Here is a 72,089-nt window from a genome sequence, read left to right on the forward strand (position 1 = left end):
TACAACGAGAAAAATCTCATTACCCCGGGCCCCAGTCAATAGTCTGGGATCGTCGTGAGCATCGGATTCCGGGGGCCCACGGATATGAGAAGAATTGGAGCTTCTCAAACTCCCTCAAGACCAAACGCAAACACTACGTCGGCACACTCAACGTGAACGCACTGATGAAGACAGGGAAGACGAAACAACTGACAGACACTCTAGGAAAATTTCAAATCCAAATATGTGCACTTCAAGAAACACGATTTGCAGACGAAGACCATTTCGACACGGAGAATTTCACAATATACAAAGGAAGGCCATCGAGACAACTGAAAAACCTAAGGCTTTTTGGCACAGGATTTGCAGTACACAGGTCCATCACGGACAGCACAATCGACTTTTCGTCACCAAACGAAAGAATCAGCTCCACCACAGTGAAATCAGCCAACAAATCCTATACAATAATCAACGAACAAGCACAGACTAATGACTACAACAGGAAAAGCCCGGACGAAATTGATGACTTCTGGACGACAATGGAAGAAACTATCAGAAAAATTACTGCACACAGAGTCAAAATAATACATCTACATTTATACTCCGCAAGCCACCCAACGGTGTGTGGCGGAGGGTACTTTACGTGACACTGTCATTACCTCCCTTTACTGTTCCAGTCGCGTACGGTTCGCGGGAAGAACGACTGTCTGAAAGCCTCCATGCGCGCTCGAATCTCTCTAATTTTACATTCCTGATCTCCACGGGAGGTATAAGTAGGGGTAAGCAATATATTCGATACCTCATCCAGGAATGCACCCTCTCGAAACCTGGCGAGCAAGCTACACCGCGATGCAGAGCGCCTCTCTTGCAGAGTCTGCCACTCGAGTTTGCTAAACATCTCCGTAACGCTATCACGCTTACCAAATAACCCTGTTACGAAACGCGCCGCTCTTCTTTGGATCTTCTCTATCTCCTCGGTCAACCCTATCTGGTACGGATCCCACACTGATGAGCAATACTCGTGTATAGGTCGAACGAGTGTTTTGTAAGCCACCTCCTTTGTCGATGGACTACATTTTCTAAGGACTCTCCCAATGAATCTCAATCTGGTACCCGCCTTACCAACAATTAATTTTATATGATCATTCCACTTCAAATCGTTCCGCACGCATACTCCCGGATATTTTACAGAAGTAACTGCTACCAGTGTTTGTTCCGCTATCATATAATCATACAATAAAGGATCCTTCTTTCTATGTATTCTGGGAGTCTTTAACGCTAAACTCGGAAAAGAAAAGATATACAGACATATCACAGAAAAACATACTCCACACAAGGACACCAACAAAAACGGAAAACATCTGATAGACTTTTGCAAAAGCCACGACCTCGCCATTATGTCAACAAAGTTCATGAAACCAACACGAAAACTTACCACATGGAAATTCCCCAGCAGAAAGCAAGAACTACAAATAGTCCAGAAAGACTCACAAAAAGAAATTTTGAACATAGACACCCGTAAAGGCTACTTAGACCACCACCTACTACAGATCAGGATTCGTCTTTTGCCCAAGGAAAAGCTCCAGAAGAACAACATTGTAAGACGAGATCCAGAATACGTTACTTTAAACCAGACACAAATATTACAGAAAATTAAAATGGAGATAACGACAGACTGGACACAACTTTCACGGAGAATCCGAGAGGACATGAAACCAGCACAAGCACCACGCACAGGGAAACACCGTTGGTGGAACCACACATGTGACCAAGCTATTGACCAACGAATCAGTGCATGGAAAAAATTTAGTAGGCATAAATCCCAAGAGAATTGGATGAACTTCTTGAAAACACAGAAGAAATCAAGCAAAATCATTCGCAGTGAAAAACGACAGTATGATAAACGGCGACTGGTGGAGATGGAATCGGACTTCATGAAGAACAATACAAGAAACTTTTACAGAACGTTCAGAGAAAATATGACAGGATATCAGCCACCCAACTTGTGCTTCAGAAGACCGGATGGAACCCTAGAAACCAATACCAAAAACAATTGTGACATTCTGGCAAAATACTTTGAAAAACTGCTCAACACGGACCCCCCTATGGAAGAAATGATGACGGAAACGGGGACGTACAATCCAGATAGTGAACCTCCAACTCTAGAAGAAGTTAAAGAAATAATCAAGTCACTCAAGAATCGTAGAGCACCAGCAGAAGATGGCATCATCGAGGAAATCTGGAAGTTGCAAGACCCAGAATTCACCAAAGGCATCCACAGGATCTTGGAAGACCATGAAAATTCATGACGAATGGAAAACTGCCCTGATACACTCACTACACAAAAAAGGTGTCAAGACTGACCCGAACAACTACAGAGGAATATCCCTGCTACCGGCCACGTACAAGATCCTCTCTAAAGCTTTACTGAACACAGTAGAATGCCAGACCGACCACTTGATTGGGGAATACCAAGCAGGCTTCCGTAAAGGGCGGTCTTGTGCGGAACAAATTTGGAACCTGAAAATGATAAATGATTTTACAACACAAACAGAACCTGATCATTACCTTTGTCGACTTCAAAAAGGCATACGACTCTATCGACCGGAAAACTCTCTTCAAAATTCTAGCAGAATACAAAGTAGACAACAAAACACGGGCTATCATAGAGCAAACTTTGACCAACACGACCTCCAAAGTAAAGTTCTGTGGGGAACTATCAGAGCCCTTTGAAACTCGCACAGGTGTCCGACAAGGCGATGCCCTCTCACCTCTCCTTTTTAAGCTGGCGTTAGATAAGGTCATAAAAGAATGGGAAACATCACAACAGGGTATAACCTTAGTAAACCTACAGATTAAATGCTTGGCTTTTGCAGACGATTTGGCGATTGTCACGAAAGGTATAAAGGAAACAAAAGACGCTATTGAAAAACTGCACGAAATCGCTTCCAACACTGGACTACAGATCTCTTACGAAAAGACACAGTTTATGAGCACAAAAAAACTCTCATCTCTGACCACAAAGTATGGCACGATTTACAAAACGGCGAACTTCAAATACCTCGGTAAAACACTACAAGTAAGTGGACATAACAGAGACTCAAACGAAGAAAGAAAGACTAAACTGGACAAGGCATACAAAGTAGTGTGGAATCATTACAACAAGAAGTCTATCTTACAAAAAGCGAAATTACGCCAGTACGGCACGGTGGTGCTCCCCGAGGCACTGTATGCAGCAGAGCAGAGACCACACTAATCCTAGGCCATACACGTATCAGACAACTAGAAAAAGTACAACGGAAAATACTTAGGAAAATATTTGGCGCAACTAACAACAATGGGATACGGATCAAGAAACCTACAGAGGAACTATACAAACATACGGAGACAATCACAGAAAAGATTAGAAAACGCAGACCACAATTCTATGGACACCTATACAGAATGCCATCACACAGGCTGACTAAACAGATCTTTGACTGGGTAACCACTAGAAACAACAAATGAGTGGCAGAGGTAAAATAGGACCTAAACCAACTCAACATAACAGCAGACACAATAAACGACAGAATAAAATTCAGAAACATCATTAAGAAAAGTAAACTACGTGAGATACAATGTGACAAAAGAACAGGCGTAAAATGGACCGAAGAACGCAAGCAAGATCACAGCCGGAAGATGAAAGAAATATGGACGACCAAAAAGGCAATCAAGATGAAGCCGAAGACACAAAGCCGACAAGAAGCATGGACAGAGGACCGGAAACAGAAACACAGCGAGCGAATGAGGGAAGTTTGGGCAGCAAAAGGAAGTGGCCATGTAGTTTAGTCCAACTGCGCTCTTTAAGGGCAAAACACCAATAATAATAATATATACTGTATATAACAGGTGATCAAAAAGTCAGTATAAATTTGAAAACTTAATAAGCCACTGAATAATGTAGATAGAGACGTAGAAATTGAGACACATGCTTGGAATGACATGGGGTTTTATTAGAACAAAACAAAACAAACAAAGTTCACAAAATGTCCGACGGATGGCGTTGGACAGCAAAACTGCTACCGTGACGGGTGAGAGGTACTCCGATATGTTACAGAATCGCATCATCCCCAGCCTGGCTGATAAACACCTGCTGGAACGTACGATGTTTATGCAGGATGGCGCTCCACCCCATATTGCTAGACGCGTGAAAGATCTCTTGCGCGCGTCGTTTGGTGATGATCGTGTGCTCAGCCACCACTTTCGTCACGCTTGGCCTCCCAGGTCCCCAGACCTCAGTCCGTACGATTATTGGCTTTGGGGTTACCTCAAGTCGCAAGTGTATCGTGATCGACCGACATCTCTAGGGATGCTGAAAGACAACATCCGACGCCAATGCTTCATCATAGCTCCGGACAAGCTTTACAGTGCTGTTCACAACATTATTCCTCGACTACAGCTATTGTTGAGGAATGATGGTGGACATATTGGGCATTTCCTGTAAAGAACATAATCTTTGCTTTGACTTACTTCGTGATGCTAATTATTGCTACTCTGGTCAGATGAAGCACCATCTGTCGGACATTTTTTGAACTTTTGTGTTTTTTGGATTCTAATAAAACCCCATGTCATTCCAAGCATCTGTGTCAATTTGTACCTCTCTATCTATATTATTCCGTGATTTAATCAATTTTCAAATTTAGGGAATTAGATTACGAAATGAGACACTTAAAGTAGTAAAGGAGTTTTGCTATTTGGGGAGCAAAATAACTGAAGATGGTCGAAGTAGAGAGGATATAAAATGTACACTGGCAATGGCAAGGAAAGCGTTTCTGAAGAAGAGAAATTTGTTAACATCGAGGATTGGTTTAAGTGTCAGGAAGTCGTTTCTGAAAGTATTTGTATGAAGTGTAGCCATATATGGAAGTGAAACGTGGACGATAAATAGTTTGAACAAGAAGAGAATAGAAGCTTTCGAAGTGTGGTGCTACAGGAGAATGTTGAAGATTAGATGGGTATATCACATAACTAATGTTCCAACAGGACAATGCGCGTCCGCATGTATCCCGTGCCACCCAACGTGCTCTAGAAGGTGTAAGTCAACTACCCTGGCCAGCAAGATCTCCGGATCTGTCCCCCATTGAGCATGTTTGGGACTGGATGAAGCCTCGTCTCACGCGGTCTGCACGTACAGCACGAACGCTGGTCCAACTGAGGCGCCAGGTGGAAATGGCATGGCAAGCCGTTCCACAGGACTACATCCAGCAACTCTACGATCGTCTCCATGGGAGAATAGCAGCCTGCATTGCTGCGAAAGGTGGATATACACTGTACTAGTGCCGACATTGTGCATGCTCTGTTGCCTGTGTCTATGTGCCTGTGGTTCTGTCAGTGTGATCATGTGATGTATCTGACCCCAGGAATGTGTCAATAAAGTTTCCCCTTCCTGGGACAATGAATTCACGGTGTTCTTATTTCAATTTCCAGGAGTGTATTTACGAAATTTGTCACCAACTTACTCTTCCGAATGCGAAAATATTTTGTTGAGCCCAAACTTCATAGGTAGGAATGTTCATCAAAATAAAATAAGAGAAATCAGAGCTCGAACAGAAAGGTTTAGGTGTTCGTTTTTCCCGCGCGCTGTTCGGGAGTGGAATGGTAGAGAGATAGTATGATTGTGGTTCGATGAACCCTCTGCCAAGCACTGAAATCTGAATTACAGAGTAATCATGTAGATGTAGATGATGCGTAAACAAGGTTGCGCATCTTTCCCCACACAAAAAAAAAAATCCAGACGGTACATATCTGGCGATCGAGCAGGCCACGGTTCAGGACCACCTCTGCCAATCCACTCATCTGTTACTAGATGGTGATTTGACATGTGGTATTTCGTGGGAAGCCAATATTTTTCTTAATTTATGGCCAACTTTGAGCCTGACAACACGTTAAGTGTCCTGCGATATATGTTAAAGATATGAAATCAAATACTTGAAAATGGCATAAAAGGCCTAAACCTGAGCTGTACTTAAATAAACAATAAAACAATCAAATGGCGACTCGTTCCTTTGAAAAATATTGTTTGCTTGTTGCTCAGCAACATCAAAAACTGTTTAGAGATTCGCGTGTAGAATGGAATGGACTACCGTCCCGACGTTTCTCGAGCAACGAATGGTGATCATGTGTGTCTCGTATGGTGTCAGTGGTAACACAAATCTTTAAACCTTCCTCTACGTGTTTCCATCTTCCAAAGTGTGCCTGTAAGAAACAAAGGAAATCAGTTCTTTCTCTTCGAATCGCACCGTACGTTATAAAGCGAGCACCACGGAACCCGGCATCCGACATCATTTGCAGACTGCATTCAGCGGCTTCCAGAGGCGACAAAAATTTGATTTTAATCTACCATATAATTACTGATTCAGGAATCATGAAAGAAGGTTGTATACGTGGAAGAACCCTGGAGATACTAAAAGGTATCAGATAGATTTAGGAACCAGGTTTTAAATTGTAAGACATTTCCAGGGGCAGGTGTGGACTCTGACCACAATCTACTGGTTATGAACTGTAGACTAAAACAGAAGAAACTGCAAAAAGGTGGTAAATTAAGGAGATAAAACCTGGATAAACTGAAAGAACCAGAGGTTGGGCAGAGTTTCAGGGAGAGCATAAGGGAGCAATTGACAGGAATGGGGGAAAGAAATACAGTAGAAGAAGAATGGGTAGCTTTGACGGATGAGGTACTGAAGACAGCAGAGGATCAAGTAGGTAAAAAGACGAGGGCTAGTAGAAATCCTTGGGTAACAAAAGAAATATTGAATTTAATTAATCCAGTAAGTGAAGCAGGCAAAAAGGAATATAAACGTCTCAAAAATGAAATCAACAGGAAGCGCAAAATGGCTAAGCAGGGATGGCTAGAGGACAAATGTAAGGATGTAGAGGCTTATCTCACTAGGGGTAAGATAGATACTGCCTACAGGAAAATTAAAGAGACCTTTGGAGATAAGAGAACCACTTGTATGAACATCAAGAGCTCAGACGCAAACCCAGTTCTAAGCAAAGAAGGGAAAGCAGGAAGGTGGAAGGAGTATATAGAGAGTCTATACAAGGGCGATGTATTTGAGGACAATATTATGAAAATGGAAGAGGATGTAGATGAAGATGAAATGGGAGATACGATAGTGGGTGAAGAGTTTGACAGAGCACTGAAAGACCTGAGTCGAAACAAGGCCCCCGGAGTAGACAACATTCCATTGGAACTACTGACGGCATTGGGAGATCCAGTCCTGACAAAACTCTACCATCTGGTGAGCAAGATGTGTGAAACAGGCGAAATACCCTCAGACTTCAAGAAGAATATAATAATTCCAATCCCAAAGAAACCAGGTGTTGACAGATGTGAAAATTACCGAATAATAAGTTTAATAAGCCACAGCTGCAAAATACTAACACGAATTCTTTACAGACGAATGGAAAAACTAGTAGAAGCCGACCTCGGAGAAGATCAGTTTGGATTCCGTAGAAATACTGGAACTCGTGAGGCAATACTGACCTTAAAACTTATCTTAGAAGAAAGATTAAGGAAAGGCAAACCTACATTTCTAGCATTTGTAGACTTAGAGAAAGCTTTTGACAATGTTGACTGTAATACTCTCTTTCAAATTCTAAAGGTGGCAGGGGTAAAATGGAGGGAGCGAAAGGCTATTTACAATTTGTACAGAAACCAGATGGCAGTTATAAGAGTCGAGGGACATGAAAGGGAAGCAGTGTTTGGGAAGGGAGTGAGACAGGGTTGTAGCCTCTCCCCGATGTTATTCAATCTGTATATTGAGAAAGCAATAAAGGAAACAAAAGAAAATTTCAGAGTAGGTATTAAAATCCATGGAGAAGAAATAAAAACTTTGAGGTTCGCCGATGACATTGTAATTCTGTCAGAGACAGCAAGGGACTTGGAAGAGCAGTTGAATGGAATGGACAATGTCTTGAGAGGAGTATATAAGATGAACATCAACAAAAGCAAAACTAGGATAATGGAATGTAGTCGAATTAAGTCGGGTGATGCTGAGGGAATTAGATTAGGAAATGAGACACTTAAAGTAGTAAAGGAGTTTTGCTATTTGGGGAGCAAGATAACTGATGATGGTCGAAGTACAGAGGATATAAAATGTAGACTGGCAATGGCAAGGAAAGCGTTTCTGAAGAAGAGAAATTTGTTAACATCGAGTATAGATTTAAGTGTCAGGAATTCGTTTCTGAAAGTATTTGTATGGAGTGTAGCCATGTATGGAAGTGAAATATGGACGATAAATAGTTTGGACAAGAAGAGAATAGAAGCTTTCGAAATGTGGTGCTACAGAAGAATGCTGAAGATTAGATGGGTAGATCACATAACTAATGAGGAAGTATTGAATAGGATTGGGGAGAAGAGAAGTTTGTGGCACAACTTAACAAGGAGAAGGGATCGGTTGGTAGGACATGTTCTGAGGCGTCAAGGGATCACCAATTTAATATTGGAGGGCAGTGTGGAGGGTAAAAATCGTAGAGGGAGATGAATACACTAAGCAGATTCAGAAGGATGTAGGTTGCAGTAGGTACTGGGAGATGAAGCAACTTGCACAGGATTTAGTAGCATGGAGAGCTGCATCAAACCAGTCTCAGGACTGAAGACCACAACAACAACAACAACAACAACATAATTACTGATCGAATTTAAAAATTAAAAAACTGCTTTTATAACCTTCTCACTACTCTTACGTTGTAAGCTTAACGCAGTAAGCCAATTATTAGAGATAGAAACAGTGCGTTCGTCTTGTGTCAACGTGGTTGAAGGCGCGCGAGTACCCTGATACGAGGGTGATCCAAAATGTAAGGTCTCCTATTTTTTATAAGTACATAGACCTGTTTTTTTTACAATGGTTTACATCAGTTTATAGCTTGCACTTTTAGCTATTTTTCGACATGATCACCATTTCTGTCGATGCACTTTTGTAGACGCTGTGGCAGTTTTTGTAAGGCCATGTCATACCAGCTCGCCGCCATGCTGTTCAGAAAATTATGAACCTCTTGTTTCACCTCGTCGTCGGAGCTCAATCTCTGGAACCACAATTAACGCTGATAGGTACTGTGAGACTCTGTAAAAACACAAACGGGCAATTGAGAACCGGAGAAGAGGAATGTTGAGCAGGGGCTGTACATATTCTCCGTGGCAACGCTCGCCCACACATCGCTCGGCAAACCGTTGCTCTCCTGCAACAGTTTCAGTGGAACATAATCACCCGCCCACCCTATATTCCTGACTTGGCGCCCAGTGACTATCACCTGTTCCCTAGTGTAACATCCACGAGATAAATTTTAGCTACGCTGCGGATAGAGGAAATTATGCTTCTAACAGTTATAAAAATTATCCATCCGACATATAAAAAAAAAACAGTGAAAACGATGGTAAATATTAACTATTTATATAATATTTTATGATGTAATTGGCCATATCGATGTGTATCATACACAGACAATGATAATTGTAAATTCCTTTTATGATCTGCGTTTGTCTTCCTTTGTTTTTACCTTTTGTTGGTTGGCTTTTGTAGGTTGCGAACGCGTATCAAACTGATGTCTGTTAAGAAATTGTAATTATTTGTTAATTATTAATTGAGAATAGAGTTCATTATTATAATAACTATGAGTGAATAATTATTTGTAACTTTAATTCCTCTCTTAGTAAGCATTATCTGTGTTAATTATTTCTTTCCGCTGCAAGGAGCGCAGCCATTGATGACAGCGATTTGTATCGCGTTTTTGTCTGTGTTTTTCTTAGAAAAAATTCAGATGTTTGCTTGATGAAGTCTAAATAGTGCATAAAACGAAAGTAGAGTTTGATAAGCATTTCAAATACTTATCTTATTTGCCCTAACAATAGAAAGTCTCTATCAATTATCTGCCGCCATCTTAACAATTATCTCAGCGGCAAATTCAAATTACGCAACTCTGTAGCCATAAATGGCGAACGTAATACAAATGTGTAAAAATAAATGTGCACCGGTGGTCCCGAACTCATTTTAATGAAAATGATTCGAATCAGATTGGTTCATTAAAAACAGTGCTCATAGCACGATCCTTATAACAAACTTTTCTAGCTGATGTATGAAGCCGAAGTTAATTACGCACCAGTTGCGAAGAATATTGTTTCAGGTAATATACGTCAGTGTTGTGCGCAGCTGATATTCGGTGGTTTTAATGATCATTTTGCTGAAGATAACTATTTCCATCATAATCAATAGTTGTATAGAATCTGTTGTATGAACTCTGATTTAATGACACTTACAGAACTTACAGACAACACTTTAACACAACGTTAACTTGGAGTTCTTTAGCAACTTGACCAAATCGTTAGCCGGGAGAAAATTTATTTAGTAATTACTCAATGTAATAAAATAAGATTATCATTTTCATTTACAAATTAGTTAAATACCAAACCACTGAATAAAACAGCGAACGCCACACTAGGTTAAAGGAACATTTGGCCAGAAAGCGATTCAGCTCCGACGACGAGGTGAACTTATGTATTATTATATATCACTTCCTTACTACTGACCATATTCGCAACACATTTAGCAAAGAGTATCCGAATATACCACTAAACATTCTGAACAGCATGGCGGCGAGCTGGTATGACGTAGGCATACAAAAACGGCCACAGCGTCTACAAAAGTGCATCCACAGAAATGGTGATTATGTCGAAAAATAACTAAATGTTCAAGCTGTAAACTATTGTAGAAATAAATAGGTCTACGTCCCCATAAAAAATGGCAGACCTTACTTTTGGGATTACCCTCCTACATTCATCCAGTATTTGGGAGCGAGGCCACTTAGCGACCTCCAACGAACTTTCAAACCTTTGCGAAGTTTTTTTTCTCTGACATCTCCCACAAAACATCGAAAGGAAAATAAGTTCATGCAGTGAAACTACCACGTCAGGCACGACGTTTTAATATATTACTTGCGTACGACTGACCATATTCGCAACACATTTTGCAAACAATATCCGAATATACCACTGAATATGCCTGCAAAATCATATCACTGGACGACACAAAGTCCGGGAGATGTTATTGTCTCTTCAGTCCGAAGACTGGTTTGATGCAGTTCTCCATGCTACTCTATCCTGTGCAAGCCTCTTTATCTCCGAGTACCAACTGTAATCTACAACTACCTGAATCTGCTTACTGTACTCATCTCTTGGTCTCCCTCTACGATTTTTACCCTTCACGCTGCCCTCCAATACTAAATTGGTGATCCCTTGATGCCCCAGAACATATCCTACCAACCGATCCCTTCATCTAGTCAAGCTGAGCCACAAATTGTTATCTCCCCAATTCTGTTCAGTACCTGCTCATTAGTTATGTGATCTACCCAACTAATCTTCAATATTCTTCTGTAGAAAGCTTCTATTCCCTTCTTGCCTAAACCGTTTATCGCCCATGTTTGAGTTCCATACATGGCTACACTCCATATAAATTACTTTCAGAAAGAACTGCTTGACACTTAAATCTATACTGGACGTTAACGCATTTCTCTTCTTCAGAAATGCTTTCCTTGGCATTGCCAGTCTACATTTTATATCCTCTCTACTTCGACCATCATCAGTTATTTTGCTCCCCAAATAGCAAAACTACTTTACTACTTTAAGCGTCTCATTTCCTAATCTAATACCCTCAGCATCACCCCACTTAATTCAACTCCATTCCATTATTCTCGTTTTGCTTTTGTTGATGTTCATCTTATATGTTCCTTTCAAGACACTGTCCATCCCGTTCAACTTCTCTTCCAAATCCTTTGCTGTCTCTGGCAGAACTACAATGCTATCGGCAAACCTCAAAAGTTTTCATTTCTTCTACCTGGACTTTATTTCCTACTCCAATTTTTTCTTTTGTTTTCTTTATTGCTTGCTGGTTCTGTACAAATTGTAAATAGCCTTTCGCTCCCTGCCATTCTTAGAATTTCAAAGAGAGTATTCCAGCCAAGAGTGTCAACAGCGTTTTCTAAGTCTACAAATGCTAGAAACCTAGGTCTGTTTTTTCTTAACCTCTCTTCTATGAGAAGTCGTAGGTTCAGTATTGGCTTGCGTGTTCCTACATTTATCCAGAATCCAAACTGATTTTCTTTGAGGTCGGCTTGTACCATTTTTTTCTGTAAAGGATTCGTGTTAGTCTTTTCAGCCGTGACTCATTAAACTGGTTGTTCGGTAATTTTCACATCCGTCAGCATCTGCTTTTTTTCGAACTGGAACTACTATATTCTTCTTGAATTGTGAGGGTATTTGGCTTGTTTCATACATCTTGCTCACCAGAGGGAAGAACCTCCAACCATCTCGGCATTTTGACGACTTAGCGCGCCAATTGGATGGAGTGTAGCACACTAACCGTCAGGACGACATCCAGCTACAATGGCAATCAACGGCAAGCCGAATAACTGCTCGCAAAGGGGCGAGAGATGGACTTGATCAATTCGTGATGCTCTTTCTGACGAATAAATCATCCAGTTCTTCTGAAAATGTCACCATTTGCTTGTCTCTACATGTACGTAATGACTGATAAAAAATGTTATACAAATAAATAATAATAATAATGATTATAAAACATCCAACATTCCACATAACACCTTCACTTTATGTTTCTTTTTTCCTTTCTAGAAATACTTACCCGCAAGCTATGCATAGCACAATACTAACACCTCTTCCTGAGCTCAACATCTCATTTATTATGGAGGGATGCTGACTCAGTTTTTCAGTATAGCAAATGCGAAATTGCGCTACAGAAAATAGCCCAGAGGTCACCAGTGTGTGTGTGTGTGTGTGTGTGTGTGTGTGTGTGTGTGTGTGTGTGTGTAGTGAGTGAAGTGTTATGAAACAATGGGTGCATAGAGTGTGCAGTGACTGTTAGTGAGACATGACTGAACAGTGTGGCATTACACTCAGTAAGTTATTGTAAAAAAAAGTGTTGTATACCAGGAGTAAATCTAATGATTGTCTCTAATTACAAGCCCGTAAATAGACAACTGGCCATTAAAGTTCTGCACAAAGAAGAAATGCAGATGATAAACGGGTATTCATTGGACAAATGTATTATACTAGAACTGACATGTGATTACATTTACACGCAATTTGGGTGCACATATCCTGCGAAATCAGTACCCAGAAAATCACCTCTGACCTCGATACGCCCGGGTATTGAGTCAAACAGATCTTGGATGGCGTGTACAGGTACAGCTGCCCCTGCAGCTTCGACACGATACCACAGTTCATCAAGAGTAGTGACTGGCGTATTGTGACGAGCCAGTTGCTCGGCCATCATTGACCAGACGTTTCCAATTGGTGAGACATTTGGAGAATGTGCTGGCCAGGGCAACAGTCGAACATTTTCTATATCCAGAAAGGCCCGTACAGGACCTGTAACATGCGGTCGTACATTATCCTGCTGAAATGTAGCGTTTCGCAGGGATCGGATGGAGGGTAGAGCCACGGCTCGTAACACATCTGAAATGTAACGTCCACTGTTCAGAGTGCCGTCAATGCGAACAAGAGGTGACCGAGACGTGTAACCAATGGCACCCCATACCATCACGCCGGGTGATACGCCAGTATGGCGATGACGAATACACGCTTCCAATGTGCGTTCACCGCGATGTCGCCAAACACGGATGCAACCATCGTGAAGCTGTATACAGAACCTGGACTCATCCGAAATAATGACGTTTAGCCATTCGTGCACCCAGGTTCGTCGTCGAGTACACCATCGCAGGCACTCCTGTCTGTGATGCAGCGCCAAGGGTAACCACAGCCACGGCTTCTGAGCTGATAGTCCGTGCTGCTGCAAACGTCGACGAACTGTTTTCGTGCAGATGGTTGTTGTCTTGCAAACGTCCCCATCTGTTGACTCAGGGATCGAGACGTGTCTGCACGATCCGTTACAGCCGTGCAGATAAGATGCCTGTCATCTCGACTGCTAGTGATACGAGGCCGTTTGGATCCAGCACGGCGTTCCGTATTACCCTCCTGAACCCTCTGATTCCATATTCTGCTAAGTCATTGGATCTCGACCGACGCGAGTAGCAATGTCGCGATACGATAAACCGCTATCGCGATAGGCTACAATCCAACCTTTATCAAAGTGGGAAACGTGATGGTACGCATTTCTCCTCCTTACACGAGGCATCACAACAACGTTTCGCCAGGCAACGCCGGTCAACTGCTGTTTTTGTATGAGAAATCGGTTGGAAACTTTGCTCGTATCAGCACGTTATAGGTGTCGCCACCAGCGCCAACCTTGTGTGAATACTCGGAAAAGCTAATAATTTGCATACCACAGCATCTTCTTCCTGTCGGTTGAAATTCGCGTCTGTAGCACGTCATCTTCGTGGTGTAGCAATTTTAAGGGCCAGTAGTGTATATGTGTGTACGAATTAGCTTATTTTAAATTGGTCTAAACTTGTAGATACTTTGACATGTCCTGTATCCTTGTAAAAAGAGATCTACGGATGAACAAAGCTACTACTACTACTACTGCCGGCCGGGTGGCCGAGCGGTTCTAGGCGCTACAGTCTGGAACCACGCGACCGCTACGCTCACAGGGTCGAGTCTTGCCTCGGGCATGGATGTGTGTGATATCCTTAGGTTAGTTAGGTTTAAGTAGTTCTAAGTTCTAGGAGACTGAAGACCTCAGAAGTTAAGTCCCATAGTGCTAAGAGCCATTTGCACTACTACTAATGCGTCTACCAGTTTCCGTCGCATTCGGATAATTCCCTTGTGGTGCGTCCTTTCTTTTGTCTTAGAGTGTGTAATGGTTCAAACGAATACTAACTCGGCTGCAAACTCTGTGTGTAATCTGACAGGAGCGGCAGGACCCTGAAGCCTTGTCTAATTTCAACCATTTCCAGCTACGTGCTCCGTGCGTCATAGCCGCGTGTGACGCGCCGTCCAGATGCGACCTCGCCGCGACTGGGCCTTTGCAAAACAAAGTCTGTGGGGTGGTGGTGGTGGTGGGGGGGGGGGGGGGGGCTGTCTCGCCCATCCGCGGCCGCAGCCGCTCCATTACTTGGCGCCACAGCCACCTGCGCGGCTTTCTGTTCGTCACGCTGCAGGTCTTGTGTAACGGCTTGCGTAAACGGCCCATCAGCAGCCTGGGGAAAAAAAAAAAAACAGCCGAAGGCATGTTTTTCCCCCTGCAGACTACCCTCTCTATTCCTAAAAATCAATGATACCTTCCTTCCCTGAAGTTCTCCGATTACATCGTAATCGTCCGCTTCCGTGTTTATTTTTTTCTTTTCCTTTTCTTTTCGTTAGTCTTCTGACTGGTTTGATTCGACCTGCCAAGAATTCGTCTCCTGTGCTAACTTCTTAATCACAGAGTAGCACTTGCAACTTACGTCCTCTATTACCTGCTGGATGTATCCCAGCCTCTGTCTTCCTCTACAGGTTTTGCCCTCTACAGCTCCCTCTAGTACTGTGGAAATCATTCCCTGACGTCTTAACAGATGCCCTGTCATCCTGTCGCTTCTTCTATGCCACTGTTTTTCCACACTTTCCTCTCCTCTATGATTCTGCACAGAACTTCCTCAAAACTTACTTTATCACTCCATCTAATTTTCAACATTTGTCTGTAGCACCACATCTCAGATGCTTCGATTCTCTTCTTTTCCGGTTTCCCCACAGTCCATGCTTCACTAACATGCAATGCTGTGCTCCAGATGTTGTTGTTGTTGTTGTTGTGGTCTTCAGTCCTGGGTCTGGTTTGATGCAGCTCTCCATGCTACTCTATCCTGTGCAAGCCTCTTCATCTCCCAGTACGTACTGCAACCTACATCCTTCTGAATCTGCTTAGTGTATTCATCTCTTGGTCTCCCTCTACGATTTTTACCCTCCACACTGCCCTCCAATACTAAACTGGTGATCCCTTGATGCCTCAGAAAATGACCTACCAACCGATCCCTTCTTCTAGTCAAGTTGTGCCACAAACTCCTCTTCTCCCCAATTCAATTCAATACCTCCTCATTAGTTATGTGATCTACCCATATAATCTTCAGCATTCTTCTGCAGCACCACATTTCAAAAGCTTCTATCCTCTTCTTGTCCAAATTATTTATCGTCCATGTTTCACTTCCATATATAGCTACACTCCATACAAATACTTTCAGAAACGACTTCCTGACACTTAAATCTATACTCGATGTTAACAAATTTCTCTTCCTCAGAAATGCTTTCCTTGACACTGACAGACTACATTTGATATCCTCTCTACTTCGACCTTCATCAGTTATTTTTCTCCTCAAATAGCAAAACTCCTTTACTACTTTAAGTGTCTCATTTAGTAATCTAATTCCCTCAGCATCACCCCACTTAATTCGTTTACATTCCATTATCCTCGTTTTGCTTTTGTTGATGTTCATCTTATATCCTCCTTTCGAGACACTGTCCATTCTGTTCAACTCCTCTTCCAAGTCCTTTGCTGTCTCTGACAGAATTACAATGTTATCAGCAGACCTGAAGGTTTTTATTTCTTCTCCATGGATTTTAATACCTACTTCAGGTTTTTCTTTTGTATCCTTTACTGCTTGCTCAATATAGAGATTGAATAACATCGGGAAGAGGTTACAACCCTGTCTCACTCCCTTCCCAACCACTGCTTCCCTTTGATGTCCATCGACTCTTATAACTGCCATCTGGTTTCTGTACAAATTGTAAATAGCCTTTCGCTCCTTGTATTTTACCCCTGCCATCTTCAGAATTTGAAAGTGAATATTCCAGTCAACATTGTCAAAAGCTTTCTCTAAGTCTACAAATGCTAGAAATGTAGGTTTGCCTTTCCTTAATCTAGCTTCTAAGATAAGTCGAGGGTCAGTATTGCCTCTCGAGTTCCAGTATTTCTACGGAATCCAAACTGATCTTCCCCGAGGTCGGCTTCTACTACTTTTTCCATTCGTCTGTAAAGAATTCACGTTAGTATTTTGCAGCTGTGACTTATTAAACAGATAATTTTCACATCTGTCAACACCTGCTTTCTTTGGAATTGGAATTATTATATTCTTCTTGAAGTCTGAGGGTATTTCGTCTGTCTCATACATCTTGCTCACCAGATAGTAGAGTTTTGTCAGGACTGGCTCTCCCAATGCCGTCACCAGTTCCAATGGAATGTTGTCTGCTCCTGGGGCCTTGTTTCGACTCAGGTCTTTCAGTGCTCTGTCAAACTCTTCACACAGTATCGTATCTCCCATTTCATCTTCATCTATATCCTCTTCCATTTCCATAATATTGTCCTCAAGTACATTGCCCTTGTATAGACCCTCTATATACTCCTTCCACCTTTCTGATTTCCCTTCTTTACTTAGAACTGGGTTCCCATCTGAGTTCTTGATATTCATACAAGTGGTTCTCTTTTCTCCAAAGGTTTCTTTAATTTTCCTGTAGGCAGTATCTATCTTACCCCTAGTGAGATAAGCCTCTATATCCTTACATTTGTCCTCTAGCTATCCCTGCTTAGCCATTTTGCACTTCCTGTCCATCTCATTTTTGAGACGTTTGTATTCCTTTTTGCCTGCTTCATTTACTGCATTTTTATATTTTCTTCTTTCATCAATGAAATTCAATTTCTTCGGTTACCCACGGATTTCTATTAGCCCTCGTCTTTTTACCTACTTGATCCTATGGTGCCTTCACTACTTCATCCCTCAAAGCTACCCATTCTGCTTCTACTGTATTTCTTTCCCCCATTCTTGCCAATTGTTCCCTTATGCTCTCCCTGAAACTTTCTACAACCTCTGGTTCTTTCACAGTTATCCAGGTGCCATCTCCTTAAATTCCCACCTTTTTGCAGTTTCTCTGGACGTACATTCCCAAAAATTTCTTCCTCAAATTAGGGCCTATGTTTGATACTAGTAGACCTCGCTTGGCCGGAATGCCCTTTTTTGCCAGTGCTAATCTGTTTCTGATGTCCTCCTTGCTCCATCCGTCATTGATTATTTTGCTCCCTAGGTAGTATAAATCCTTAACTTCATCTACTTCGTGACCGTCAGTCCTGATCTTAAGTTTCTCACTATTCTCATTTCTGCTGCTTCTCATTATTTTCCTATCTCTTCGATTTACTCTCAGTCCGTATTCTGTAATCATTACGTCGTGTAATTCTTCTTTACTTTCACCCAGGATAGTGCAGTGTTACGTGGCTTTTTGCTTAATTACAGACTTACTATTTTATCAGTTGATTTGTTTTCACCATGTAACGCCCTCTGTTTACGCCCTTCTTTGTTGCTGAGCGATGTATCACTTTCCGTTCCGACGCCGCAACTCTTCCTTTCCTGTGTCTTTAGTACTTTTTATCTATGTAAATTATGAAGTATTGGTTTTGCCGTTTAACAACTTTTCAAAAACTGTGGAAGTATTGCAGGCATCGAGTCCCACCTAATGTGTCACCTGCCTATACGTCTTACACGAACCTTTCAAGACTCGATCGATCTGTTTACAAAGAGCTAGCAGAATATGTCTTCCTTTGACGTCGTCCAACAGCAACCTAGGAAGCTCGACGCTCTCGCGACCCAGGCTCTTCCGTGGCTCGCGGTACTTTGCAGCATTCGTTTTATTCCTCGCCCACTTGCCGCTACGTCGAACTTTCGTGGTGATCATTCGGCAACGTCTTCCACGTTGTTGTTGTTGTGGTCTTCAGTCCTGAGACTGGTTTGATGCAGCTCTCCATGCTACTCTATCCTGTGCAAGCTACTTCATCTCCCAGTACCTACTGCAACCTACATCCTTATGAATCTGCTTAGTGTATTCATCTATTGGTCTCCCTCTATGATTTTTACCCTCCACGCTGCCCTGCAATACTAAATTTGTGATCCCTTGATGCCTCAGAACATCTCCTACCAACCGATCCCTTCTTCTAGTCAAGTTGTGCCACAAATTTCTCTTCTTCCCAATCCTATTCAACACTTGCTCATTAGTTATGTTATCTACCCATCTAATCGTCAGCATTCTTCTGCAGCACCACATTTCGAAAGCTTCTATTGTCTTCTTGTTCAAACTATTTATCGTCCACCTTTCACTTCCATACATGGCTACACTCCATGCAAATACTTTCAGAAACGACTTCCTGACACTTAAACCTATACTCGATGTTAACAAATTTCTCCTCTTTCAGAAACGCTTTCCTTGCCATTGCCAGTCTACATTTTATATCCTCCCTACTTCTTCCACGTTATCTGCAACATAAATAAACTGTCTTCCCACAGTATTTGTGAAAACCCAAAAACAAACTTAAAGAACATAACAATAATAACTGTTCTTACAATTATTCGTATAAGTTTTGTTCGATTTAATGAGGGGTGGGACAGGCCTAATCCTTGTGACACCACAATAGCAAATGTCATCAGCGAATCGTATCACTAATATCATTACTTTGAATTTTAATTCCACTCCTGAACATTTCTCTTATTTCCATCATTGCCTCTTTAATGAACAAATTGAACAGTGGGGGTGAAAGACTACGTCCCTGTCTTACACCCCCTTTAATCCGAGCATTTCGTTCTTCATCGTCCACTCCTATTATTCACTCTTGACTTTTGTACATATTGTACGTTCTCTGTCTCTCTGTATAGCTTACGCCTTTGTTGTTCAGAATTTGGAAACGTCTCGCACCACTTTACATTTTCGAACGCCTTTTCCTGGCGACAAATCCCATGAGCGTGTCTTGACTTTTCTTTTGTCTTGTGCGGTATGACTACCGCCAGTGTTTCAGGCTTCGGTCGTAAACTTGGCCAGAAGTTGGAAAGAGTGCGACGCAAGATTCATCCAGCCAAATACCTCTCTCCCATTGCTCCACAGTCTACGTTTTTTGGCTTCTGCTCCACGTTTCCGCGTTATGGACATTTCAATCACTGATGAGTGGTTTTGGAATTCCAGCCGGACGGAGTGGCCGAGCGGTTCTAGACGCTTCAGTCCGGAACTACGCTGCTGCTACGGTCGAAGGTTCGAATCGTGCCTCGGGCATGGATGTGTGTGATGTTCTTAGGTTAGTTAGGTATAAGTAGTTCCAAGTTCTAGGGGACTTATGACCTCAGAAGCTAAGTCCCATAGGGCTCAGAGCCATTTGAACCATTTTTCTTTTTTTTTTTTTTAATTCCATCTCGCCCTGGAGGTCCCAGTTGTAGAGTTCTCTTCGTGTTCTTTTGTTGCTCACTCGGTTCACGAGCGCGACATTGAATTCTGCAGCGACTTGCGCAGCTGTTGACTCTTTACTTTTCGTGACAGTCCTCTTCAGTGATCGAGTGTCACGATCAGTCAACACACACATTGATCCGCGTTTTGGCCTAGCGGATCATTTCTTCTCGCTTTCCCTCTACGTGTTGTAAATTTTCGACAAGATGCTTCTCGAAGCACCAGTGCTTAAGCTATCTCGGTTACGGCAGCTTCCACCGTGGCAGCATGCGAACAGTTTAGAAACGTAGCCGTTTCGGAAATGCTGCAACTCTTGGTCCAAAAGCCTGTTTAGCAAGAGTAATAGAAGGCAGATTTCAGACTACCTAACAGATCAAAACGAAAATTTCTGTTCCGACACTGACAATGTTGAGTGTTTATGGAAAAAGTTGAAGGCAATCGCAAAATGCGTTTTAGACACGTACGTGCCGAGTAAAACTGCGAGGGACGGGAAAAACCCACCCTGGTTCAACAACAAAGTTAGGAAAGTACTGCGAAAACAAAGAGAGCTTGTAAGAGGTCCATGATTAAAGAATTTGTTGCTAGCGCACTCGAGCAGTGTAATTTCGATGGATTGCTCACGCGCTGCCTGCGATATGTAAGCTATAAGAGAATCTCAGACCAAAGAGCAGTGTTGACTGCAGTAGGAACTGTGTGTTAGTAGCAGTAAATAGTTGCTAGCGAGCTGTCTGGAGTGTGAAGTTGTCTGGGCCGGTCGTGGTGCAGCGATGGCTGAGCCTGAGCGTTGTAGTATAAGGTAAAAGCAGCTCGCGAATATGCTCTACTGTTATGTCAAGCCCCATGTAAATGTTTCTAAAAAATCTCTTAATAATAATCCTTCTTATAAAAAAGTGACTTTTGACAATCATTCATTTCAATTTAAAGAATTTACTGAGTTTTCTAATCCATGGTCATCTCGATTATTGCAAAGAAAAATCAGTTGTTACTTTTTATACATGACAAATCTATCGGCCAGCATTGCACTGAGCTGCGCCAGAATAATTTCTTATAGGACCAGGTATATACGCATTATCCGGCGACCTTATTGAGGTAAGAATTTTCTATTTATTCAGAATGATCTTTCAGGGCCATGACGCAGCACTGCTCACGTCCAAAATTCACCAGTTTAAATTCACAGTCAGTTATTGAAAGGTTATAAGTGAGGCACAATTATATTGAGAGATTAGTCACTTTGTATTATTGGTAGGTTTCGGAATTTATCTGTTGGTAGGTTACGCTAAATGTCAATGTTATAGATATATTTTTTACTGTTGGGAGGTTTCGGAACTTTTACTGTTGGGGGGTTACACAAAATGTGAATATTATTTATACTATTTTACTGTGGGAAGGGTACAAGCTTCACTGCAAGTTTAAACGCAGCCAAAACCTCTCGGACAAACAGAAGCTAAACGATGTCAAAGTTAGCGTAAAGAGAGCTATGCGTGAGGCGTTCAGTGAATTCGAAAGTACAATTCTATGTACCGACTTGACAGAAAACCCTAGGAACTTCTGGTCTTCCGTTAAAACAGTAAGTGGCTCGAAACAGCATATCCAGACAGTCCGGGATGATGATGGTATTCAAACAGAGGATGACACGCGTAAAGTTGAAACACTAAACACCTTTTTCAAAACTGTTTCACAGAGGAAGACCGCACTGCAGTTCCTTCTCTAAATCCTTACACAAACGAAAAAATGGCTGACGTCGAAATAAGTGTCCAAGCAATAGAAAAGCAACTGAAATCACTCAACAGAAGAAAGTCCTCTGGACCTGACGGAATGCCAATTCGATTTTACACAGAGTACGCGGAAGAACTTGTCCCCCTTCTGACAGCCGTGTACCGCAAGTCTCTAGAGGAACGGAAGGTTCCAAATGATTGGAAAAGAGCACAGGTAGTCCCAGTTTTCAAGAAGGGTCGTCGAGCAGATGCGCAAAACTATAGACCTGTATCTCTGACGTCGATCTGTTATAGAATTTTAGAACATGTTTTTTGCTCGAGTATTATATCGTTTTTGGAAACCCAGAATCTACTCTGTAGGAATCAACACGGATTCCGGAAACAGCGATCGTGTGGGGCCCAACTAGCTTTATTTGTTCATGAGACCCAGAAAATATTAGATACAGGCTCCCAGGTAGATGCCATTTTCCTTGACTTCCGGAAGGCGTACGATACAGTCACGCACTGTCACCTGATAAACACAGTAAGAGCCTACGGAATATCAGATCAGCTGTGTGGCTGGATTGAAGAGTTTTTCGTAAACAGAACACAGCATGTTGTTATCAATGGAGAGACGTCTACAGACGTTAAAGTAACCTCTGGCGTGCCACAGGGGAGTGTTATGGGACCACTGCTTTTCACAATATATATAAATGACCTAGTAGATAGTGTCGGAAGTTCCGTGTGGCTTTTCGCGGATGATGCTGTAGTATACAGAGAAGTTGCAGCATTAGAAAAATGTAGCGAAATGCAGGAAGATCTGCAGCGGATAGGCACTTGTTGCAGGGAGTGGCAACTGACCCTTAAAATAGACAAATGTAATGTATTGCGAATACATAGAAAGAAGGATCCTTTATTGTATGATTATATGATAGCGGAACAAACACTGGTAGCAGTTACTTCTGTAAAATATCTGGGAGTATGCGTGGGGAACGATTTGAAGTGGAATGATCATACAAAATTAATTATCGGGAAGGCGGGTACCAGGTTGAGATTCATTGGGAGAGTCCTTAGAAAATGTAGTCCATCAACAAGTGGCTTACAAAACGCTCGTTCGACCTCTACTTGAGTATTGCTCATCAGTGTGGGATCCGTACCAGGTCGGGTTGACAGAGGAGATAGAGAAGATCCAAAGAAGAGCGGGGCGTTTCGTCACAGGGTTATTTGGTAAGCGTTATAGCGATACTGAGATGTTAGCAAACTCAAGTGGCAGACTCTGCAAGACAGGCGCTCTGCATCGCCGTGTACCTTTCTGTCCAGGTTTGGAGAGGGTGCGTTTCTGGATGGGGCATCGAATATATTGCTTCCCCCTACTTATACCTCCCGAGGAGATCACGAATGTAAAATTAGAGAGATTCGAGCGCGCACGGAGGCTTTCCGGCAGTCGTTCTTCCCGTGAACCATACGCGACTGGAACAGAAAAGGGCGGTAATGACAGTGGCACTTAAAGTGCCCTCCGCCACACACCTTTGGTTGGGTGGCGGAGTATAAATGTAGATGTAGATGTAGATCGTGCCCATGCGAACGTCAGATAAAACGCTCCGACAATGAGTGCCCTGTTTTCCAGCCCTCGCCCTCCCCCCCCCCCCCCCTTCTCCCTACCGTTACCCTATTTATACCCTCCATCGCTCCTGGTGCTGTGGTGAAACAAGCGCTGTAAGATTTGAGAGATACAGAAAACCTCTTGTATCCTGATGTTCTCCAAACCCAACAAGCCTCCATCTGATGCCTCTTCCTATCGTCCTATATGTCTCACCTCAGTGTTCAGCAAGCTCTTGGAATCCATCCTTACCTGGCGCATCCATCACCACCTCCACCGACACCATCTCCTCCCTGACACCCAATGTGGCTTTCGACCTTCCTACTCTGCCGATGACCAACTCCTACACCTCTCCGTGCAGCTTATCTGCCGTCGCTCCGCCATTTTTGTCTCCCTCGACCTCGAAAAGGCTTACGATCTTGTCTGGCATCCTGGTCTCATCTTTACACTCCAAACCTACACCCTCCCTGTCAACTACATCCGTCTGATGGCCTCCTTCCTCTCCCGCCGCCCCTCCTATGTTCCTGTCCATAATGCCAATTCCCACACCTTCTACCCCTCTGCAGGTGTGCCCCAGGGCTCTTCCCTCTCCCCTCTCCTCTAGCTCCTGTACACGGCAGATATGCCCATACCCCTCCCTCCAGTACACCTCCTGCAGTATGCTGATGACACTGGCTTCCTTGCCCTCACTCTTACCCTTCAACGGTCCCAATGCCTTCTCCAGAATCACCTTGACCTTTTTGCCACACTGTGTAACCAGTGGCTCTTGAAAATCAATCCTTCCGAGACCCAGGCAAACATCGTAGGTCGTACCAATCACTCCTTCCGGCTCCTGGATTTCTCCCTTACCGCCTGCACCCGCCCTGTCTGCCTCGCCCCCACCCTCACCTACCTCGGCCTCACCACTGGCCGTCACCTCACCTGGATCCCTCATCTCTGCTCTATCCAATCCAAAGCCCACAACTGGCTCTGACTCCTCAAACCCTTCTGTGGTCGATCATGGAGTTGCAGCCCTCTACTATCCACCACGCCTCGCCTACAAATCCTTAATCCGTCCATCCTCTGTTATGCCAGTCCCGCCTGGATATCTGCCCCCCCCCCCCCCCCATGCCCCATCATGCACTCTGACTCGCCTTCTGTATACACCACCTGTCCGCCACGTGGATCCTCTACGACCTGAATCGTTTCCCCCATCTGCTCCTATTCCTCAAACATATCCACATACTCTACACCTCCCATTGCCTTCATCCTCCTCATCCCCTGGTTGCTCCTCTACACTCTTCCATTGACTCCCCCTCTCAGATGATGTCCTCTCTCCCTCCATGTACCCCTCCTATCAACTCTGATCCTCTCCTCTCCCTCCCTTCCTCTTCTGTTTCTCGGGCTCCGTCTCCCCCCTTTCCCCACCTACCCTCTCTCTGCATCCCTTCTCTCCCCTGACTCGTCTTGCTCTCCACTGCCTTTCCCATTCCTTCTTGTGTTCGCCCAGTCCCCTTTTTTCTCTATGTGCCCTCCCTCCATTGGCTCTCCTCTTTCTTCCTTTCCTCCCCTCCCCCATTTTCTCCCCCCCTCCCCCCATCTGGCGCCATGTCGCCTCTATAGTGCTGTTTTAAGTGAGTGTTTCAGTGTTGTGCGTCCGCTGTCAGTGTTGCAAACAGCCACCATACTGTCGCTAGTTGTGTTTTTATCTGCTGCTGAACGGAAACCAGACTATCACCATGGTTTTTAATTGTGTCCATCTATTTACTATGTGTTTTAATCAGCATCACCGGCTGTTTTATCGCCTGCTTTTATTGTTCTCATATATCCCCATTCTGTTTTCTAACTTTTCTGGAGGCTGCAGAGCAGCGTATTGTGCTGCTGCCAGCTCGCTCCATCTCGTGGCGTGGGGGGGGGGGGGGGGGGGAATCGAATAAAGAAAATAAACGAGAGATACAGATCGAGTGAGTGTGGCGGGACTTACCACAGTGCATTGCTGCTAGCTCCACGTCATCGTAGCACGCCAGAGTGTGAAAGTAGAAAGTATTGCGCCATATCTAAGAATGAAATTATAAATTAAAGTAGCTTTCCCAAACTTTGTCAGTATGTGGTTCAGCACATTAATGTTCAAACTGTTAAATCTCAGAGTGATCGGATGAATGTTGTTGTTGTTGTTGTCTTCAGTCCTGAGACTGGTTTCATGCAGCTCTCCATGCTACTCTACCCTGCGCAGCCTGCTTCATCTCCCAATACCTACTGCAACCTACATCCTTCTGAATCTGCTTAGTGTACTCATCTCTCGGTCTCCCTCTGCGATTTTTACCCTCCACGCTGCCCTCCAATGCTAAATTTGTGATCCCTTGATGCCTCAAAACATGTCCTACCAACCGATCCCTTCTTCTAGTCAAGTTGTGCCACAAACTTCTCTTCTCTCCAATCCTATTCAATACCTCCTCATTAGTTATGTGATCTACCCATCTAATCTTCAGCATGCTTCTGTAGCACCACATTTCAAAAGCTTCTATTCTCTTCTTGTCCAAACTAGTTACCGTCCATGTTTCACTTCCATACATGGCTACACTCCAAACAAATACTTTCAGAAACGACTTCCTGATACATAAATCTATACTCGATGTTAACAAATTTCTCTTCTTCAGAAACGCTTTCCTTGCCATTGCCAGTCTACATTTTATATCCTCTCTACTTCGACCATCATCAGTTATTTTACTTCCTAAATAGCAAAACTCCTTTACTACTTTAAGTGTCTCATTTCCTAATCTAATTCCCTCAGCATCACCCGATTTAATTTGACTACATTCCATTATCCTAGTTTTGCTTTTGTTGATGTTCATCTTATATCCTCTTTTCAAGACACTGTCCATTCCGTTCAACTGCTCTTCCAAATCCTTTGCCGTCGCTGACAGAATTACAATGTCATCGGCGAACCTCAAAGTTTTTACTTCTTCTCCATGAATTTTAATACCTCCTCCAAATTTTTCTTTTGTTTCCTTTACTGCTTGCTCAATATACAGATTGAATAACATCGGGGAGAGGCTACAACCCTGTCTCACTCCTTTCCCAACCACTGCTTCCCTTTCATGCCCCTCGACTTTAATAACTGCCATCTGGTTTCTGTACAAATTGTAAATAGCCTTTCGCTCCCTGTATTTTACCCCTGCCACCTTTAGAATTTGAAAAAGAGTATTCCAGTCAACATTGTCAAAAGCTTTCTCTAAGTCTACAAATGCTAGAAACGTAGGTTTGCCTTTCCTTAATCTTTCTTCTAAGATAAGTCGTAAGGTCAGTATTGCCTCACGTGTTCCAACATTTCGACGGAATCCAAACTGATCTTCCCCGAGGTCTGCGTCTACCAGTTTTTCCATTCGTCTGTAAAGAATTCGCGTTAGTATTTTGCAGCCGTGGCTTATTAAACTGATAGTTCGGTAATTTTCACATCTGTCAGCACCTGCTTTCTTTGGGATTGGAATTATTATATTCTTCTTGAAGTCTGAGGGTATTTCGCCTGTCTCATACATCTTGCTCACCAGCTGGTAGAGTTTTGTCAGGACTGGTTCTCCCAAGGCCGTCAGTAGTTCTAATGGAATGTTGTCTACTCCGGGGGCCTTGTTTCGACTCAGGTCTTTCAGTGCTCTGTCAAACTCTTCACGCAGTATCGTATCTTCCATTTCGTCTTCATCTACATCTTCTTCCATTTCCATAATATTGTCCTCAAGTACATCGCCCTTGTATAAACCTTCTATATACTCCTTCCACCTTTCTGCCTTCCCTTCTTTGCTTAGAACTGGGCTGCCATCTGAGCTCTTGATATTCATACACATGGTTCTCTTCTCTCCAAAGGTCTCTTTAATTTTCCTGTAGGCAGTATCTATCTTACCCCTAGTGAGATAAGCTTCTACATCCTTACATTTGTCCTCTAGCCATCCCTGTTTAGCCATTTTGCACTTCCTGTCGATCTCATTTTTGAGACGTTTGTATTCCTTTTTGCCTGCTTCATTTACTGCATTTTCATATTTTCTCCTTTCATCAATTAAATTCAATATTTCTTCTGTTACCCAAGGATTTCTAGCAGCCCTCGTCTTTGTACCTACTTTATCCTCTGCTGCCTTCACTACTTCATCCCTCAGAGCTACCCATTCTTCTTCTACTGTATTTCTTTCCCCTATTCCTGTCAATTGTTCCCTTATGCTCTCCCTGAAACTCTGTACAACCTCTGGTTCTTTCAGTTTATCCTTAATTTCCCACATTTTTGCAGTTTCTTCAGTTTTAATCTACAGGTCATAACCAATAGATTGTGGTCCGAGTCCACATCTGCCCCTGGAAATGTCTTACAACTTAAAACCTGGTTCCTAAATCTCTGTCTTACCATTATATAATCTATCTGATACCTTTTAGTATCTCCAGGGTTCTTCCACGTATACAACCTTCTTTCATGAGTCTTAAACCAAGTGTTAGCTTTGATTAAGATGTGCTCTGTGCAAAATTCTACTAGGCGGCTTCCTCTTTTATTTCTTAGACCCAATCCATACTCACCTACTATGTTTCCTTCTCTCCCTTTTCCTACACTCGAATTCCAGTCACCCATTACTATTAAATTTTCGTCTCCCTTCACTATCTGAATAATTTCTTTTATTTCATCGTACATTTCTTCAATTTCTTAATCATCTGCAGAGCTAGTTGGCATATAAACTTGTACTACTGTAGTAGGTGTGGGCTTCGTATCTATCTTGGCCACAACTATGCGTTCACTATGCTGTTTGTAGTAGCTTACCAGCATTCCTATTTTCCTATTCATTATTAAACCTACTCCTGCATTACCCCTATTTGATCTTGTGTTTATAATCCTGCAGTCACCTGACCAGAAGTCCTGTTCCTCCTGCCACCGAACTTCACTAATTCCCACTATATCTAACTTCAACCTATCCATTTCCCTCTTTAAATTTTCTAACCTACCTGCCCGATTAAGGGATCTGACATATGTTTCCCTAAATACATCATGTAAAGGAAACAATAAATGGTGCTAAATAATAAAACTAGAGGGGCAAAAATTGGTCACAATGTGCAAATGTATGTCAAAATGAACTGTTACGAGTCTCAACTTGATCGGAGCAATAATTTCGTTCAAAATCGGTATTTTTACGAAAAATTGAAGGCACTAAATATTAGAATTTGAAAGATGAAAATTGGTATGAAGCACCAGTTTCATTTAAAAACCTTAACTATTTGACCCCATTTAGCTAGCCCTAATAGTTTTCGAGTAATTTACTTAAAACTAAATTTGGAGCAAGAACTTCCTCTTTTTAATAGATTAAGTATTATTTGTATTAATGATAGAAAGTTCTGATTACAGCACCCGATGAAACCAATTAAATAGTAATGAAGCTATAACAAGTTTCAAGACTCTGATGTAAATAACAATCAATACAAGGTCTCTTAAAGGTGTAGTTCAGTGGTTAGGGTGACCAGACGTCCGGATTAATCCCGACATGCCCTCCTTTTTCGCTCTTTGTCCGGGGTCCGTATGGATTTTTGCAGTGTCCAGCTTTTTCGCAAAGTTGAGCGTCATACAGTTAAATTCACAATTCGCCCCGTTCTATTGCTCTTTTCTTAAATACGTTAACTATTGGCACAGCCTTCGTGATGAACACGCACGAAGGCGGTGTTAGTAGGTGGCACAAGAATCGTCGATGTTATCGTTGATCGACCTATAAGCGAATGCATATATCGATTATTTAAAATTTTCGTTTCGTATCTCCGCTTTGTATCGGCTTGGCTTCCTGTAGTGTACGTGTTATTTGTGAGTGTAATTTTTAACCGAGTGAGTTACGTAAAATATTTGGCTATGCCTAAACGAAAGTTTACATTTTCTGATGTCCTTTCCTAAAAATATCCGGCTTTCAAGGAAGGGAGAAGTGAATTTGAAGCTGAATGTAAGATACGTAGAGTTGGAACGTACGTCTCAGTGGCCAATAAAGGTAAGAACAAACTCGACAGATTAAATGTCTTGGTTTTATTTCATTGTTTCATAGTCATTCAGTTTATGTGTGTTCGGAAGGTTCAAGTGCAGTTCACATGTCGTCAACTGTTGTTTGAATTGTAGATGTTGGTAGCACTGCGTCGAGTGAAGGGAGGTGAATGGTCTTACGTTTTTCGCTTTGTAAACAATTCCGTGCGGTTGACATAACAAAACAGTTGACGCCACACTGTCACCACAATCAACGTTTTTAAATTTCTTATATTACTCATTTAACCACCGCCTGACAATCAGTAACAATTGAGTACTAGTTTTACCGGTAATTCCCGGCAGTCACGTGACTTGTCCAAAGCTGACGGTGGTATCCTCATCTGCAGTTGACCCGTTTGGTGTGTCCTCTATTTTTCTTCCTTTGTCTTCCTTTTTGAAGCCGTTTGTCCTCCGTTTTAAACAATTGCATCTGTTCACCCTATCAGTGGTCGTGTTTTACTGTCATTTCCGTACTAACAATTCTAGCCGGCGAAACTGAAATACAGTCGAGCTGAAATTTTTCTGTAATTAATGCCATGTTTACTCAGTTCGTATAAAAACGAACAAGATTGTAAATTGATATACGACAGTGTTATAAAACAATACACATCCGAGAAAGCGGCGGTTTCGGTGCTGCTACCTGAGCAGAAGGCAAACGACGGCAGATGTTCCCTTTGGCCGTCTGCAGCGCCCACGTATAAAAATAAAGCCGGAGGGACAGTGACACACAGCTACCAATCGGTCCGCCTCAGTCAAAAGCCGGCTTACACGCTGCCTCGCATGACGTCACAGCCAGGCTGCAGCTAAACGCATGTTTTCGGTACAAATAGAAACTGAACTCGCGACCACTGTATAACTTCCTGGATCGCTTAGATTTCGCGAGAGTTACAGTTTTGTGTGCCGCCCGTAATGTTAACAAAACCGCGTGGCAAATGGTGAGAATATTTTCCACTGTAGTGGCGAGGAATTAACTTTGATCCCGGGTTCGATTCCCGGCGGGGTCAGGGATTTTCTCTGCCTCGTGATGACTGGGTGTTGTGTGACGTCCTTAGGTTAGTTTGGTTTAAGTAGTTCTAAGTTCTAGGGGGCTGATGACCATAGATGTTAAGTCCCATAGTGCTCAGAGCCATTTGAACCATTTGAACCAATTAACTTTGATGGTTAGGAGTCAGGGCGAAAGACCATTTCATTGGAAGTTATCGTAGAGGTCGCCTCTGAACTGCTGCTTGTTCTGTTAATGTTGTTGTGCTCTTCAATCCTGAGACTCGCTTGATGCAGCTCTCCATGCTACTCTATCCTGTGCAAGCTTCTTCATCTCCCAGTACCTACTGCAGCCTACATCCTTCTGAATCTGCTTAGTGTATTCATCTCTTGGTCTCCCTCTACGATTTTGACCCTCCACGCTGGCCTCCAATACCGAATTGGTGATCGCTAGATGCCTCAGAACATGTCCTACCAACCTATCCCTTCTTCTATTCAAGTTGTGCCACAAACTCCTCTTCTCCCCAATTCTATTCAATACCTCCTCATTAGTTATGTGGTCCACCCATCTAATCTACAGCATTCTTCTGTAGCACCATATTTCGAAAGCTTCTACTCTATTCTTGTCTAAACTATTTATCGTCCATGTTTCACTTCCATACATGGCTACACTCCATACAAATACTTTCAGAAACGAATTCCTGACACTAAAATCAAAACTCGATGTTAACAAATTTCTCTTCTTCAGAAACGCTTTTCTTGCCATTGCCAGTCTACATGTCCTGGAAAAATGTGAACGAGATCACAGATGACGTTGTGTAATAAAGTTATAGCTTTCACGATATGTACTGCATTTTCTACACAGGTTTCAATAGGCTTATTGAAAATCTGTTAATGATAGGAACATTATTATTGAAACTTCCTGGCAGATTAAAACTGTGCGCCGGACCGAGACTCGAACTCGGGACCTTTTGCCTTTCGCGGGCAAGTGCTCTATCGACTGAGCTACCCAAGCACGACTCACGCCCCGTCCTCACAGCTTTAATTACGCCTGTACCTCGTCTCCTACCTTCCAAACTTCACAGAAGCTCTCGTGCGAACCTTGCAGAACTAGCAGTAGAGCTTCTGTAAAGTTTGGAAGGTAGGAGACGAGGTACTGGCGGAATTAAAGCTGTGAGGAGGGGGCGTGAGTCGTGCTTGGGTAGCTCAGTCGATAGAGCACTTGCCCGCCAAAGGCAAAAGGTCCCGAGTTCGAGTCTCGGTCCGGCACACAGTTTTAATCTACCAGTAAGTTTTATATCAGCGCACACTCCGCTGTAGAGTGAAAATTTCATTCTAGAAACATTATTATCGGGAATATTATTACGTTTCACGTGTGAATTTTTTTTTGAACATATAATTGAAACAGTTAGCACTCAAAAACTTTGATTTATAATCGCAGTTTCTGATCCCGCTGAGTAAACAGAGAGTAGAAACATTTCTCTCAGTGAGCAAAAGAAGAGTGTGGACTTGCAGACTGGAAACTATGATCAGTCCATCGCTTTCTGGCTAACCGCAAAAGTTGTTTTCAGAAGGATTAAATCAATTTTGTTACTGAACCCGCCGTCTCACAGTGCTAAATGCCGTCTGTGAGTGGTTATTCCTTGCTCGTTGAGTTCGACCTCCGGCGGTGGTTACGTTACTGTGACTGCACCATGCATCTCTTTTGTAAATTGTCTTGTGCTGTTTTTGCTATGTTTCTGTACATGTCCTGGAAAAATGTGAACGAGATCACGGATGTCGTTGTGTCATGAAGCTATACCTTTCACGATATGCACTTCATTTTTTACACTTGTCTCAATAGGTTTATTGAAAATTCTAAATTTACACGTTATAGAACGGAAAAAAGCATTCTGTCACCATTAACGCCGACGATAACCGATAGCTGTATGCACAGTCTTTGCCCTTCCTGGAAAAGGTCTCATTCAATATTCTTTTAGAGTACTCATCCCCTAGTAAAACGTATGGACACTTGATAGTAGATCGTGGCAGACGTTCCTCTTTAGGTGTTTTTAGCCTTCCCATTTCTACTGCATGTCGAAAGGTGAAGTCATCTTTGCTTTACAAGCCTACATTCATCATAACAAATCTAATACTTGCATCAGTAACAATTAACAAACCAGTCAAAAAGAAGGATCTGTAGCAGTAATACATGGAACCAGATTTACTGTTCTTTTTTTCTTTTTATATGAATGTGTTTCCCATCAGAAATTCCGAGACAGTAATTGACGTCTATCCCAAAACCATGTTGGATTGCGCGTGTGCTTTGTCAACAATGTTGTCTATCCAGGTTTACGAAACAGCCGTATTTGATATCCTGAAGAAAAAAACGAGTTAGTGGAACTTTATTGGTTGAATTACATTGTAGAACAGGTTTTAAAACGTGCATGATATAATGAAACGTTGTAGGTAAAATTCGATTGTACTCTTTGAATAGCGAAGGTTGACATTTCTTCATTTGAATCGTGAAATTCTTCGTGCATATGCATTTACAAATACGCATTATTACACTCATGCTCATAAATTAAGGATAATTGCAGAATGTGATGCCACACAACGTGGCACTACACAAAACTGGCGCTAATAGCATAGGCACATAGGGAACACACACGACACAGATCTGTAAGTCCACGGTATCGGTGATGAGTTGAGAAAACCGTCCTGAAATACATGTGCCACAAAACGCCACTATTTCCTGTGCATGTACCCCGACATCAGTATTTGATATGATCACTGTGCACACATACATAGGCCAGATGACGGGTTTGCATACTCTGGATAAGGTGGTCGAGCAGCTGCTGGGGTATAGCCTCCCATTCTTTCACCAGTGGCCGTCGGAGCTCCTGAAGTGTCGTAGGACGTGCTCGATGGGGTTTAGGTCTGGAGAACAGGCAGGCCACTCCATTCGCATGATATCTTCTGTTTCAAGCTATTCCTCCATGATGGCAGTTCGGTGGGGCCGTGCGTTATCATCCATCGGAAGGAAGGTGGACCCAACCCGGAAAAGGCGGACATGTTGTTGTTGTTGTTGTCTTCAGTCGTGAGACTGGTTTGATGCAGCTCTCCATGCTACTCTATCCTGTGCAAGCTGCTTCATCTCCCAGTACCTACTGCAACCTACATCCTTCTGAATCTGCTTAGTGTACTCATCTCTCGGTCTCCCTCTACGATTTGTACCCTCCACGCTGCCCTCCAATGCTAAATTTGTGATCCCTTGATGCCTCAAAACATGTCCTACCAACCGATCCCTTCTTCTAGTCAAGTTGTGCCACAAACTTCTCTTCTCCCCAATCCTATTCAATACCTCCTCATTAGTTACGTGATCTATCCACCTTATCTTCAGTATTCTTCTGTAGCACCACATTTCGAAAGCTTCTATTCTCTTCTTGTCCAAACTAGTTATCGTCCATGTTTCACTTCCATACATGGCTACACTCCAAACAAATACTTTCAGAAACGACTTCCTGATACATAAATCTATATTCGATGTTAACAAATTTCTCTTCTTCAGAAACGCTTTCCTTGCCATTGCCAGTCTACATTTTATATCCCCTCTACTTCAACCATCATCAGTTATTTTACTTCCTAAATAGCAAAACTCCTTTACTACTTTAAGTGTCTCATTTCCTAATCTAATTCCCTCAGCATCACCCGATTTAATTTGACTACATTCCATTATCCTCGTTTTGCTTTTGTTAATGTTCATCTTATATCCTCCTTTCAAGACACTGTCCTTTCCGTTCAACTGCTCTTCCAAGTCCTTTGCCGTCTCTGACAGAATTACAATGTCATCGGCGAACCTCAAAGTTTTTACTTCGTCTCCATGAATTTTAATACCTACTCCAAATTTTTCTTTTGTTTCCTTTACTGCTTGCTCAATATACAGATTGAATAACATCGGGGAGAGGCTACAACCCTGTCTCACTCCTTTCCCAACCACTGCTTCCCTTTCATGCCCCTCGACTCTTATTACTGCCATCTGGTTTCTGTACAAATTATAAATAGCCTTTCGCTCCCTGTATTTTACCCCTGCCACCTTTAGAATTTGAAAAAGAGTATTCCAGTCAACATTGTCAAAAGCTTTCTCTAAGTCTACAAATGCTAGAAACGTAGGTTTGCCTTTTCTTAATCTTTCTTCTAAGATAAGTCGTAAGGTCAGTATTGCCTCACGTGTTCCAACATTTCGACGGAATCCAAACTGATCCTCCCCGAGGTCTGCATCTACCAGTTTTTCCATTCGTCTGTAAAGAATTCGCGTTAGTATTTTGCAGCCGTGGCTTATTAAACTGATAGTTCGGTAATTTTCACATCTGTCAGCACCTGCTTTCTTTGGGATTGGAATAATTATATTCTTCTTGAAGTCTGAGGGTATTTCGCCTGTCTCATACATCTTGCTCACCAGCTGGTAGAGTTTTGTCAGGACTGGCTCTCCCAAGGCCGTCAGTAGTTCTAATGGAATGTTGTCTACTCCGGGGGCCTTGTTTCGACTCAGGTCTTTCAGTGCTCTGTCAAACTCTTCACGCAGTATCGTATCTCCCATTTCGTCTTCATCTACATCCTCTTCTATTTCCATAATATTGTCCTCAAGTACATCGCCCTTGTATAAGCCTTCTATATACTCCTTCCACCTTTCTGCCTTCCCTTCTTTGCTTAGAACTGGGCTGCCATCTGAGCTCTTGATATTCATACACGTGGTTCTCTTCTCTCCAAAGGTCTCTCTAATTTTCCTGTAGGCAGTATCTATCTTACCCCTAGTGAGATAAGCTTCTACATCCTTACATTTGTCCTCTAGACATCCCTGTTTAGCCATTTTGCACTTCCTGTCGATCTCATTTTTGAGACGTTTGTATTCCTTTTTGCCTGCTTCATTTACTGCATTTTTATATTTTCTCCTTTCATCAATTAAATCCAATATTTCTTCTGTTACCCAAGGATTTCTAGCAGCCCTCGTCTTTGTACCTACTTTATCCTCTGCTGCCTTCACTACTACATCCCTCAGAGCTACCCATTCTTCTTCTACTGTATTTCTTTCCCCTATTCCTGTCAATTGTTCCCTTATGCTCTCTCTGAAACTCTGTACAACCTCTGGTTCTTTCAGTTTATCCAGGTCCCATCTCCTTAATTTCTCACATTTTTGCAGTTTTTCAGTTTTAATCTACAGGTCATAACCAATAGATTGTGGTCAGAGTCCACATCTGCCCCTGGAAATGTCTTACAACTTAAAACCTGGTTCCTAAATCTCTGTCTTACCATTATATAATCTATCTGATACCTTTTAGTATCTCCAGGGTTCTTCCACGTATACAACCTTCTTTCATGATTCTTAAACCAAGTGTTAGCTATGATCAAGTTGTGCTCTGTGCAAAATTCTACTAGGCGGCTTCCTCTTTCATTTCTTAGCCCCAATCCATATTCACCTACAATGTTTCCTTCTCTCCGTTTTCCTACACTCGAATTCCAGTCACCCATTACTATTAAATTTTCGTCTCCCTTCACTATCTGAATAATTTCTTTTATTTCATCGTACATTTCTTCAATTTCTTCATCATCTGCAGAGCTAGTTGGCATATAAACTTGTACTACTGTAGTAGGTGTGGGCTTCGTATCTATCTTGGCCACAATAATGCGTTCACTATGCTGTTTGTAGTAGCTTACCCGCATTCCTATTTTCCTATTCATTATTAAACCTACTCCTGCATTACCCCTATTTGATTTTGTGTTTATAACCCTGTAGTCACCTGACCAGAAGTCTTGTTCCTCCTGCCACCGAACCTCACTAATTCCCACTATATCTAACTTTAACCTATCCATTTCCCTTTTTAAATTTTCTAACCTACCTGCCCGATTAAGGGATCTGACATTCCACGCTCCGATCCGTAGAACGCCAGTTTTCTTTCTCCTGATAACGACATCCTCCTGAGTAGTCCCCGCCCGGAGATCCGAATGGGGGACTATTTTACCTCCGGAATATTTTACCCAAGAGGATGCCATCATCATTTAATCATACAGTAAAGCTGCATGTCCTCGGGAAAAATTACGGCTGTAGTTTCCCCTTGCTTTCAGCCGTTCGCAGTACCAGCACAGCAAGGCCGTTTTGGTTAATGTTGCAAGGCCAGATCAGTCAATCATCCAGACTGTTGCCCCTGCAACTACTGAAAAGGCTGCTGCCCCTCTTCAGGAACCACACGTTTGTCTGGCCTCTCAACAGATACCCCTCCGTTGTGGTTGCACCTACGGTACGGCCATCTGTATCGCTGAGGCACGCAAGCCTCCCCACCAACGGCAAGGTCCATGGTTCATGGGGGGGACATACTGGTGCAAAATGACGTCCCGATACACCTGACCTGTTACAGTTCCTCTGTCAAAGACATGCAGGGTGTACGTGCACCAATCATAATCCCATACCACACCATCAAACCACAATCTCCGTACAGGTCCCTTTCGAGGACATTAAGGGGTTGGTATCTGGTTCCTGGTTCACGCCAGATGAAAACCCGGCGAGAATCACTGTTCAGACTATACCTGGACTAGTCCGTGAACATAACCTGGCACCACTGTTCCAATGACCATGTACTGTGTTCTTGACGCCAGGCTTTACGGGCTCTCCTGTGACCAGGGGTCAGTGGAATGCACCGTGCAGGTCTCCAGGCGAGGTGGCCGTCGTGGCCGAGCGGTTCTAGGCGCTTCAGTCCGGAACCGGGCGACTGTTGCGGTAGCAGGTTCGAATCCTGCCTCGGACATGGATGTGTGTGATGTCCTTAGGTTAGTTAGTTTTTAAGTTCTAGGGGACTGATGACCTCAGATGTCAAGTCCCATAGTGCTCAGAGATATTTGAACCATTTTTTTCTCCAGGCGAATAAACCGTGTCTGTTCAATCATGTGTAGACTGCGTGTTTGGAGGCAACTGTTCCAGTGGCTACGGTAAGGTCCGAAGGGAGGCTACCTGCAGTACTCCGTGGCCGTCCTCGGGCACTGATGGTGAGATATCGGTCTCCTTGTGGTGTTGTACACTGTGGACGTCCCGGACTGTAGCGCCTGGACACGTTTCCTGTCTGCTGGAATCGTCGCCATAATCTTGAAATCACACTTTGTGGCACACGGAGGGCCCGTGCTGCAATCTGCTGTGTTTGACCAGCCTCCAGTCGCCCTAGAATTCTACCCCTCATAACGTCATCAGCATGCGTTCTTTGAGCCATTTTCTACAGCCACCATTAGCACGTCTGCACACTTACTCGCTGCACAGTACTCTGACACGCACCAACACACCTCTGCGTATGTGGACTGCTGCCAGCGTCACCGTCCGACGACCACAGGTCATACCCCGAGGTGGTTTAAACCCGCTAACCACCCACCAGAGCGTTGTTTCACCACGAGCATGAGTTTATTTTCTCTCCTTTGCCAAGGCAATGTTTCTTTATACATAACACACGAATTCTCCATTAAAAATGTCTTCCATGCGACAAAACGAATTTGCTGTGCTGACAGCGGCCGGAGTGGCCACGCGGTTCTAGGCGCTTCAGTCTGGAGCCGAGCGACCACTACAGTCCCAGGTTCGAGTCCTGCCTCGGGCATGGATGTGTGTGATGTCCTTAGGTTTAATTAGTTCTAAGTTTCTAGGCGAACTGATGACCTCAGGAGTTAAGTCGCATAGTGCTCAGAGCCATTTGAACCATTTTTTTTTGTGCTAACAGCAGAATAACATGTCCACTTCCCCGAACATTGTGAGGATGGTGAGCTTGCGTTGGCCACACTCAGGCAATGTGCTCAAATGAAACACTTCTATGACTGTTCAAACGCCCCTGTGCGGACTCTTATTAGTCTAACCTTGTCCACACGTTCTAGAAGTGAGCGATATGTAAAGGGCTGTTGCAAATTCATAGAGTCATCAGCCAAAATCGGTTTGTTGTAAGTGAGCTTTGTCACGTTACTTTACGTCATTTCAGTTTTTTCCTCATCTCAGTGTCGCTGTCCCCCAGGTAAAGCAAACCTGTGGTCATTCATCCTGCCCTTCTCTTTGTACTTTCAATATTTTCTGATAGTCTTATCTGGTATGGGTCGTACACACGCGGAGCAATATTCTAGGATGGGTGAAATGAGTGATTTGTAATAAATCGCCTGTGTATACTGATTGTATTGGCTCAGCATTCTAACAATAAACTGAAGTCTTATATCTGCCGTGCCCTGGCTACCCATGACTGCGAATATGTTGTGAGAGGTCCGTAATTAAAGAATTTGTTGCTAGCGCACTCGAGCTGATGTAATTTCGATGTATTGCTCACGCGCTGCCTGCGATATGTAAGCTAGAAGAGAATCTGAGACCAAAGAGCAGTGTTGACTGCAGTAGGAACTGTGTAGCAGTGGGGGGAGTAAGTTGTTACTAGCGAGCAGTCGTGTCTGGTGTATCGTGTTGGCTGGGCCGGTCGTGTGCAGCGATGGCGGAGCCTGAGCGTTGTAGGACAAGGTAAAAGCAGCCTCGCGCATATGTAGTATTGTTACATCAAGTCCCACGCAAATGTTTTAAAAAATATCTGTTAATAATAATCTTTCTCATAAAAAGTAACTTTTGACATTTATCTCAATTTAAAGAATTCACTAATTTCTCCAATCCTTGGCAATCCCGATTATTGAAAAGAAAAGTCAGTTCTTTCCTTTTTTATAAGACAAATCTATCGGCCAGCATTGCACTTAGCTGCGCCAGGAAAATTTCTTATAGGAGCAGATATATACGCGTTATCCGGCGATCTATATAGGTAAGATTTTTCAGTTTATTCAGAATGATGCATCAGGGCCATGACTCAGCATTTACCAGGTTAAATTGACTGTCAATTATTGAAAGGTTATAGGTTTGTCACATTGTATTATATTTTCACTGTTGGGTAGTTACGCTAAATGAGAGTATTATTCATATTATTTTATTTTGTGATGAGGAGGTTACTCTTGGCGACAACCGGCCAGGATCGAATTTTTTGAATTTCTGAGAAGTGGTCAGCTACATACCTGCTCTTATTTACTTAATATTAAAAGTAGTTAGCATCTGGCGCAACGCATTTACTAATTTGTCACTTTTTCTTTCACAGATCATCGGCAATTTATTGCTCTTTGTTGTAACTGTATTTGTTCCAATTTTGCTTTGTCTTTGTTTGATTTTGTGCTTAACTTTGAGTTGTGAAAATGCCGCGAAAAACTGCTGACAGTACATCGCGAGTCGTAATGAGTGAAAAAGCCGACTTTAATAATTTGACTGATAATACTAGCGACACTCAGTGTCTTGATGATAATCCTCCAGTTACAGACAATCAGTGCGTGCCGATCACAAGTAATGATTTTAATGATAATGATGAGCAAAGAAATTCAATTGTGTCCTCTGTTAATTTAACGACAATTGATGAGGCGGCACGTTCCGTTACAATGAACGCTGCCCAGTTTAACACACCTGATTTGCAAAATTTACACAGTGAACAGATAAATTTTTCTCCCGAACATGAACAATGTAGTCAAAATACGTCAGATTTATTTGATTCCGAGGTAGTGACCCACCCACAGTACACGTCCAATTAGCAAACCTTTTTGTGAATCAGACAATGACCAAATGGTTATACAAAACGTGACACATGCAGATACACCATCACACAGCACAGAGAATACAGCAGCTAATTTGGGCATGGATCGAGTTATGGCATTATTGCTACAACTTAATGAAAATCTCAAACAACAAATTAATGAATCGAACAAACAATTTAATGAAAGTGTCAAACAGTCGACTGAAAAACAAGGCAGCAATTACAAACAACTTAATGAAAAACTAGACAACAATTCCAAACAACTTAGTGAACAGATTACAGCCGTGGCCGTGCAATGTCATGATACTAAAGAACAATTACGTGAGGGAATTAAGGCTTGTGCTAGAAATAGTAGTGAAGAAATTAGATCCGTTGCACAAGAATTAAGTAATACACATGCAGCCACAACTAAATTACTTAGAGATGAAATTAGTGCAGTCGCTAAACAATGTTCTGCAAACGCAACACAGTTACGCGACGAGTTTAAATTAATGTCAGCAGAACTTTCACACACGCTGGACGCGAAAGTCGACAAGAAATTTGAACAACAAAACAGCCAAATTGACGAACGTTTTAATCACCACCTACAAAACAGTGAAACGCGTTACCTTAATTTCATACAGGAACAGAACAAAGTAAAGAAACAAGTCATGGAAACAATTACTGCACAGATACAGGAAGGTAAGCGTAAATTATTTACGAAAGCAAAAACATACGTAGACAATAACATTGCTACAGTATCAGACGAAATCAATACTATTAAACAGTTGAACACCGAATTGCATGATGAAATCTCCGATCTTAAAACAAAAACAGACGCACACACAGTAGACTTTCAGACAGTGACCAACAGACTTGAACAATTAGAATTAATACAGGATCCCGATGCCATTAAAGCAGACGTAAAGAAATTGAACAAAACTACCCGTAAAATCCAAAAACAAATTAATGCTTGTGACACTAAAAATGATGATCAGGTTAAAGCATTGACTGAAAAATTTGATGAATTGGCCAGTCGTATTGACGTTATCGAAAATAACAATGACTCCAAATCAGACGATACGTCACCAGTTTCGTTTAATCAAACACCCGAATTCCAAAATTTACAGCAGACGATTAGTGAGATAGGTTCGTCCAATAATACGTTACGTAGAAAATTGTCATCTTTACAGCACGAATTGACGGAGATGAAAAATATTTCAGCCTTTAACACATCACAGCATACGCAACTTTCCGAACATTTCTCACACTCAGACAGCCAGTACAACTTAGGTAATTTACAGAGAGTACGTGACTTGGAATCCGGACAGACACAGACAAACGGATTATCATACAATCCTGAACCAGTTCAGACATTCAGAGACGATAATTTTAATTACAAGCACTCTATATCGCTGAGAAAGTTTAAGTTATTTAAGAATTATGGAAGACAGACACACTCTTTGGACTGGATACAACAATTTGCTTTTGAATTTTCACCGGCACTGAATGTTACGCAGAAACTAAAATCCATTTGCAGCGCGTAAGAGACTTCAGGGGATTCATTACACTTCGATGAATATGTGCCGTAGCGTGCACAGGGCCCCGAGCCGCAGTAATGCTATTTCATCTTTAGTTTTCTGCACTGCTGCCTTCTCTTTTACTATCCTTTATATCTATCAAAACAGCCCTTCAACTATCGATCTATCTAGGATTAAGAATAAGTAAAGAAAATCAGATGTGACAAGTTTTACCGAAAGTGGCAGTTTTCTTTAGACACTCCCGAAGCGACAAGAACTACCAGCGTAATTTTAATAACAGACAAAATGTTAATCATCAGTATGTACAAAATTTTCAGCAATCGCAAACACATTTTGGCTACAATAGAAGGTTTTCACCGCAACAGCATCAAAAGCAGCCGGTTAGCATACCAAACCAACAATGTAGTCTGCAAGGTAAACCAAGCTTTAATGTTTCGCCGCCTACACGTATAGCGTCGGCTCCACCAAATAGTAACGCACAGCAACAAAGAAATCACTACGTACAGAAGACACATCATTTCAACTCATACCGCAACGCGCCGTATAGCAACGATAATTATGACAGACGTAAAAGTAATGAGCACAGTTTTCAGCGTAACAGTCGGTCTTACCAGCAGCAGAATCAACCACAACAACAGATTATCATGAATGAAGCAGACAGTAGATATTATCCCGAACGTAATACGTCAGGGAGAAATAACAAAAGAGTACAAATAGTCGAAATACCACAGCATCCTTCCGCAAATAACAGTACGTCAGAAAGAATTTGACTAGATACAGTACAGGTTGCATCTTTCAACAACGTAAGCAATACTTTTGACACACAGAATCTTGTTGACAAAAATGTTATTACTTTGGGCGACATCTGAGACACACTTTTGCATTGAAAACCAGTTATTCAAAAAAACCATTTCCCACCCTGTAATTTAAGTAAAGATTGGACCGCTTTTATCACACCAAGATCTTACTAGAAATTTTTCCATCGCCACAGACAGCTCCAACACCGCTTTAGGCGTACACATTTTTCAAGAAATTGAAGGAGACGGTAATATAGTAATTAAAAAAATCGCTTTTGCAAGTCGCGTTCTGTCACCTGCAGAACGCAATTATTCTGTTACAGAACTTGAAACATTGTGTGTTGTGTGTGCATTTACCCGATTTAGGCATTTTCTTTATGGAAGACATACTACCGTTTGCACAGACCATAGAGCTATCCAGTTTTTACTTTCCGCTAAATTTACACATGACAGATTAAGCAGATGGAAACAGTATTTACAGGAATTTAATTTTACAATTGTTCACATTCCCGGTACACAAAATATTGTAGCAGACGCACTATCCCGTTCTCTCTGCAACAATCAGCAAGACATCGCAACCAACTTCTGCCAAGCAAATTCTAGCCTCATGTATATTCAACAGGTCGCATTTGAAAACTTCATTTCATCGTCATTACGAGATATAGCACAAGAGCAGAGTAAAGACAACGTATGGAAAGAAATTAAACAACTTTGGCAAGATAGGAAAAATGTTACCATCAGAAACCATTACACTGTTCGCAATAACATTCTGTTTCGCCGCTCTCACCCTGACGGCAACAACTGGTTATTATGCATTCCTGACGAACTTGTTAACAAATTAATTTGGTATACTCATTAAAGTTACGCACATTATGGAGCCAGAAAATGTTTTCTTATACTGAGACAGAACTGTTATTTTACCAACATGGAGAAACGTATTCAACGAGTTTTAGCGTCATGTAAAATCTGCCAGAAAGGTAAATCAGACACGACTTCACATATTCCTCCGTTACATCCCATTGTACCTGTTAAATTGAGACACATGGCTGCTGTACACATTTTTGGTCCGATTCCCAGAAATAATAGAGGTTTTTGCTACATCTATGTCGCTGTTGAATTCACTTCGTAATTTGTTACTTTCACTCCGTTGCGCAAAGCTACTGCTAAATCTGATTCGAATGCATTTGTAAAACACTTTTTATTTCATGTAGGGCATGTATTGAAAGTAATTTCCGACAAGGAACCACAATTTCGATCTGCGATATGGACACGTATGTTACGAGCTAGAAACATTTCTCCGATCTATATATTAAAGTATCACGCTTCTTCGAACCCTTGTGAACGACTGATGAAAGAAATTGGTAAACTGTGTAGAATGTACTGCCATAAAAGACATATTGGTTGGGATACACACATACTCTCATTCCAGGATGTAATTAACTCCATACCAAATGAATCTACTATGCTATCTCCGACTGTTATATTGAATAATGTTGAACCACCTAACAAAATTAAAGAATTAGTATCCTTTCCTACATCTCGTCGACTACGCCACCATAAAGTAATTGAGATTGCGCTCAATAACATCAAACGTGCCGCAGAGCGCCGGAGAAGACAGCAAAAACAGGTTTGTACACGCCGTGACTTTCACATTGGACAGAAGATATTAGTACGCACACACTATTTATCCAACAGAGGAAAGAGTAGATGCAGTAAATTTGAACTTCTATACGCTGGTCCATACAGAATTCGCAGCATTCCTCATCCCAATGTGGTACATGTTGAAACTTTGAGAGCCAGAAAAAGCAAAGGCAATCACCATGTCTCCAGTATTAAACCCTTTATTGAATGAACATACTTTATGATTTATCACATGTAATGCCTTTTCCGGTTATTGATATGAACACTTACTGATGATTATCATATTTTTTCCTGGCAAGTGCTCGGCAAGGTAAGGTTAGCAGGTCGCTTTTCTTGCGTTATATATCAGACCGTACACATTTTCGATTTTTTTGTGTATGTTTGATTGTTTTGCTATCGAAAGTAGACTTTTTGTCTGTATACACTTTGAAATGTTTACGATGTAACAAACACCAGTTGACATTGACATTTTGCATTATGATTAGATTAGATTAGATTAGATTAATACTTGTTCCATAGATCATGAATACGACACTTCGTAATGATGTGGAACGTGTCAGGTTAATAAAAGATGTCTGTACAAGAAATTACATTACACAAAATATTGCATGACACTAATGATTAAGTTTTTTTTTTTTTTTTTTTTTTACTTACTTTATATCTAAAAATTCAGCCAATGAGTAGAAGGAGTTGTCATCTAGAAATTCTTTTAATTTATTTTTAAATGTTAGTTGGCTATCTGTCAGGCTTTTGATGCTGTTTGGTAGGTGCCCAAAGACTTTTGTGGCAGCATAATTTACCCCTTTCTGTGCCAAAGTCAGATTTAACCCTGCATAGTGAAGATCATCCTTTCTCCTGGTGTTATAGGTATGCACACTGCTATTACTTTTGAATTGGGTTGGATTATTATCAACAAATTTCATAAGGGAATATATATACTGTGAGGTTACTGTGAGGATCCCTAGATCCTTAAATAGATGTCTGCAGGATGACCGTGGGTGGGCTCCAGCAATTATTCTGATTACACGTTTTTGTGCAATGAATACTTTTCTACTCAACGATGAATTACCCCAGAATATGATGCCATGATATCTCAACATCTTAACTATTTTACATTTTTCGTTACTACATTATGATACTGTGTATACATTTTTTGCACTTGAAAATTGCCTACTGTGTATACATTTTTTGCACTTGAAAATTGTCTATGTTTTTGACCTAATACGTTTTCTGTCATGCTATGCTGTAAGCTTAATTATATTACTAGAAACAAGTTTTTATTTAATGAGTATGTGATTAAATGCAAGATATTAATCCTTATTCATCATTTTTCAGAAAGCAATACCGTGTAAAAGAAATGAATTAAACAACCACAATGGTTTACTATGAAATGGAAATTTTACCATCAGAATGAAGGAAAAAAAATGCAATATGTTGTCATGAAGAGTAAATGGATCATAATTAACAAGCATTATACTGTACACATCGTATGATAGCAGTCTTGACTAATTATTTTTCTTTCAGAATACAAGGCGACTGATGCAGACTGTCAGACAGAACTACAGATCTTAATTTTAGTGATGAAATATGCTAGAAGTAAGAAACTCTATACTATATGAAGTAATGAATGATAATGAATAGTTGTATGAAGTAAATGGTAATATGAATATGCATAATGAAGTGTCTATTTTTTGCAGATGATGATAAATGATGATAAATAGTTATGTGAAGAATATGGTAATATGAATAATGAAGTTTTTCTTTACAGATGATGATAATATTTACTGTTAGTTAAGAAATGATATGTAGTTATTTAAGTATTTGTTGCAATTCCTTTTGACAGTATGTCTTATGTCGCATAGTATAATGACTGAATATTAAGTACACGTTTCGTTACCTGTTAATTCGAAGTTCACTACTTTTCAGAATAATATGCATTTCTTCTTTCAGCTCAATAATCCATTTTGTATTTTTTCCAGGAGAAGCTTTTCGTGACATAATATGCTATAAGTAGTTAGTTATTAAACCTGTTCTAGTACTTGTATTTTGTTACCCAGTTGTGTCTATCATTTATGAATGTGATCACATATACTGTACTTGTTTCATAATGTTGCTACAGCTGACTCATAACGAATGACGTTAATAATCCTTATTTCCAGCAATAAGTCAAAATCAAATATTTTCATGCCCCAGCAATTAATTATCGATCCCAGTGCAATGCATTGCCAAAAAAAAAAAAAAAAAGTTACGAGTCCCACCTGTTACCAGTATACAACTAAATAATTCTACCAGTTTAAGGTATATTTTTAGTCCTGAAGATAATGCAAATTTTCTGTGTATTGATTCCATTATGTCTATGTATTATTGGACTACCGACCTTGAGTAATAGTTCCGATGTCTTACATTTTAAATATGTTTTATGTCACTTACATGATATCATATATAAACACCAGTAGCTTGATGCTACACTTAATAACTCCTGTTTAAATGATGACTTGTGAATAACACTGAATGATGTTTTGTAATATTGTACGAATACTTTGTAACTGGCCAATGAATGCCACATATTACTATAATATGATGATTTATGCATGAATGCTATGCCATTAATTAAGTCTTGCTTTGAATGATGACTTCTGAATAATGCAGAAAAATGTTCAGTAACTAACCAAAGAGTGCCAATAATTATTCAAATTGGTTGATACACTAGTGTAATTCTATGATGACTAGCATAAGACTTAATGTGTCCTTCACCTTCTGACCTAATTACTGCAATATCCGTTTATCCTGTCCATCCTCATGATCACGGAGCACGTTATTGGTTTTTGCACTAATTCTACGTTGCTGTAAGAGTATGGATTCTACAAGGATATGGTGTTGACATATCAAGCTGTCCACCACCTTGTACGATGGAGATGTTATTATGGTCCTGCTGTTTGGTGTACCTAATGTTCTACCAAAATGATAACATTGAATATTAATATAACATTTCAGTGTCTTGGCTACACTGATAAATACTTCAGGGAAGAAAACTTCAGATTATCTCACTTGGTGTTGTGCTTCTGTAGAAAGATATGGACTTTCAGTGCAGCTACGTGCAACCTACTGTGCTACAACCATGATGCAATCCTTCCCATTCCTTTCCTAGTTCCTGTAAAATAGTAAAGGCTTATACAGTGCATTTAAATTCTTGTAAAATTATAAAGACATATATATAGTGCGTGTGCACTTTATTTCTTTTCTTAACGAATTCAGCCCTTACAAAATGTTAAAACTTTTTATGGTGTGTGTGCACTTTATTTCATTTGTTAATGTAATCAGTTCATGTAAAAATGCTAAACATGTATACAGTGCGTATGCACTTTGTCATTTGTTAATATATTTTGTACTCATTGCGTATATACTTTGTCATTTCTGAATATGTTTTGTACTCAGTGCGTGTGCACTTTATTTAATTTCTTAATAAGTTCTGCACTTATCAATGATGTATATACTCTGTGATTGTAGCCTTAGTAAACTAAATAGATTATAGAAAAATTTGTTGCCTATGGCAAGTCCAATTGACTCACCATCGCTGCCAAATTTTTGCCCCCCAGTGGAGGGTTATGCAAGAGGTCCGTAATTAAAGAATTTGTTGCTAGCGCACTCGAGCTGATGTAATTTCGATGTACTGCTCACGCGCTGGCTGCGATATGTAAGCTAGAAGAGAATCTGAGACCAAAGAGCAGTATTGACTGCAGTAGGAACTGTGTAGCAGTGGGAGTAAGTTGTTACTAGCGAGCAGTCTGGTCTGGTGTATCGCATTGGCTGGGCCGGTCGTGTGCAGCGATGGCGGAGCCTGAGCGTTGTAGGACAGGTAAAAGCAGCCTCGCGCATATGTAGTATTGTTACATCAAGTCCCATGTAAATGTTCTAAAAAATCTGTTAATAATAATCTTTCTCATAAAAAGTAACTTTTGACATTTATCTCAATTTAAAGAATTCACTAATTTCTCCAATCCTTGGCAATCCCGATTATTGAAAAGAAAAGTCAGTTCTTTCCTTTTTTATAAGACAAATCTATCGGCCAGCGTTGCACTTAGCTGCGCCAGGAAAATTTCTTATACGAGCAGATATATACGCGTTATCCGGCGATCTAATTAAGGTAAGATTTTTCAGTTTATTCAGAATGATGTATCAGGTCCATGACGCAGCATTGCTGAAGTCCAAAATTTACCAGGTTAAATTGACTGTCAATTATTGAAAGGTTATAGGTTTGTCACATTGTATTATATTTTCACTGTTGGGTAGTTACGCTAAATGAGAGTATTATTCATATTATTTTATTTTGTGGGGAGGTTACAATGTGATAATTCCATTTCATATCCCTACAAAGTATTATAAGCACGTATTTGTACGAGTTGGTTCATTCAAACTATGACTCGTTGATATTGCAGTCAAAGGATACTTTGTTCTTTCGTTTGCTGGAGGGCACAACTTTACATTTCTGAACATTTAAGCCGGCCGCTGTGACCAAGCGGTTCTGTCCTCGATGGTGAGTGTTCATCGGAGGTGAGGGTGTCATCTGGAGTGCCCCAGGGAAGTCTGGTAGGTCCGCTGTTGTTTTCTATCTACGTAAATGATCTTTTTGATAAGGTGGGTAGCAATGTGCGGCTGTTTGCTGATAATGCTGTGGTATACGGTGATTGGTGTAAAGAATGGCAGCTAACTCTAAATATTGGTATATGTAAATTAATGCAGATGAATAGGAAAAAGAATTATGTAACGTTTGAATACTCCATTAGTAGTGTAGCGCTTGACACAGTCACGCCGATTAAATATTTGGGCGTAACATTGCAGAGCGATATGAAGTGGGACAAGCATATAATGGCAGTTGTGGGGAAGGCGGATAGTCGTCTTCGGTTCATTGGAAGAATTTTGGAAGACTGCTTATAAAACACTAATACGGCCTATTCTTGAGTACTGCTCTAGCGTTTGGTATTCATATCAGGTCGGATTGACATAGAAGCAATTCAGAGGCGGGCTGCTAGATTTGTTACTGGTAGGTTTGATCATCACGCGAGTGTTACGGAAATGCTTCAGGAACTCGGGTGGGAGTCTCTAGAGGAAAGGAGGCGTTCTTTTCGTGAATCACTACTGAGAAAATTTAAAGAACCAGCATTTGAGGCTGACTGCAGTACTATTTTACTGCCGCCAACTTACATTTCGCGAAAGACCACAAAGATAAGATAAGAGAGATTAGGGCTCGTACAGAGGCATATAGACAGTCATTTTTCCCTCGTTCTGTTTGGGAGTGGAACAGGGAGAGAAGATTCTAGTTGTGGTACGAGGTAGCCTCCGACACGCACCGTATGGTGGATTGCGGAGTATGTATGTAGATGTAGATGTAGATGTTGATGTAGGAGCTTCAGTCCGGAACTACGCGGCTGCTGCGGTCGCAGGTTTGAATCCTGCCTCGGCCATGGATGTGTGTGATGTCCTTAGGTTAATTAGGTTTAAGTAGTTCTAAGTCTAGGGGACTGGTGACTTCAGATGTTTAAGTCCCAAAGTGATTAGAGCCACTTTTGAACATTTAAGACATGATAACTCGTCACCCTCTTCTTGTACGTCTCACAGCAGCCCACAATGCAAAAAAAATGGTTTATTCATGCCTTTGACACGTGGCCATGTTATTTTGACTGGACAGTGGCGCAAAGAAGGAAATATTTTAAATTGTCTTTTGAAGGAAATCCTAAGGACAGAATGTGAAATACGCTGCTTGGTAACAATGTTGCATGTGTCCTGTTCTAGTACCAATTACTTTGGCAACTTACACCGAATAACGGTACGATATTAAATGGTTATTATAAATATTATTTCTCTTTTTCCACAGTACACAATGAGGTACCTTGAACAGAATGACCACCTCAGTGCCAACCGGAATGAATTTCGAAAACATCGATCAATTAAAACCTTACTCTTACTCTTCTCACATGATACATCGTAAGCTTTGGATCAAGGCAACCACGTAGACGCAGCGTTTTTCGATTTCCGAAAAGTATTTGACTCAGTAGCGCACCTACGAGGGGCAAAGTCAGAGAGATGGCACCACCGGCGCGCATCGAGGTTACGTTTAGTTAGTAGCATCATTGGAAAAAACGCACACCAAGTTCCAGCTATATTGGTCTATTTGTTTGTGTTTGGCATTCTTGTGAATCAAGGAAGCCTAGTGATTGTCAAAAAATGGACGAAGAAGAATTTCGTGTGGTGATTAAACACTAATTTATGAAAGGCAAGACGCCTCAGGAGACTAAAGAGAAGCTTGATAAACATTACGGTGACTCTACACCTTCGACCGAGCGATGTGCCGCAGTGGTTAGACACTGGACTCGCATTCGGGAGGACGACGGTTCAATCACGCGTCGGGCCTTCCTGATCTAGGTTTTCCGTGATTTCCCTAAATCGCTCCAGGCAAATGCCGGGATGGTTCCTTTCAAAGGGCACGGCAGACTTCCTTCCCTGTCCTTCCCTAATCCGATGAGACCGATGACCTCGCTGCTTGGTCTCTTCCCCCAAACAATCCAATCCAATCTACACCTTCGTCTAGACCAGTTTATAAGTGGTTTCAAAATTTTCGGAGTGGCCATATGGGCACAGGTGGTGCTGAACGTTCTGGACTCGCAGTGGAGGTTACGACATCAGAAATCATTGATAAAATCCATGATGTGGTGATGGGTGCCAGAAGAGTTAAGGTATGTGAGATTGCTAGTGCTGTGCGCATCTCGAACGAAGGGGTTACATAATATTTTGCATAAACATTTGGACCTCAGAAAGCGATCCACAAGATGGGTTCCTCGATTGCTCACGCTTGACCAAATACGGGATCGTGTGAAGTGTTGCAAGGATGGTTTGCAGCTGCTCAGGAAGAATCCGCAGGACTCTAAGCGTCGTTTCGTCACTGTGGATGAAACACACATACATTACTATACTGCTGAGACCAAACAACAATCTAAATAATGTGTTACCAAGGCAGAATCTGTACCAAAAAAGGCGGAGACCATTCCTTTGTCCGGAAAGTTATGGTGACTGTCTTTTGGGATTCGCAAGGGATAGCCCTCATCAACTATCTGGAAAAAGTAAAACTATTACAGGTCCATATTATTCATCGTTATTGGAGCGTTTGAAATCCGAGCTGCAAGACAAACGCCGGCAATTGGACCACAAGAAAGTCATTTTCCATCTTGACAATGCACCAGAACGCACCTCAGCAGCTGTGGTTGCAAAATTAATGGAAATAGGATTCCAACTCGTTTCACATTCCTTCCTATTCTCCGGACTTGACTCCCTCAGACTACTGCTTGTTTCCCAATTTGAAGAAATGGCCACCATATCTACGCCCAAAGCCTGCTTTAAGTCTTCCGTATTCATGGGAATAGATAAATCCATAACTACAAACGAAAATAAAAAAAAAAACTAAACATTCTTCTAAATGGAAATCTATTCTTCCAAATTATCTCAAACTCACTAAGAATGAAATTAAGTACCGAAATAATGGTGATTTCCGAGTATGATTGCCTATCGAAGTAGCGGGGTCCAAACGATACATATCGAACGTGCGATCGTAAATCGATCATGCGACTCTAGTGGCTGGCGTTATGACTATGTGTACGGCGGTCGCTACAGCAACGATAAAAGAAGAGCGTTACAAGAATACTTTTAATTGCAAAGGAGGCGGCTTACCTTACTCGTCGTCGGTGTTGCCATCATGTGAAAGTCCATTACGGTGGTCTGGATGGATGATTTGGAATAGTCGAACCATGTATTATTCGCAAAACTCCTTTACTACTTTAAGTGTCTCATTTCCTAGTCTAATTCCCTCAGAACCACCCGACTCAACTCGACTACAATCCATTAACCTCGTTTGCTTTTGTTGATGTTCATCTGATATCCTCGTTTCAAGACACTGTCCATTCCGTTCAACTGCTCTTCTAAGTCCTTTGCTGTCTCTGACAGAATTACAATGTCATCGGCGAATCTCAAAGTTTTTATTTCTTCTCCATGGATTTTAACACCTACTCCGAATTTTTCATTTGTTTCCTTCACTGCTTCCTCAGTATACAGATTGAATAGCATCGGGGAGAGGCTACAACCCTGCCTCACTCCTTTCCCAACCACTGCATCCTTTTCATGTCCCACGACTCTTGTGACTGCCATCTGGTTTCTGTACAAATTGTAAATAGCCTTTCGCTCCCTGTATTTTACCCTGCCACCTTCAGAATTTGAAAGAGAGAATTCCAGTCAACATTGTCAAAAGCTTTCTCTAAGTCTACAAATGCTAGAAACGTAGGTTTGCCTTTCCTTAATCTAGCTTCTAAGATAAGTCGTAGGGTCAGTATTGCCTCCCATATTCCAACATTTCTACGGAATCCAAACTATTCCTCCCCGAGGTCAGCTTCCACCAGTTTTTCCATTCGTCTGTAAAGAATTCGTGTTAGTATTTTGCACCTGTGACTTATTAAACTGATAGTTCGGTAATTTTCACATGTGTTAACACCTGCTCTCTTTGGGATTGGAATAGAGTAATTCATTTGGTGCGCTGAGAACCGGGGAGGTTTATTATCTTGAGGAACTATCTCTGATACAGCTGTTGTTGAAATTCGAAACAAGTTGTTAGACTGGTGTAACTGTCTTTAGTTGCTGAGAACCGGAGCGAAAGTACGACTCTTTCTTCAGCTGTGATTACTCCTCTGAAGTCGGTTCCTGGTTTTAATTATCCGCTCAATATGTGTAAGCAACCATCGAAAATCGTCCTCCAGCATACGCCTAAAATTTCGTCACAGGCCTTATATGAAGCAGGGAACTGGAAGTCAGCGACTTGTGCACTGCTGCCACGTATTTCAGGCTTCCGCAAAAATTCCGACACCCATATTTCTCTCTTCCTTCGCTGCTTTGCTTTCTGCATTATCCGCAGCGCAGCTCAGGTACACAGCTGGATATCACTGTTCTTCAACGCGACTATTTCACTAATCCTCTTAGAGGATTTGCAGTTTAAAAGGGACATTATTGTGCAAGAAGTGTGCAGATGAGTGATTAAACTGTGTTTTATTGAAGTTGTTATGCGATTTTAAAGGAATAATAAATGTTAAATACAGTGATTGAATAATGAAAATCTCATTTTCCACATGTTTAAGACGTCCTATACCCATAATTTTTCGCCACATACGTATTTACTGGTAAACACTAGTTGAAGAGTGACATGCCGCCGCCGCCTACCCCCCCCCCCCCCCCCCCTTCACCACAATCTTGGTGTGACACTGACCTGTAACATAGCCCGAGGTATAGAATATGCATTTTGAGGCTGTTGATATGAAAGTGGGAAGTACAGATCTTCCAGTTAAATCAGGAATAACTTAAGTGTAGTACTTGAAAGTAACACAGGAAAAGCTTACTTATGTAGGTGGTTGTAGTGTCGGCAAAAAGTTCGTGTGTGTGAAGTTGCCATGTAGAACACCAGGGGCAAAACTTTTATCCTGAGTCTTGAACTGTGCCGGAATAAAAGTGAGGCATTCATATGACTCAATTATGCTGTTTTCATTTCACTACACTTATACAGATATATGAGTTCTGCTGTGTTAACATTGCAGAGTCCTGTAGACATGTGGAGTATTAACCAAAATTGTCATGTTGGAAACAGAACCACATTTGTTACGTTACTTGATATTTTCAGCAGAAAAAGGCAATGTTGCTTCTTATTAATATAACACATTTGGAGTCACAGCTCTGTTTGACCAATCATAACTGATGCTGAATGTGCATGTCGTCATATAATGTGAAGGGCTTATTTCAATAGTGGTACAAGTCCATTACCTCCACTTTTCTGTCTATAATGCTTCTGAAATTAATGATCCAAACAAACATTAATAAAGGTTCATTTCTAGCAAGAAGCCATATGCTTGAATATTTCTGGTATCTCAACTGTAGATTTTTCAGCGATCATTTTACTTTACGACTCCGTATCTCAAAATGAACTAAAATGGACTTGTACCACTAATGAAATAAGTCCTTCATACGCACACTCAGCACACCAATTTCGTGAGGCACAAGGCTCTTATAACGAAGTACGTACGTCGTTCAACAGATGGCACTAGGAAAATAATGTTAACTGCGCTGTTTAGTTGCTACTTGTGACTCTTAGTTGCGATTTGTCACGGAAATCGCAGTTTGATTCGGTAGCGTGTCGCAGAGATGAGCGTAGTACAAACTTCGGCCAACAGGTGGCACTGTTAACTGCGCTTTTTAGTTGCTACTTGCGACTCTTAGTTGCGATTTATCACTGAAATCGCAGAAAGCAGTATGGATTTTGGCCAACAGATGGCTCAGGGCGCTTATTGTGAAATTCTACTTGCTACTGCTAACTGTGACTGAAATGTTTTCAGCTGTATGCTTGTTATGGAATTTAAAAATAGATAACAAACATGACTTCAGATTGCAGTTTTCGACAATGAAGTGAGTCGTCACTGAAATATACTTCTCATTTTTCACAGATGTCCATCAAGCAGTCGTAATGCAGATCCAGTATGCAGCTTGCACTACATGTCTTACATTAGTGTGTTGTCGAACACTTGAGAGAGTAAGCTTTTGGAGACAGTTTTTCTTCTGGGGGTACACAATTTTCATTTAATAAATAAGTCATTTTTCTAAACTCTACACTCTCAACTACATTAAATGGAAGATATTCTTTAACAACAAGTCTTAAACTCTGTTCGTCTATTATGGCTCGCTTGGATGAAGGCACCAGTCTTGGTGCAAATCCAGTAATCTTTGTTTGTCTACCACACCTATCCAGAACTGAACTGGAAGATTCCTGAACAGTCGTGACTTCGTCACTGCCCAGATTCATAAAAAACTGGTTTTGAACGAGTTTCACTTAAATTAACTGTTGGATGCTTATGTCGCAAATGTCTGTCTAAGCAAGAGGTTGAACTACTTTTAATCGACAACACTCTGAACACAAGTTACACTTAATTTCCTCAGGATTCACCTTCATAAAATAATAATCCCACACCGTGCTCGTAACGCCATAGCTGAAGACGGAAGAACCATCACGAAAGGAACTGGAGGTGGGAGCAAACTGCAGTAAGAACGGATATGCCACTGGGATTCCCACATTCCGTTAGTATGGGTAATACACCCATCCTGCTAATTTCCATGCACACAAAAGGAATCATTGTGGACTGGGTAAGTGTGTTGTACTCATCATTTCATCGTCATAATCATCATCATTTGTGAGAGGGACTAGGTTGGATTGTGAAAAGAAAATGGACTGTGTAAACACTGGGACTTTGTACGGGCGCTGACGATCGCGCAGTTGAACGCCCCACAATCCAAATATCATCAACATCATCCGGACAGAAGTTATACGTTCTCGCCTGTAAAGTGCGCAGACTCAATATTTAACAATGTGTTATTTGAATGTGATGATAAATACACTCCTGGAAATGGAAAAAAGAACACATTGACACCGGTGTGTCAGACCCACCATACTTGCTCCGGACACTGCGAGAGGGCTGTACAAGCAATGATCACACGCACGGCACAGCGGACACACCAGGAACCGCGGTGTTAGCCGTCGAATGGCGCTAGCTGCGCAGCATTTGTGCACCGCCGCCGTCAGTGTCAGCCAGTTTGCCGTGGCATACGGAGCTCCATCGCAGTCTTTAACACTGGTAACATGCCGCGACAGCGTGGACGTGAACCGTATGTGCAGTTGACGGACTTTGAGCGAGGGCGTATAGTGGGCATGCGGGAGGCCGGGTGGACGTACCGCCGAATTGCTCAACACGTGGGGCGTGAGGTCTCCACAGTGCATCGATGTTGTCGCCAGTGGTCGGCGGAAGGTGCACGTGCCCGTCGACCTGGGACCGGACCGCAGCGACGCACGGATGCACGCCAAGACCGTAGGATCCTACGCAGTGGCCTAGGGGACCGCACCGCCACTTCCCAGCAAATTAGGGACACTGTTGCTCCTGGGGTATCGGCGAGGACCATTCGCAACCGTCTCCATGAAGCTGGGCTACGGTCCCGCGCACCGTTAGGCCGTCTTCCGCTCACGCCCCAACATCGTGCAGCCCGCCTCCAGTGGTGTCGCGACAGGAGTGAATGGAGGGACGAATGGAGTGTCGTCTTCAGCGATGAGAGTCGCTTCTGCCTTGGTGCCAATGATGGTCGTATGCGTGTTTGGCGCCGTGCAGGTGAGCGCCACAATCAGGACTGCATACGACCGAGGCACACAGGGCCAACACCCGGCATCATGGTGTGGGGAGCGATCTCCTACACTGGCCGTACACCTCTGGTGATCGTCGAGGGGACACTGAATAGTGCACGGTACATCCAAACCGTCATCGAACCCATCGTTCTACCATTCCTAGACCGGCAAGGGAACTTGCTGTTCCAACAGGACAATGCACGTCCGCATGTATCCCGTGCCACCCAACGTGCTATAGAAGGTGTAAGTCAACTACCCTGGCCAGCAAGATCTCCAGATCTGTCCCCCATTGAGCATGTTTGGGACTGGATGAAGCGTCGTCTCACGCGGTCTGCACGTCCTGCACGAACGCTGGTAAAACTGAGGCGCCAGGTGGAAATGGCATGGCAAGCTGTTCCACAGGACTACATCCAGCATCTCTACGATCGTCTCCATGGCAGAATAGCAGCCTGCATTGCTGCGAAAGGTGGATATACACTGTACTAGTGCCGACATTGTCCATGCTCTGTTGCCTGTGTCTATCTGCCTGTGGTTCTGTCAGTGTGATCATGTGATGTATCTGACCCCAGGAATGTGTCAATAAAGTTTCCCCTTCCTGGGACAATGAATTCACGGTGTTCTTATTTCAATTTCCAGAAGTGTAAATATAAAATGAATTGGAAGTGAGCAGTGAAAATTCCATTCCCCATGAACCATGGACTTTGCCGTTGGTGGGGAGGCTTGCGTGCCTCAGCGATACAGATAGCCGTACCGCAGGCGGAACCACAACCGAGGAGTATCTTTTTAGAGACCAGACAAACGTGTGGTTCCTAAAGAGGGGCAGCAGCCTTTTCAGTAGTTGCAGGGGCAACAGTCTGGGTGATTGACTGATCTGGCCCTGTAACACTAACCAAAACGGCCTTGCTGTGCTGGTACTGCGAACGGCTGAAAGCAAGGGGAAACTACGGCCGCAATTTTACCCGAGGGCATGCAGCTTTACTGTATGGCTAAATGATGATGGCGTCCTCTTGGGTAAAATATTCCGGAGGTAAGATAGTCCCCCCTTCGGAACTCCAGGTGGGGACTACTCAGGAGGACATCGTTATCAGGAGAAAGAGAACTGGCGTTCTATGGATCGGAGCGTGGAATGTCAGATCACTTAATCGGGCAGGTAGGTTAGAAAATTTAAAAAGGGAAATGGATAGGTTAAAGTTAGTTTTAGTGGGAATTAGTGAAGTTTGGTGGCAGGAGGAACACGACTTTTGCTCAGGCGAATACAGGGTTAAGAATACAAAATCAAATAGGGGTAATGCAGAAGTAGGTTTAATAATGAATAAAAAATAGTAGTGCAGGTGAGCTACTGCAAACAGCATAGTGATCGCATTATTGTGTCCCAGATAGACACGAAGCCCACGCCTACTACAGTAGTACAAGTTTATATGCCAACTAGCTCTGCAGATGACAAATGTATTGATGAAATGTATGATGAAATAAAAGAAATTATTCAGGTACTGAAGGGAGTCGAAAATTTAATAGTCGTGGGTGACTGGAATTCAAGAGTAGGAAAAGGGACAGAAGGAAATATAGTAGGTGCATATGGATTGGGGGAGAGAAATGAAAGAGGAAGCCGCCTGGTAGAATTTTGCGCAGAGCATAACTTAATCATAGCTAACACTTGGTTTAAGAATCATGAAAGAAGGTTGTATACATGGAAGAACCCTGGAGATACCAAAAGGTATCAGATAGATTATACCCGCGGAAATTGAAATAAGAACACCGTGAATTCATTGTCCCAGGAAGGGGAAACTTTATTGACACATTCCTGGGGTCAGATACATCACATGATCACACTGACAGAACCACAGGCACATAGACACAGGCAACAGAGCATGCACAATGTCGGCACTAGTACAGTGTATATCCACCTTTCGCAGCAATGCAGGCTGCTATTCTCCCATGGAGACGATCGTAGATATGCTGGATGTAGTCCTGTGGAACGGCTTGCCATGCCATTTCCACCTGGCGCCTCAGTTGGACCAGCGTTCGTGCTGGACGTGCAGACCGCGTGACACGACGCTTCATCCAGTCCCAAACATGCTCAATGGGGGACAGATCCGGAGATCTTGCTGGCCAGGGTAGTTGACTTACACCTTCTAGAGCACGTTGGGTGGCACGGGATACATGCGGACGTGCATTGTCCTGTTGGAACAGCAAGTTCCCTTGCCGGTCTAGGAATGGTAGAACGATGGGTTCGATGACGGTTTGGATGTACCGTGCACTATTCAGTGTCCTCTCGACGATCACCAGAGGTGTACGGCCAGTGTAGGAGATCGCTCCCCACACCATGATGCCGGGTGTTGGCGCTGTGTGCCTCGGTCGTATGCAGTCCTGATTGTGGCGCTCACCTGCACGGCGCCAAACACGCATACGACCATCATTGGCACCGAGGCAGAAGCGACTCTCATCGCTGAAGACGACACGTCTCCATTCGTCCCTCCATTCACTCCTGTCGCAACGCCACTGGAGGCGGGCTGCACGATGTTGGGGCGTGAGCGGAAGACGGCCTAACGGTGTGCGGGACCTTAGCCCAGCTTCATGGAGACGGTTGCGAATGGTCCTCGCCGATACCCCAGGAGCAACAGTGTCCCTAATTTGCAGGGAAGTGGCGGTGCGGTCCCCTAGGCCACTGCGTAGGATCCTACGGTCTTGGCGTGCATCCGTGCGTCGCTGCGGTCCGGTCCCAGGTCGACGGGCACGTGCACCTTCCGCCGACCACTGGCGACAACATCGATGTACTGTGGAGACCTCACGCCCCACGTGTTGAGCAATTCGGCGGTACGTCCACCCGGCCTCCCGCATGCCCACTATACGCCCTCGCTCAAAGTCCGTCAACTGCACATACGGTTCACGTCCACGCTGTCGCGGCATGCTACCAGTGTTAAAGACTGCGATGGAGCTCCGTATGCCACGGCAAACTGGCTGACACTGACGGCAGCGGTGCACAAATGCTGCGCAACTAGCGCCATTCGACGGCCAACACCGCGGTTCCTGGTGTGTCCGCTGTGCCGTGCGTGTGATCATTGCTTGTACAGCCCTCTCGCAGTGTCCGGAGCAAGTATGGTGGGTCTGACACACCGGTGTCAATGTGTTCTTTTTTCCATTTCCAGGAGTGTATAATGGTAAGACAGAGATTTAGGAGCCATGTTTTAAATTGTAAGACATTTCCAGGGGTAGATGTGGACTCTGACCACAATCTATTGGTTAAGAACTGCAGTTTAAAATGGAAGAAACTGCAAAAAGTTGGGAATTTAAGGAGATGGGATCAGGATAAACTATCTAAACCAGAGGTTGGGCAGAGTTCCAGGGCGAGCATAAGGGAACAATTGCAGGAATGGGAGAAAGAAATACAGTAGAAGAAGAATGGGTAGCTTTGAGGGATGAAATAGTGAAGGCAGCAGAGGACCAAATAGGTAAAACGACGAGGGCTAGTAGAAGCCCTTGGGTAACAGAAGAAATGTTGTTGTTGTTGTCTTCAGTCCTGAGACTGGTTTGATGCAGCTCTCCATGCTACTCTATCCTGTGCAAGCTGCTTCATCTCCCCGTACCTACTAAAACCTACATCCTTCTGAATCTGCTTAGTGTACTCATCTCTCGGTCTCCCTCTCCGATTTTTACCCTCCACGCTGCCCTCCAATACTAAATTTGTGATCCCTTGATGCCTCAAAACATGTCCTACCAACCGATCCCTTCTTCTAGTCACGTTGTGCCACAAACTTCTCTTCTCCCCAATCCTATTCAATACCTCCTCATTAGTTACGTGATCTATCCACCTTATCTTCAGTATTCTTCTGTAGCACCACATTTCGAAAGCTTCTATTCTCTTCTTGTCCAAACTAGTTATCGTCCATGTTTCACTTCCATACATGGCTACACTACAAACAAATACTTTCAGAAACGACTTCCTGATACATAAATCTATATTCGATGTTAACAAATTTCTCTTCTTCAGAAACGCTTTCCTTGCCATTGCCAGTCTACATTTTATATCCTCTCTACTTCGACCATCATCAGTTATTTTACTTCCTAAATAGCAAAACTCCTTTACTACTTTAAGTGTCTCATTTCCTAATCTAATTCCCTCAGCATCACCCGATTGAATTTGACTACATTCCATTATCCTCGTTTTGCTTTTGTTAATGTTCATCTTATATCCTCCTTTCAAGACACTGTCCATTCCGTTCAACTGCTCTTCCAAGTCCTTTGCCGTCTCTGACAGAATTATAATGTCATCGGCCAACCTCAAAGTTTTTACTTCGTCTCCATGAATTTGAATACCTACTCCAAATTTTTCTTTTGTTTCCTTTACTGCTTGCTCAATATACAGATTGAATAACATCGGGGAGAGGCTACAACCCTGTCTCACTCCTTTCCCAACCACTGCTTCCCTTTCATGCCCCTCGACTCTTATTACTGCCATCTGGTTTCTGTACAAATTATAAATAGCCTTTCGCTCCCTGTATTTTACCCCTGCCACCTTTAGAATTTGAAAAAGAGTATTCCAGTCAACATTGTCAAAAGCTTTCTCTAAGTCTAGAAATGCTAGAAACGTAGGTTTGCCTTTTCTTAATCTTTCTTCTAAGATAAGTCGTAAGGTCAGTATTGCCTCACGTGTTCCAACATTTCGACGGAATCCAAACTGATCCTCCCCGAGGTCTGCATCTACCAGTTTTTCCATTCGTCTGTAAAGAATTCGCGTTAGTATTTTGCAGCCGTGGCTTATTAAACTGATAGTTCGGTAATTTTCACATCTGTCAGCACCTGCTTTCTTTGGGATTTGAATTATTATATTCTTCTTGAAGTCTGAGGGTACTTCGCCTGTCTCATACATCTTGCTCACCAGCTGGTAGAGTTTTGTCATGACTGGCTCTCCCAAGGCCGTCAGTAGTTCTAATGGAATGTTGTCTACTCCGGGGGCCTTGTTTCGACTCAGGTCTTTCAGTGCTCTGTCAAACTCTTCACGCAGTATCGTATCTCCCATTTCATCTTCATCTACATCCTCTTCTGTTTCCATAAAATTGTCCTCGAGTACATCGCCCTTGTATAAACCTTCTATATACTCCTTCCACCTTTCTGCCTTCCCTTCTTTGCTTAGAACTGGGCTGCCATCTGAGCTCTTGATATTCATACACGTGGTTCTCTTCTCTCCAAAGGTCTCTTTAATTTTCCTGTAGGCAGTATCTATCTTACCCCTAGTGAGATAAGCTTCTACATCCTTACATTTGTCCTCTAGCCATCCCTGTTTAGCCATTTTGCACCTCCTGTCGATCTCATTTTTGAGACGTTTGTATTCCTTTTTGCCTGCTTCATTTACTGCATTTTTATATTTTCTCCTTTCATCAATTAAATTCAATATTTCTTCTGTTACCCAAGGATTTCTAGCAGCCCTCGTCTTTGTACCTACTTTATCCTCTGCTGCCTTCACTACTACATCTCTCAGAGCTACCCATTCTTCTTCTACTGTATTTCTTTCCCCTATTCCTATCAATTGTTCCCTTATGCTCTCTCTGAAACTCTGTACAACCTCTGGTTCTTTCAGTTTATCCAGGTCCCATCTCCTTAAATTCCCACCTTTTTGCAGTTTCTTCAGTTTTAATCTACAGGTCCTAACCAATAGATTGTGGTCAGAGTTCACATCTGCCCCTGGAAATGTCTTACAACTGAAAACCTGGTTCCTAAATCTCTGTCTTACCATTATATAATCTATCTGATACCTTTTAGTATCTCCAGGGTTCTTCCACGTATACAACCTTTTTTCATGATTCTTAAACTAAGTGTTAGCTATGATTAAGTTGTGCTCTGTGCAAAATTCTACTAGGCGGCTTCCTCTTTCATTTCTTAGCCCCAATCCATATTCACCTACTATGTTTCCTTCTCTCCCTTTTCCTACACTCGAATTCCAGTCACCCATTACTATTAAATTTTCGTCTCCCTTCACTATCTGAATAATTTCTTTTATTTCATCGTACATTTCTTCAATTTCTTCATCATCTGCAGAGCTAGTTGGCATATAAACTTGTACTACTGTAGTAGGTGTGGGCTTCGTATCTATCTTGGCTACAATAATGCGTTCACTATGCTGTTTGTAGTAGCTTACCCGCATTCCTAGTTTCCTATTCATTATTAAACCTACTCGTGCATTACCCCTATTTGATTTTGTGTTTATAACCCTGTAGTCACCTGACCAGAAGTCTTGTTCCTCCTGCCACCGAACTTCACTATTTCCCACTATATCTAACTTTAACCTATCCATTTCCCTTTTTAAATTTTCTAACCTACCTGCCCGATTAAGGGATCTGACATTCCACGCTCCGATCCGTAGAACGCCAGTTTTCTTTCTCCTGATAACGACATCCTCCTGAGTAGTCCCCGCCCGGAGATCCGAATGGGGGACTATTTTACCTCCGGAATATTTTACCCAAGAGGATGCCATCATCATTTAATCATACAGTAAAGCTGCATGTCCTCGGGAAAAATTACGGCTGTAGTTTCCCCTTGCTTTCAGCCGTTCGCAGTACCAGCACAGCAAGGCCGTTTTGATTAATGTTGCAAGGCCAGATCAGTCAATCATCCAGACTGTTGCCCCTGCAACTACTGAAAAGGCTGCTGCCCCTCTTCAGGAACCACACGTTTGTCTGGCCTCTCAACAGACACCCCTCCGTTGTGGTTGCACCTACGGCGCGGCTATCTGTATCGCTGAGGCACGCAAGCCTCCCCACCAACGGCAAGGTCCATGGTTCATGGGGGGAGGTACAGAAGAAATATTGAATTTAATTGATGAAAGGAGATAATATAAAAATGCCTTAAACGAAGCAGGCAAAAGGGAATACAAACATCTCGAAAATGAGATCGACAGGAAGTGCAAAATGGCTAAGCAGGGATGGCTAGAGGATAAATGTAAGGATGTAGAGGCTTATCTCACTAGGGGTACGATAGATACTGCCTACATGAAAATTAAAGAGACCTTTGGGGAAAAGAGAACCACTTGCATGAATATGACTTTTGGGTTACGATGTCCAGTTCTAGATGAATGCCATGAACTTGTACAGGGCGAGCACAGAGTCATGCCCTGATTATAAAAACTTGTCATAGAATAACCGTTTGACATATAAGTTGCATTTGATGCCGTTACATAAGTTAGTGTAATAGTTGTGTGACCAACAGATGGCGCTAGTGCTCCACAACGCCGACGCGGTCTGTTAGATCACATTAGTTTCTGGCGAAATGGCGTCGAAGCAGGTGAAAGTGCAATGTTTGCTTTGGTTTCACGATACGAAATCGCTCATCAGTGTTCGGCGTAAATTTCGGGCTTCTTATGGACGCAGCCCTCCTGATGTTAAATAAAAAAAGCTATAGGATGCAAAGTTTAACGAAACAGGCAGCGTTGAAGATCGTTATCGAAGTGGTAGGCCTCGTATGATTGATGCAACTGTTGGTCGTGTTCGCCAGTCGTTTCAGCGCAGTCTGTCTAAATCTTAGGTTGCGTGCTTACAAAGTGCAAATCGTGCAGGCCTCGCAACTGAATGATTTGCTGACATGTGCTGAATTTGCAACTGAGATTCTCAACAGGATCGACAGCGCTAGCGACTACTGTAATCGCATATGCTTTTCCGATGAATCCACATTTCATGTCAGTGGAATGGCAAATAGACATAATGGGGTTCAGAGTCTACATCTACATCTACATCTACATGATTACTCTGCAATTCACATTTAAGTGCTTGGTAGAGTGTTCATCAAACCACAATCATACCATCTCTCTACCATTCCACTCCCGAACAGCGCGCGGGAAATACGAACACCTAAACCTCTCTGTTCGAGTTCTGATTTCTCTTATTTTATTTTGATGAGCATTCCTACCTATGAAGTTTGGGCTCAACAAAATATTTTCGCATTCGGAAGAGATAGTTGGTGACTGAAATTTCGTAAATAGATGTCGCCGCAACGAAAAACGTCTTTGCTTCAACGACTTCCATCCCAACTCGTGTATCATATCTGGCACACTCTCTGCCCTATTACGTGATAATACAAATCGAGCTGCCTTTCTTTGCACCCTTTCGATGTTCTCCATCAGTCCCACCTGGTAAGGATCCCACACTGCGCAGCAATATTCTAACAGAGGGCAAACGAGTGTAGTGTAAGCTGTCTCTTTAGTGGACTTGTTGCATCTTCTAAGTGTCCTGCCAATGAAACGCAACCTTTGCCTCGCCTTCCCCACAATATTATCTATGTGGTCTTTCCAACTGAAGTTGTTCGTAATTTTAGCACCCAGGTAATTAGTTGAATTGACAGCCTTGAGAATTGTACTATGTATCGAGTAAGCGAATTCCAACGGACTTCTTTTGGAACTCATGTGGATCACCTCACACGTTACGTTATTTAGCGTCTCCACATGCTACTGTACAGTTACAGAAAGACAGCGGAAAAGTGAATGTTGGGTGCGGCATCATTCATAACGAGGTTTTTGCACCATTTTACTTCACGGAATAATCCTTTACCGCTAACATTTACTTAGACGTTTTGCAACAGTTCATTGCTCCACAGATAGAAGAATATGAACCATGGATAATTTTCCAGCAAGATGAAGCACTCCCCCCCCCCATTCCCCCCCCCCCCCCCCCCCCCCACACACTGGGCTTTGATGGTGCGTGATTTCCTGGATGAAACATTTCTCGATCGGTGGATTGGAAGGAATGGTTCAACACCCTGGCCATCCCGCTCTCCAGACATTGCGCCCATTGACCTTTTTTTTTTTTTTTGTGGCGCTGTATCAGCGACAGAGACTTCGTCACACCAGTCACTGACGTCGACGAACTGTAGGCTGGGATACAAGCTGCTGTGGATCCTGTGACAGAACACATGTTACAAAACACCTGGTGGGAAATGGAATACAGCCTCGACGTTCTCCGAGCTACCAAGGGAGCACACGTTGAGGTTTACTAACTTAAGTCGTCTTAAAAAGAAGCTATTCACACTAACCTATGTAACGGCATCAAATGTAGATTATTATGTGAAACGGTTATTCTGTAATAAATTGTTATAATCAGGGCAAGAATTTGTGCGCACCCTGTATATTTGTTCCAAGTGATTCGGGTCAGCCTACCATCGCACCAGTATTCAGATGATGATAGAAGGAAATAATTAGTTTTTTTTTCGTTCGTTTACGGCTGGCTGTCCGTCTGTTGTGTTCAATTGTGAGGAACCAGTAGTGCAGAAGCTTGCAGGACGTGTAGTGGAGAAACAACACACCCTATTATGTTATGTTCTGGAGGTGGGAGCAATTTTTGTGATTTCAGTTCGTGCCATTCGAGCTTTATGGGCAAGAACCAAAAAAACTAAAAGTCAAAAATTCTTGTTTCAATTAAGATGTTGTATAACTTCTCGGAACGTCGTTCATTGAGGCCGAGGGTCCCATAGAGTTTTGGGCCCCTGGGCATTGTCTCGCCTAGCTCTAAGGTGCCTATGACACTGGATATTGTATAGGGAATTATCCATAATTTGTTTGATTTTTGCCAATATTGGCAATAAACTATGTGTTATGAATTGATTTATGTGCATTTATTACAAAAAATTCAGAACGGCCATGTGTTTATTGTTATGGTCTTCAGTCCAGAGACTGGTTCGATGCAGCCGTCCATGCTACTCTATCCTGTGCAAGCTTCTTCATCTCCCAGTACTTACTGCAACCTGCATCCTTCTGGATCTGCTTAGTGTATTCATCTCTTGGTATCCCTCTACGATTTTTACCCTCCACATTGCCCTCCAGTACTAAATTGGTGATCCCTTGATGCCTCAGAACATGTCCTACCAACTGATCCCTTCTTCTAGTCAAGTTGTGCCACAAACTCCTCTTCTCCCCAATTCCATTCAGTATCTCCTAGTTAGTCACGTTATATACTCATCTAATCTTCAGCATTCTTCTGTAGCATGACATTTCTAAAGCTTCTATTCTCTTCTTGTCTAAACTAACATCCACGTTTCACTTCCATATATAGCTACACCTCATACAAATACTTTCAGAAACGACTTCCTGACACTTATATCTATACTCGATGTTAACAAAATTCTCTTCTTCAGAAACGGTATCCTTGCCATTGCCAGTCTACTTTTTATATCCTCTCTACTTCGACCATAACCAGTTATTTTGCTCCCCAAATAGAAAAACTCCTTTACTACATTAAGTGTCCCATTTCGTAATCTAATTCCCTCAGCATCACCCGATTTGTTTCGACTACGTTCCATTATCCTCGTTTTGCTTTTGTTGATGTTCATCTTATATCCTCCTTTCAAGACACTGTCCATTCCGTTCAACTGCTCTTCCAAGTCATCTGCTTTCTCTGACAGAATTACATTGTCGTCGCTGAACCTCAAAGTTTTTATTTCTTTTCCATGGATTTTAATACCCATTCGGAATTTTTCTTTTGTTTCCCTTACTGCTTGTTCAATATACAGATTCAATAACATCAGGGAGAGGCTACAACCCTGTCTCACTCCCTTCCCAACCACTGCTTTCCTTTCATGTCCGTTGACTCTTATAACTGCCATCTGTTTTCTGTACAAATTGTAAATAGCCTTTCGCTCCTTGTATTTTACCCCTGCCACCTTCAGAGTTTGAAAGAGACTATTCCAGTCAACATTGTCAAAAGCTTTCTCTAAGTCTGCAAATGCTAGAAATGTAGGTTTGCTTTTCCTTAATCTGTTCTCTAAGATAAGTCGTAGGGTCAGTATTGCCTTGCGTGTACGAATATTTCTATGGAATCCAAACTGATCTTCCCCGAGGTTAGCTTCTACAAGTTTGTTCCATTCGTCTGTAAAGAATTCGTGTTAGTATTTTGCAGTCGTGACTTATTAAACTGTTGTTGTTGTTTTTGTGGTCTTCAGTCCTGAGACTGGTGTGATGCAGCTCTCCATGCTACTCTATCCTGTGCAAGCTACTTCATCTCCCAGTACCTACTGCAGCCTACATCCTTCTGAAACTGCTTAGTGTATTTATCTCTTGGTCTCCCTCTACGATTTTTACCCTCCACACTGCCCTCCAGTACTAAATTGGTGATCCCTTGATGCCTCAGAACATGTCCTACCAATCGATCTCTTCTCCCCAATCCTATTCAATACCTCCTCAGTCGTTGGATGTCCTCTTGAGGGATGTGAAGCCAAATACTGTCCAGTTGGCGCTTTAGATCATTAAAATCCAGAGCTGGTCATTGGGCGTTGCCAATAATGTGACAAACGTTCTCAAAGGGGGAACGATCTGGTGACATTGCTAGCCTAGGATGGTTTGATAAGCATGAAGACAAGCAGCGGAAACTGTGAGTAGGTGCAGGTGGGAATTATCTTGCTGAAATGTGAGCCTGGAATCGCTTTCCATAGAGGGCTACAAATGGGTACATAGAATATCAGCGAGATATGACTGTGCCGTAACAGTACTGTGGATGGCAACCAGAGTGGTCCTACTTCGAAATGAAATGGCACCCTGGACTTCGACTTCTCGTTGGCTGTCAGTGTGGCTGACAGTCAGATTGGTAGCCCACTGCTGTCTTTGCTTCTCATCCAGGCCCAGTTATAAGTGGGATGCGCCTCCCTACTCCAGTCAACGAGATTCCAGGTTGAAGAGATGCAGTGGGATACCAACCTGAACGTTGCACACCATATGGCCTGACTACCAAATGATCTGGGGTGCCATGTCTTTTCATAGCGGAGCCTCTGTGGTTGTCATCCGTGACAACCATACAGTAGAGACATTACTCGACGATATTCTGCACTACTGGCCATTAAAATTGCTACACCACAAAGATCACGTGCTACAGACGCGAAATTTAACCGACAGGAAGAAGATGCTGTGATATTCAAATAAATAGCTTTTCAGAGCATTCACACAAGGTGGGCGCCGGTGATGACACCTACAACGTGCTGACATGAGGAAAGTTTCCATCCGATTTCTCGTACACAAACAGCAGTTGATCGGCGTTGCCTGGTGAAACATTGTTGTGTTGCCTCATGTAAGGAGGAGAAATGCGTACCATCACGTTTCCGACTTTGATAAAGGTCATATTGTAGCTTATCGCGACATTGCTGCTCATGTTGGTCGAAATCCAATGACTGTTAGCAGGATATGGAATCGGTGGGTTCAGGAGAGTAATACAGAACGCCATGCTGGATCACAACGACCTCGTATCACAAGCAGTCGATATGACAGGCATCTTATACCCACGGCTGTAACGGATCGTGCAGCCACATCTCGATTGGGAACCTGCCGAGAGGGGAAGAAGGTGGTGGTGGGGGGGATGAGGGGTAAGCAAAGATGCCAGTGGCAGAGGAGATGGTGGGAGGAATGAAGGTATGGGGGTAGGGAAAGCCCGGGGGAGGAGGGGGGTAAAGGGAGGAGGGTGGGAAGTGGGAGAGAAGGGAGAGAGGGTGCCCATAGGAACAAACACAGGAAATGGGAGGGGAGTATCAAAGTTGGAAGGAGGGGTACATGGAGGGGAGGAGGGCATCATCAGGGAGGGGGAGCTGATGGAAGCCACCTTGGGAGAGGGTAACGAGAGTGGAAAGATGGAGAGCAGGCGGGACGTGGAGATACAGGTGGGCGGGGGTTGGAGAGACAAGTGGGTGAGGGCAATCGAGTTTACAGGAGGTGTAGAGGAAAAGGAGGAGGTGGGGGAACAGAATAAGGTCGTACAGGATCCGCTTGGGAGAGGGGAGACGGATGCGATAGGCGAGTCGAAGAGCATGGCGTTCGAGGATCTGAAGGGATTTGTAAAAGGTAGGAGGAGTCACGATCCATGCAGGGTGGGTGTAGCAGAGGATAGGGTGGATGAGGGATTTATAGGTGTGGAGGATGGTGGAGGGGTACAGACCCCATGTACAGCCAGAAAGGAGCTTGAGAAGATGGAGTCAGGAGCGTGTCTTGGGTTGGATTGTCCGGAGGTGGGGGGTCCAGGGCAGGCGACAGCCTGGGGTGACGCCAAGGTACTTAAGGGTGGCGGTGAGGGCAATGGTCACCTTGGTTTTGGAAGGATTGGCCTTGAGCAACCACTGGTTACACAAAGTGGTGACTCAGTCAAAATGGGACTGGAGAAGGTGTTGGAAACACTGCAGGGTGGGGGCGAGGGCAAGGAAGGCGGTGTCATCGGCATACTGGAGAAGGTGGATGGGGGGTGGAGGCGGCGGCATGCCGCCGTATAAAAATGTACAGAAGAGGGGAGAGTATGGAACCTTGGGGCACACCGGCGGAGGGGAAGAAGGTGTAGGAATCTGTGTTATGGATGGTGATGTAGGAAGGACATGGGAGAGAAAGGACCCTATCAGATGGACGTAGTTAATAGGAAGGGCGAAGCTTTGGAGCTTGAAGAGGAGACCGAAATGCCACACATGGTCATAGGCGCGTTCGAGGTCGAGGGAGAGGAAGATAGCGGAGCGATGGGAATTAAGCTGTTCGGAAAGGAGATGAGTGAGGTGAAGGAGAAGGTCATCGCTAGAGAAGGAAGGCCGAAAGCCACAATGGGTAATGGGAAGGAGGCTGTGCTGGTGGAGATGCTGGTGGATGTGTTGGGTAAGGATGGATTCCAGGACCTTGCTGAAGACAGAGGGCCCGCATCTTGTGGTCTTGTGGTAGCGTTGTCGCTTCCCATGCCCGGGTTCCCGGGTTCGATTCCCGGCGGGGTCAGGGATTTTCTGTGCCTGGTGATTGCTGGGTGTTGTGTGCTGTCCTTAGGTTAGTTGGGTTTAAGTAGTTCTAAGTTCTAGGCGACTGGTGACCATAGATGTTAAATCCCATAGTCCTCAGAGCCATTTTAACCATTTTGAAGACAGAGGTAAGGCTGATGGGATGATAGGAGGAGACAGCAGAGGGCGGTATGTCGGGTTTAAGGAACATCGGGATGCAGGAGGTTTTCCACAGGTCGGGGTAGTAGCCGGTGGATAGGACCACATTATAGAGCCTGGCCAGATTGGAGAGGGAGGAGGCAGGAGATTCACGAAGGTGGTGATAGATGACACGATCGTGACCAGGAGTGGTGTTGCGTTAGTGTAGCGATGAGATCCTGAGTAGTGATGGGGGCATTGAGTTCGGTGTGTGCAATGTTGCCCAAGTACTGGAAACGAGGGGCGAGAGGAGGGACAGAGGTATCAGTTCGATTGCGGACATCCGGGAAGAGGGAGTAATCGAACTGGGGATCCTCGGGGATGGTAAAGACATCGGAAAGGTAGGAGGCAAAGTGATTGGCCTTACTAAGGTTATCAGGGAAGGGGTGATTATCATGAAGGATATGCTGGTAGGGAGTGGGCTCAGACCCGATAAGGTGGTGGAAGGCTGATCAGTACTTGGACGAGCTAATAGGAAGTGTAGCATTAAGACGGGTGCATGTCTGTCTCCAGTTCCGGCGTTTCTTGGCCACAAGCAAGTTTCTGATGTGTCATTGTAGTTGCCGGTGGCGTCGTAGTGTGTCCCGGTTGCGCATGTGAAGGAAGGCACGGTAGAGACGGCAGCATTCACGAAGAAGAAGGATGACTGTTGGGGTTAAAGTAGGATGTTGGGGGTGGATGGCGATGGAAGGTATGTGGGCCTCCACGGCCTCAGACAAGGTCTGCTGGAGAAAGGAGGCGGCATGGGTAATATCATCAGGGTGGTGGTAGGTGAGGGGGTGGCTATCGAACTGGGTAGAGAGGGTATCTCGGTAGGCATTCCAGTTGGCACGGGAATAATCATGGACGTATTTCGGGGGAGGGTCAGTACAAGGATCAAGGATGGGGGCGACGACCATCTGAAATGGTGAGGAGGATAGGGAGATGGTCACTACCAATGGAGTCCAGGACATCCACCACTATGCTGCCAAGGAGGTTAGGGGAGGAGTGGATGACATTGGGAGTGGATTCAGGGTGGGTGTGCTGGGGGATTGGGACGAGGTTGCCTAGGAGGGAGGAGAGGAAACGATGCGACCGTTGTAACTGGGCAGCAGAACAACTATGGATATTAAGGTTGGCGGCGGTCATGTAGGAGGAGAAGGTACGGTCAGTGTGGGAGAGGAAGTCAAAAGGAATAGGGGCGTTCTGGCGGACATAGATGGTGGCGCAGGTCATGGTAAGACCAGGGAGGAAGAGACTAAGGATCAGGTGTTCTGTGGGGGCAGGAAGGAGAGGTTGAAGCTAAACAAGGATGTCATTGAAGAGGAAGGCATACTTGCGGTGGGTTGCAAGGGTGTGCAGGAAGAGGTTCTTGTTGGTGGGAAGGGAACGGATGTTATTGAACCAGATAAGGTGCTGTCGCACCATGCCACGGAATTAAACGAGGGTGTTGAGGTGGGAGATGGTAAAATGGGCTTGATTATGGGGGTAGGTGGCATACATGTTGAGGTGGAAGATGGATTGAGTGGCGAGAGATATCTGCTCGAGGGTGTGGGGGCGCTGGAAAGGGTGGACATTTTGGAGGACGATGGTGAGGAACCTGTTGATGTCCTCAGCGGTGGAGGGGGGGAGGACGAAGGGAATTGCCAGGAGGGGTGGGGGCGTCCAGAGGGCGGACAGGGACAGTGAGTTCAGGAGTGGTGGAAGGGGGTCGGGGCTTACAATTCTGGGAGTAGGTGGGATGTGGGAGATTACAGGCGTTGCAGGAGGGAGGGGACTGTAGGTTGGGGCACTGCCGGAGGAGATGCGCCTGTTTACAGTGCGGGCAGACAGGGGCCTCACGCACACAGATGTAGTATGTGTTATATAGTGCAGACACCTCTGGCAGCGGAGGGATTGAGGAGGGGAATGGGAGGTGTCGACCTTGTAATGTTGGTGGAAAAGGAGGGCACCCTCCTTCAGGAGATGGTCAATTGTTGGGGCAT

Source organism: Schistocerca gregaria, chromosome 11, assembly GCF_023897955.1.
Source record: "Schistocerca gregaria isolate iqSchGreg1 chromosome 11, iqSchGreg1.2, whole genome shotgun sequence".
Lineage (NCBI taxonomy): Eukaryota > Metazoa > Arthropoda > Insecta > Orthoptera > Acrididae > Schistocerca > Schistocerca gregaria.